Below are 70,999 nucleotides of genomic sequence, written 5' to 3'. Positions count from 1 at the left end.
CTCTAGCATACTGTGGCCCAAACTCTGTGAGTAACAATTGTGTAAAGATATGTTCAACTGATATCTTTGAATACTGAACTGAACTGTTTACTGAACTGGTATTACTGAATGAATGTATGTCCTTTATTTCTGAACTGTACTGTGGCATCCTTAGTACCTACGGTTTACTGTTGCTGTTACTGTTACAGAGATCTCTGTCGGTTCCCTCGTGGAGCCACTACTGTTTACTGACTGATGGCCATCATTACTGTTCGGTCTTTTAAGACCTACTGTTACTGTTATACTAATGGATGTACCACATATGACTGTTTACTGTACTGAACAACTGAAATACTGATTGAATTGAACTGTTTTCATTACTGTAAGGACATTCATTCTAAACCCCTTTACGCTTTATGTTATTCACTGGGCTTTAGCTCACTGCTCATATATATATGTAGGTGTGCAGGCACCAGACCGCAGCTAGAGGCGTCAGGGTTACTCCAGTTTTGTCAAGCCAGCCTTTGTGCCTCACTGCGAGGTTCCGAGTTGCCATGCTATGGCTTGGGGGTGTTTTGTCTGTTTTTCCCCCTTCTGTACTGTTTTACTGTTTTGTATAGACCGTACTGTTTTGTACAGACGGAATGTTTTCTGTACTGTTCTGTAGGGTTGAGTCCCTAGTTGAATGGATGTGAATATTGTACATACTGTTCTGTATTGTTTATGTGTGAATATATGAAAAGCCTTTTCGCATACAGACTGTCACAGCTCAATGGACACTATTTATTTACTGTATTGGCTTCCGCCAGGCCCTGTACTCTGTTTTACTGTATTACTGTTAAGCAGGCCTTCGGTAATCTCGGATTACTGGCCGGTTACGGTGCTAAACCCATAGGGCCGGGTTTGGGTCGTGACAACGGATGCCTGTACAGTCGGTGTCCGTGAAGGTGATGCGCTATGTCCACTGCTTGGGCTGTTTGGAGGGTCGGTCTACCGCGGCAACTGCTCTGTCCGAGCCTTGCCTTATCTTCTTGAGTTCTGCCCTCTGAGCGGAGTGAGATGGTCCGCCATAAGCAAGGTCACCTGAAATGACTCGGATTTCATCAACTGGCGGAGCGGGATTACCTGGCGGCCGAGGCTATTGTGGGGGGCGATCATGGCCTTGGTTAGGTTGGGCTGGCTGCCGGGGTGGGATACGCCGGCGGTTGTTTCTGAGGGGCTCAGTTCTTTGCCTCTGCTGTGGGTAGGTATCCGTAAACCGGCTGAGACGTCCTTGACGAATTAGGGTCTTGACATGATCCTTGAGATTGATGCAGTCATCAGTGTTATGGCCATGGTCCTAGTGTAAACGACAATATTTGGACTAGTTTTTCTGATTATATAAGGGGTCCGTGAGGGTATGGGCCATTTGAGAGGGTAGTCCCGTTGGATCTGGTGGAGAACTTGTTCCATGGGAGAATTAAAGGGCGTGTACCATTCGAACCGACCGGGCGGTCGGGCTGGTGCCGACCGGTCAGCGCGAGAAGGTCGGTCGGTATAGTGGGGTGTTTGGCTATTATACTAGGTGTTTCTGGGTTCTGAGTCTTTTCTCTTTTCTCTGGGGGTCGGGTTTTTAGGTATTGGATCCTGCCGAGCGGCTAATGAATCTTCAGCATTCATGTATTTCTAGGCTTTGGAGAGTAGGGCTGCTATGGAGGTCGGGGGTTTTTGGAGAGGGAGAAGACGAAATCAGACGATCGTAACCCGGCCATGAAAGCCGTGAGGATGACCTTGTCATCGTTTTCCGCTACTTGTAGGGCTTCGGTGTTGAAGCAGGTAACAAAACTGCGCAGCGACTCCCCCTCGGTCTGACGGATGTTGAGGAGTTGGGTTGCAGGGCAGCGTTGGCACTAGGCTTCAATGAAATGGCTAAGGAAAGAGTCGCTGAGATGCTGGAAGGTGGAGACAGAGACTGCTGGTAACTGGCTGAACCACAGTCGAGCTGACCCCTTCAATGTCATGGGGAAAGCCCAACACATGATCTCGTCAGGGAAGGCATGGAGGATCATGAGGGTACAGTAGGTCTCCAGATGGTCAACTGGGTCCGCCGTACCGTCAAAAGAGTTAATGGTGGGCATCTTGAACTTGGCAGACAGAGGTTTGTCCCGAATGGAGGTAACAAACGGTGAGCTTGCCGTGGTAGAGGGTTTATGCTGAATGTTCTGCATGACCCCTTGGAGTTGGAGTTTCATTGCTCGGAGTTCAGCGTCCCAGAGGGGAATGTGGTCACCATGGTCAGTCAATGGGGACTGGATGCTGCTGGCTTCCCCTTCACGGGCTGGTGCCACGACCGAAAGGTGTGGGGGTGGAGGTGGTAGATTTATATACGGGGGAGGAGGTTACAAACCTTCCAAGTTGGGTGGATAGGGTTACGGAATAGTATGGCTCAGGGCTCTTTCTTGGTTGGGTGGAATATCTGGAGGTGGTGGAGGAGGCATCGGAAGGTTTCTTTAGAGTAAAGCATTTATCAGGGCCTGATTTTGTTCGGCCATGTGGTTAATGCTGTTGGTAAGCTCAATGATATACTGTGGTGGGTTGTTTGGATTGGGAGGGTCAGTTTGATGGTCGGCAGCATTATGGTGAGAAGCCATGGATCTAGTCGTGACCATACACTTGGATGGGTAGGAGGAAAAGGTTGTTAGGACAGGGTCTCCGGCGACAATGAGCACAACTGGCATCCGGATAAGAACCACTTCCCACAGACGGTGCCAACTGATGATGCAGTTTGTCCCAGTGAATGGATCGGACTGGTCCAAGCTCCTCAAGCCCAGGTCCAAATGATCAAGCCCACCGAATAACCAGTGAACCCTCCAACGAGCAAGTTAGGAAGAGAAATAGAGTGTAGAGGGAGAGATTAGAGATAGAAAAGCTTAACCTTCTTCTTGTCTTCAACGTTTGCTTATATCCTTTGGTAATCATTTCGCTGTCCCTTCCAACCTGACCTCCTCGCCGAAAGTCTATGCTGTAGCTTACCTTGTTCAGGGTAAGGAGGTCCTGTTCCGACGGAGAGGTGTTGTCGTAATAAATGCTGTGATGTGCTGCATTAATGGTGATGTGCAGTGGCAATAACTTTGCAGATCTTTGTCTGCTGATGTGGCCCGTCCTTCACCTGCCATGTGTCTGAATGTCATTGGCTCTTTATGCCATGTTGGATTCCAGCTGTCCTAGACCTCACCAACTGGGTTATGTATTACGCTCCAAGTGATGGGCTTGGGTTGTTCATAGTGATTCATAGCCTTTATGGGCTTATACACGTCAAAAATGAATATTTATTTTACTATTTTTTAATTTAATATATATTATACAAAATTATTAAATGATAATTACACTTTTATAATATGATAGAACTGGAATTATCAAAATACACAAATAATTTAACTAAAATTAGTATATATTGATGATACAGTGAGTTCTAGACAAAACGGGTCAGTTTGATCCACGCTTCCCAAACTGATGCCCGAGATACCAAACCCTCGGAGAGACCTGCACAAGAGTTCAACGGGGAACGGGGAGTCCCCCAGCAAACCCTCTGATGAGCAAGTTAGAAAAAGAGAGATGGAATGTAGAGATTGATTAGTGATAGAGAAGCTTAACGTTTGCCTTGTCTTCGAAACCCGCTTATATCCTCTACTAATCATTTCCTTATGCCTTCCGACCTGTCACGTTGGCTGAAAGTCCATGTTCTAGCTTGCCTTGTTCACGGTGAGGCCGTTCTGTACCGACGGGGAGGGGTTATCGCAATAAATGCTGCAGGGAATCTCGTTAATGGCTGATGTGTGGTGCAATAACTTTGCAGGATCTTTGTCTGCCGATGTGGCTGGTTCTACTCTTGACAGTTGTCTAGGTGTCATTGGTTCTTAATGCCACGTTGAGCTCCAGCACTGTTGGGCTTTAGTGTTTGAATTATGTATTGGGCTCTAAGTGATGGGCCAAACGCTCCTATAGACCCACCTATGTCAGTAGTCTCCCATTCCCAAGTGCAGCTTCAGCCCAACGAAGGGAATAATAAAGAATATGGAGGTTGTGAGATGTCGATTGGAGAGGATACCGACTGGGAGGGCCGACCGCAAAGGGTGACCAAGTGGATGGACAGATCGTGGGGAAGGCCGACCGCAAAGGGTGGCCGAGTGGATGGACCGATCGTTGGGAGGGCCAAGCGCAAAGGGTGGCCGAGTGGGCGGACTGAACGTAGAGAGGGCCGAGCGCAAAGGGTGACCGAGTGGACGAACAGATCGTGGGGAGGGCCGACCGCAAAGGGTGACTGAGTAGATGGACCGATCGTTGGGAGGGCTGACTGCAAAGAGTGGCAGAGTGGACAGGGGAAGTGGCGATGCGTAGGGCTCAATGAGCGGCGGGTCACATGGTGAAGTGAAGTGGAATAAACAGGGAAGGGGAACGGAGTAGTGGATCGTGGTTGTACACGTGGCAGAATCCCGTAAATGAGGGAGGTTAGGCGTTGGGCAAGAAACGAAGGGATAGGTTAATAGAGGGCGTTGAAAAGGAAGTTTTGGAAAAATGTTTGAAAATTTTCAAACTGGCAAAATTTAATCTTGACCCTTAGAATACAGGGAAGCCTTGGGCGTTTGGGGTTATCCGCTTTACCTATTTTATTGCAAAGAACCAATCGTCCCAGAAGTAAACTCGTTTGTGTCGAATGATACACCTTTGCAACACTTCGCGAAGTTTCTTATACCAACGTCTGAAGCTATACACAGGCATATAGGAGAGATGGCGCGAGATGATGTGCCCATCATGAGATTGGATTCGTTGGGGGACGACGACGCGGAGGAGTTGGCGGAGCAATACAGGACGGAGAAGCGAGTAGGGAGTGAGGGGAAGCCGGCGGGGTGACCCCACTCATCCACGCTGATAGCGACTGCGAAGCCAATCAGTCAGGTAGAGCTAGATCATTGGCACACGAAGATTGACAAATCGACATTTACCGCGGAGGAGTTGGAGGATATGCGCGAGAAGTATCAGATTTCCACGGAAATAGAGTTAAAATTGCTGACATCAAAGGAGAGGCCATCCAACGCCCGACCGGGGGAGTTTGCCCTCTACGAAGAGGCGTTAAAGGAGGGGTTGAGGTTGTCGTTCCCCCATATAGTAGTGGGCATGCTAAATCGACTAGGGGTGGCTCCAGGTCAACTGATGCCCAACGCGTGGAAAATTTTATTGGCCTGCGCAAGTGTGTGGCCGCGGGCGAACAATGGAGCTGCAATGACGGTGGATGAGTTTTTTGCTTACTACAAGGCTTCGGGCCAACAAGAAACTTGGGTGACCCTACAGGCGGCAGTAGGTAAGGGTCTGGTGGCGGGGTTGCCAACGTCAATGAAGGGTTGGAGGCCACGGTGGTTTTATGTGTCAGTAAATACAGGAGTAGGAGCGCACACAGTGTGGAGAGTTCCGACCAAGTCGGTGGAGCCAAGGTTGGAAGTAGGGATAGAGGAGAGGGTGAAAAAGGGGAAGGCATGGAGGGAGAAGGAAGGCGTCAAGTGGGATGACCTCGTTCAACCGTCAGCCTTATTTGCCTCGGGATTGGGACCGCAGCCGACCGGTGGGGACCTCGCACCAGCAGAATTGGAGGCGAGGAGGTGGGCGCAAGAGGCGGAGGATAGGACGACCTTTGCCAAGACTGATAAATACAAAGAGTCACAGTTAGGCCGTCCGTCGAAATCGATTATGAGGGAACGAATCTGACCGCGCCCCAAGCCGCTGGGGGAAAGGGACTTAGGCGGTTTTGAGCCACTACCGCCCCAAGTGGATCTATCGAAAGAAAGAGACAACAAGGAAGTGGAAGCTGTGTTGAAGAAGGGGAAGAAGAAAAGGGTAGGGAAAGAGAGAGAGAAGCTAGCATTAAAGAGGATGAAGGAGGAAATAGCAGAGGTGACCCCCGAGGTGGGGTTGGAGAGTGCTATGGGCTCTAGAACACAAGTGGAAAGTGGATGGAGCAACTGCCCAAGGGGACTCCTGTGCCTCAAGGAGAAAGAGGAGAGGCCAGGTTGAAGACCGCCATCTACCACGCGCGGGCAGTGTCCGGGCGGCTGGTAAGAGAATGAGGTGAAGCCAGGACTGCCGTAGACCGACTTTTAGGAGTAGTGGAGGACGCGATCATGCGTTTGATGGCAAGTTTTATAGACGCCGAACTACTAAGGGGGCTTTGCTCGGCTAATCTTGACAGGAGCCTTGCTGAGCAAAGCGGCGCGCGCAAAAGGTGAAGTAGAGCCACTGAAGACAAAGCTAGAGGAGGTGAAGGCCCAGCTGGAAAGTTTGAGGATGGAAACTGGGGGTTGGAGGAAAGCCGCGCGGAGTGCATGTGCTAGGAGGCTGGAGTATGCCCAGAAAGCCAAGAAGATAGAAGTGTTGGCGATGGTGCAAGGCTATTCAGCAGACCATACTAATGTTGAGCTGCTCGCGACCAAGTTAGAGCTGGAGACGGAACGCCGCAAGGTGGTATCGCTCGAGTTCCAGTTGGTTGGCGAGCAAAAGAAGCTTGAGGAGGCCCAGAAAGCCTGCACCGTCGCCAACAAAAGGTGGGATGAGGCCATGGTCTGTAATGAAGATCTACGCGCTCAGTCAATCAAGGAAAAAGAAGAAGCAGATCAGAAGATCGCTGAGTTGGAGAAAGCGCTGGGGGACGAGCAGGCTAGACTGGTGGCTGAGAGGGCAGGGTATCCCGACCTGTGCAAGGCGACGGTGGAACAATTCAAGGAGTCTGCTGAATTTCAGATAGCCATCGATGCCGCAGTCGCCAGAAGTGTGGCAAGGGAGGGAGATGGAGGGGCTAGGCCGTCGGGTACGGCCACTGGAAGTAGGAGTGAAGAGGAGGTGATTTAGAGCTTCCAGCGATCGGACTTCTACAAGCATGAAATGGCTGAGTTCAAGGACAGCGGCTGGAAGACCTTCAAACACAAAGTGGAAGAGCTATTCCCAGACTTGGACTTTAGCCAAGTGAAAATTGATGAAGACGACGTTGCCCAGACCCCCCTAGACGAAGGGATCGAGGAGAAAGACCAGGCCTCTAGCGAGGATGAGTGATTGATGTAAAATTTTTGTGTTTTGTGTGTTTTTGTTTGTAAATAAAATTTTTGTTGTTGTTATTTTTTTTTGTACTTGCTGTAGTGAATTATGTGTAAGTTGGCAAATAAAATAATGACTTGTGCTTTTCGTACTATTGTCTTTATTTCTTATAGATTTGAAAATAATGAGAATGGGCATGAGAATAAGACTTGTGCATAAATCGTAGTAAAAGTTGAGAAGTGGAAAGCCAGTCTAACTTGGAAGAAAACCATTATACAAAGAATGTTAACAATGAAAACATTGAAATGTAAAAGTCTTTAAGTGTGTAACTGTAAATCATGGTGTAAAAGTGTTGAGAAATGGAAGATTGGTTTGGGCGACTAGGCGTGTGGATTGTAACTGTATTAAAAATGAAAAGTGTAAAGTGTAAAGAATGTTAAGAGATGTAAAAGTATGGACCTGGATTTTTAATTAAGTATGGCCACTCTGCTGTAATCATGAAATTATGAAAACGGTCCGGCTGAACTCTCTGTTCATGTTCAATGCTGGGTTTATAAGTAACTTAGTCCGGCCGAGCCTTTCAGTTTGGTTGAGGCCTTGGGCAACTCAGTCTGGTTGAGCCCTTCGTGCTCAGTCTAGCTGAGGCTTTAAGTAACTCAGTCTGGCTGAGCCCTTCGTGCTCAGTCGGGCTGAGGCTTTGAGTAACTCAGTCAAGCTAAGCCCTTTGTACTCAGTCGGGCTGAGGCTTTAAGTAACTTAATTTAGCAAGGTGTTATTGAAATACCACGTACATAACTGAGATATGAGATCGTTGTCACTTAAGGCGTAGCCCATTGATCACAAATGTACACCATGTATGAAAAGTACAAAAACAAACATGTGTGTAGATTGTCAAAAAAGAATATACAACAATTGATTAATACAGAAATGGAACATGGCATTTTACTGAAAATAATGCTTCAAGTGCTCGGCGTTCCACGGGTGTGGGAGGTCTCGACCTTCCATGTCCTGAAATCGGTAAGTGTCCGGTCGAGGCCTGGCCTTAACAACGTAAGGTCCTTCCCACTTGGCTGCAAGCTTGCCCTCGACCGGATTTTTGGTGGCAAGAGTGGTTTCATGCAAAAATAGGTCCCCCACATTGAATTCCCTCAGTCGGACTTTGCGGTTGTAATGCATACGTATTTTCTGTTGATATGAGGCTCGTTTAATAGCAAAGGACTCTCGGACCTTTTCGATCAGATCTAAGTCAGTCCGACGCAATTCTTCGGATTGTTTTGGACTCGGGTGTAAAACCCTTGGGGTCGGCAGACCGATTGCCGCTGGGATAACCGCCTCAGCGCTGTATGTTAAGCGAAAGGGAGTCTCCCCAGTGGGGGTTCGGGCTGTAGTGCGATAGAGCCAGAGTACGTTTGGTAATTCCTCAGCCCAGAGTCCCATAGCGGCTTCCAACTTAGTTTTAATGATCTTCAAAAGAGAACGGTTGGTAACCTCAACTTGGCCATTGGCTTGGGGATAACCTGGAGAAGAGAAACATGGCTGGATTTGAAGTTCTGCACAGAACTTCCTGAATTTGGCATTGTCAAATTGCTTGTCGTTGTTGGACACGATGGCTTGAGGGATGCCAAATTGGCATACAATCGACTGCTAGATGAATCTGGTTGTGTTTCGCTCGGTAATTGTGCGAGGGATTCTGCCTCCACCCATTTAGTGAAGTAATCAATGGCGACGATTGCAAACTTGGTTTGGCCTCAACCGGTGGGCCAGAGGCCAACTAGGTCGATCTCCCATTTGGCAAATGGGTAGGGACTGCCAAATGTGATCAGTTCTGTAGGAGGAGCGTGAAGGATGTTGGCAAAGCGCTGGTACTTATCACATTTACGCACAAATTCAGTGGCGTCTTGGTGGAGAGTAGGCTAGAAGTAATCGGTGCGAAGTAATTTATGGGCGAGTGACCTGGCACCCGAATGATTACCACATACACCCTCGTGTACTTCCTACATCACGTAGGTCGCTTGAGCAGGATTGAGGCATCTCAGGTATGGGCGCGAAAAGCCACGTTTGTACAAGAGGCTGCTGATAAGAATGTAGTTGGACGACCGGACCCTAACTTTGGCGGCCTGCTGTTTGTCATCTGGCAATTCCCCCTTTGTCAAAAATAGAAGGATGTCTACCGCCCATAGAATAGGTTCATTTTGGAGGAAGTGGACTTGCTGCTGGTTTGGGGAAATGGCAAGATGGGCCAGGTATTCAAGGCAGACACCATGGCTGAGGTCTGACTGGTCAGCAGAAGCTAATTGAGCCATTTCATTTGCCTTGGAGTTTTTCACCCGAGGGATGTGCTTGATGTGGAAAGTGTTGAAGAGGCGAACAAGGGGGAGTACAATATCTTTGTAAGCCCGCATTGTGTCTTCGTTGGCCTCGAATTTCCCCATAATTTGTCCGACGATGAGCTAGGAATCGCTGAACACCTGGATGTGGCTTACGCCGATGTTTCTGGCTAGGCAGAAACCTGCTATCAATGCCTCATATTCAGCTTCATTATTGCTTGCGTCGAACAAGAAACGGAGAGCGCACTTGAAATAACCACCTTCGGGGCCGGTGAGGATGAGACCAGCCCCATTGCCTTCTTTGTGGGATGAGCCATCGGCATTGAGGGTCCAAGAGTGGGGGTCTTCTGCCTTAGTGTTGAATTGTTTGGGTGGGGGCCGTGGCTGGAGTGGGATTAGTGAATTCCAAGATAAAATCAGCGACAACCTGCCCTTTGATCGCTGTTCGAGGTCGGTAAGAGATGTCAAATTGGCTGAGCTCGACTGACCATTGCATAAATCTACCGGACAACTCTGGTTGTTGCATTATCTTCTTCAAAGGTTGGTCAGTGAGGACGACAATGGGGTGGGACTGGAAGTAATGTTAGAGTCGTCTTGAGGCTATGACCAAGGCCAGAGCCATCTTTTCAAGTAGTGGATAGTTTTGTTCTGCTCCCCTGAGAGCCCGCCTGATGTAATAGACCGGACGCTGGACAAAGCCGTCTTTTCTGATGAGGGCCACACTGACTGCGATGTTTGATACGGCTAAGTATAGAAAAAGGGGCTCACCTGTGATCGCCTGAGAAAGTAAGGGGGATTAGCCATGCACTGCTTCAATTGCTGAAAGGCTTCTTCGGATTCTGCCATCCACTCAAAAGCCTGTCGAAGGACTTTGAAAAAGGGAAGGCACTTGTCTGTTGTGCGGGAAATAAAACGGTTGAGGGCGGCGACTCTGCCCGTAAGCCTTTGAACCTCTCTAACTGTTCTGTGTGACTGCATCTCTATCAGAGCCTTGATCTTTTTAGGGTTAGCCTTGATACCCCGTTGACTGACCATGAAACCCAGGAATTTCCCAGATCCGACGCCGAAGGCGCATTTCTCCGGATTCAATTTCATTGGATACTTACGTAAAGTGTCGAAGGTCTCCCGCAAGTCTGCCAGATGATCAGAGGAGAGTTTGCTCTTGACGAGCATGCCATCAACGTACACTTCCATATTCCAACCTATCTGGTGATGAAAAATGACATTGACTAACTGTTGGTAAGTTGCTTTGGCATTTTTTAGACCGAATGGCATGACACGATAGTGGTAAGTCCCCCGATCAGTTATGAAGAAGGTGTGTTCTTGGTCCGATGGATGCATCATAATTTGATTGTAGCTAGAGAAAGCATACATGAAAATGAGCATTTGATGTCCGGTCGTGGCATCGACAAATAGATCTATGCGATGAAGGGGATAACTATCTTTGGGGCAAGCTCGGTTGAGGTCGGAGTAGTCGACACAGAGTCGCCATTTACCATTGTTTTTACGGAGCAGGACCACATTTGACAACCACCTGGGGTAGTCCACGTTTTTTATAAACTGTGCCTCAAGAAGCTTATCTACTTTAGAAGCAATAAGAGTATTGTGTTCCGGGTGAAAAATGCGTTGCTTCTGGCGGAAGGGTTGGAAATGGGGCTCAATGCTGAGACGATGAGTGATAAAGGAAGGGTCAATACCCGGCATGTCGAAATGGGTCCAGGAAAACACGTCATTGTGCTCAATCAAGAGGGCTGTAAGGTTGGCCTTGGCTTGGGAGGATAGTTGGTTGCCGATCTTGACAGTTTTTTTTGGATTGTTAGGGTCGATGAGGACCTCGACAAGGTCTTCCACTAGTTCCCCTCTGACCAGCTCGTCTTCGTCTCTAACGTCAAGTCCTTCAATGATCATAGCCTCCTTCAGCTTGACCTCTTTAAGTGAAGCGACGTAACATTCTCTGGCCACGGTCTGTTCTCCCCTCACAGTACCGACCCCAAGGTCAGTAGGGAATTTTACAGCTAGGTGAAAAGTGGATATGACAGCTTGAAAAGCATTTAGGGCGGTGTGGCCGAGGATAATGTTGTAAGCAGAGGGACAGCCGACAACGAGGAAAGTGAGTAGCTTTGTGGTCTGCCGCGGGTATTCTCCAATGGTGATGGGAAAATCGATGGAGCCTATGGAGGTCACCCGGTCTCCGGTAAAGCCAACCAGTGGGGTTTGGAGAGGGGACAAACTTTCTTCCCCGACCTTGAATTGGTGATAGACGTTTAGGAAGATGATGTCTGAAGAGCTATCGTTGTCGACGAGAACCCGTCTGACTTCGTAATTAGAGAGGAGGGCAGAGATAACAAGGGGTCGTCATGGGGGTAATGGATGCCTGTGCAGTTGACCTCCGTAAAGGTGATGGGCTCCATCCACTACTTTGAGTGTTTGAGAGGGCGGTTCAATGTGGCGACTTCTTTATCTGAACCTTGCCTTATTTTTTTGAATTCTGTCCGTTGAGCCAAACGGGATGTGTTAATCATGTTATTTAATTTTGATGATGTCTAAAATATTATTTGTATTATTTACTTTTGATGATGTTTAAAATATTATTTGTAACAATTTAGATTTTTTTAATGTACATATTTATTTGACACAAAATATTATCTTTTTTAAATATAAATATTTGTTAAATATTAGTTAAATAAAAATATTTTTGAAAACTTTACTATTCACTTTTTGAAAGTTGAGGCTAATCACTATTCATTTTTTGACCAAATTAAAAATTGATTAATTATATTATTTTGACAAAAATGATGGATTGGTTGTATTATTTTGACAAATTTGATATTGACAGGTTGTCTTGTTTTGACAAAATTAATATGGAGTGGTAGAATATATTTAGTTTAAAATCTCTACAACATGTACAATATTTTAAAGAGTGCATATATTTTCAGATCCATCATAAATATTATTTAAAGAGATTTTTCTGTGTATGCAAATATTTGATTAGAACATTATATATATATAATGCATATAATACAAATAGTATACATCACGGAGCAATTATATTTTTTTTACACAACATTGATTGTATCATATATATTAATGTATGGAAACATTAAATATTAGCATATGAACTCATTAATTATTAACATGCGGAAAGTCATACAAGATTTAATTCAAATTAATTTTTCTTTTCCTTTTTGTACACTTTTGACTAATACCTAAAAATGTTCAAATTTGCAAGAGTGCAAATTTTCTTACACGTGATTCTCTTCCAAACTAATGTCATTCATGACGTCAGCAAGGAGCGTCTAACGAGTATATTTTTGTATATAAATAGAAGTGTTGTGTGTGGAGAAAAATCAAGAACTTGAAGAGAAAATTTTCTGTGAGCTCCAAATTGTATTATGCTCTTTCACTTTCAGATCTAAGTCTAGCCTTTGTTCTTACACTTTCATATCTACTATTTGTGAGAGAATTATTGTAAAAGAGAGTTTAAGTACCACTTATTGTCCTTGTTTGGTAGAGCTGTGGAAAAGTGCTTATAGCTTATGCCTAAACAGCTTACAGCTTATAGCTTATAACTATGAACATAAGCTGATTTCTGACTTATAAATTAAGCATCTCCTGCTCCACTCAAAGAATAAGCTGGTTTCTAACTTCCAAAAAGCTATAAGTTATAAGTTATAAGCTAAACCAAACACATCAAAATAGTTTAAATTAAGCTGAAAGCTGAAATAAGCAGCTTTTAAGCTGCACCAAATAGGCACATTCTTATTCATTATTTTTGTGAGAGATTTTGTAAGGGTAAGGCTTTTATTGTTGAGTGAGGCTCAATAGATAAGAGTAAGTCCTGTACCAAATCCACAAGCTTGGTGGTGTATTTATTCAATTGATAGTAAAGAAATTCTCAAGGAGGTTCCTTGGGGAGTGGACGTAGGCCTGGCGTGTCGAACCACTATAAATCGCAGTGTTTGTTTTTCTCTCCCTATCTCTCTTACTTTTATATTGATAATTATTATTCTGTTTTTTTTATTAAAATTCTAAATATTGTGTTAATTTTAATATTGTGAAATTTTTAATAACCCAATTCACCCCCCCTCTTGGGTTACCTATCTGGGATAACAGGATGGTCCTCCACAAGCAAGCCCGCCAACAATAACTCTGATTTCTCCAACCGGGAGGGCAGGGTTGCCCTGTGCCTGGGGTTGGTGTGGGGGTCTATCACAACCTTGGTTAGGTTGTGCGAGTTGTCGAGTAGGGGTGCGCCGGTAGTTGCTTCTGGTAGGTTCAGCTCTTTGTCTTTGCTGAGGGCAGGCTGTCATGAAACGACTGAGATGCCCCTGACGTATCAAGCCCTCGACCTGATCTTTGAGGTTAACACACTCCTCGGTATCATAGCTGTGGTCCTGATGAAAGCGGCAGTATTTGGACTGGTCTCGCTGGTTGGAAGGAGACCGCGACGGTTGGGGCCATTTTAAGGGATAATCTCGTTGGATCTGGTTCAGGACTTGTTCCATTGGGGAATTGAGGGGTGTGTATCATTCGAACCGGCCGAGTGGTCGGGTGGGCACCGACCGGTCAGCACGGGCAGGTCGGTCGATATACTAAGGTGTTTGGTGAGTGTACTGGGTGTTTATGGTTTCAGAGTCCTTTCTCTTCTCTCTGGGGGTCGGGTTTTTGGCTGTAGGATCTTGTCGGGCAGCTAGGGAATCTTCAGTGTTCATGTATTTTTGAGCTTTAGAAAGTAAGTTTGCCATGGAGGTCGGGGGGTTTTTGGAGAGAGAAAAAAAAAATCAAATGATCGTAAACCGGCCATGAAAGCCGTGAGAATGACCTTGTCGTCGTTCTCCGCTATTTGCAGGGCTTCGGTGTTGAAGCGAGTGACGAAGCTGCGCAGTGACTCCCCCTCGGTCTGACGGATGTTGAGGAGTTGGGTTACCGGACGCTGCTGGCGCTAGGCACCAATAAAATGGCTGAGAAATGAGTCACTTCGGTGCTGGAAAGTAGAGACAGAGTCTGTTGGCAATTCACTAAACCAGAGTTGAGCCAACCCCTTAAGTGTTACGGGGAAAGCCCGACACACGATCTCGTCAGGGAATGCATGGAGGACCATAAGGGTGCTGCAAGTTTCCAAATGGTCGACCGAGTCCGTTTTGCAGTCGAAAGAGTCGAGCGAGGGCATTTTGAACATAAGAGGTAAGGACTGTGACAACCCTCACCACTGATTAGTGCTAATCTATGATTAAACATGTTAAATGACTGATTGACTGAAATTCTGAACTGATTGATTGAGTGTATTAGTTTAAATGCATTTCTATCTATTGACTGTTAAATGATCTATTCATGTTTTATGTTTTAAATTGCAAATTGAAGGCCTTATCGGCGACCGAATCCCAAATTGATTAATGTTTTATGCTAATTGGAATTTATGTGATTTTATGGTATATTTAATTGAAATGTAATTTGGTATGATTAAATTAGATTAAATAATGTTAAATTACAATAGTTGGACTTATTTACCTTAGTGCCATGTTAGTGGGCCATCTCATAAAACATTTGAGACTTAATTCATATGTCTTCCTCAGCCATTTCCTTATACCAAACCGACTAGAGAGAGAGAGATAGAGGATAGCTTGATTTCATCTTGTTTTGTCTTGGAGATTAAGAGAGTTGAAGGAAATTTATATAATTGAGCTTCTACATTTGAAATTGGAGACCTAAAGTAGGACATTTACCTTCTTATTTGTGAATTCAAGTTAGTTCTTACATGGCTCATGGTAGATAGGAGCCTAAGGTCATAGATTGGTCTTAAATTGTTGAATTGAAGCTTGTATCATGCATGCATGTTCATATTGTTGAGTTTTGAAGTTGTTTCATGAGGATTTTTTCATGCATGTTCATATTTTTGGTCTTGATCCATGAACTCACCATATTTTGGAGTTAAACATTGCACTTGATCTTGTTTTGTAGCATTGGAGTTCCTAGGAACCCATGCATGTGTTGAATTTGCATTGTTCTTCATGTTCATGAAAACTTCTTTGAAATTTGTGTTCAATTGAACTATCTTTGGGCTTTGATTTCTCAAATTGATCTTTGAAACATGCCATATTATGGGTTTATAAGTGTTTTCCAGAAAATTATCCCAAAAGGATCGTTTTTGGTACATTTAAAGTTGATTTTGAGCTTGAAAGTTCAATTTGGAATTTCCAGAATTTGGACTCACGCTCGAGGGGGGAACTTCACGCTCGAGCGTACAACCTGTGTTCATGCAGTCTGCTTGAGCGGGGAGAGTGACGCTCGAGCGGGAAATGCGTCTATCCAGTACTTTGCATGTGTTTATAGTCCGCTCGAGCGAGGGAATGCACGCTCGAGCGAGAACTTGTGTCTCACGCTCGAGCGGGTATCCAGTGCCCATCGAGCGTGAATTTCATGCATCCAGTACTTTTGTAGTCCACTCGAGCGGAGTAATCCACGCTCGAGTGGAGCCCTTTTGTCTGCATGTCCGCTCGAGCGGAGAAACCCACGCTCGAGCGGGACCCCTGTTTCAGCAAAATTTTGAAAAGTGCTTTTAAGTGCATCTTTACATCCTCATTTCATCCTAGGCATTCTTAGGCCTAGTTTAAGGCATCTTAATGAGGATATTGCTGTAGAACCACACCGAGGCAAGTTAGGGATTAGGTTATTATTTTCCCAATTGTGTAGCTTAGTGTGTGTTCATCCTGTAACTGTGTAGTGTTGGCATCCGAGGACGCGCACTAGCTTATCTGTAGCCCAGAACTCTGTGAGTAACAATGTTGTAAAGATATGTTCAATTGAGATTATTTTCTGAACAAATGACTGTACTGCTTAATGAATGACATTGTTTACTGAATGAATGTTTATCATATTTGCAAACTGTATTCGTGGCATCCATAGCAATATACTGTTACTGAACTGTTACTACTACTGTTACAGAGATCTCTGTCGACTTCCATATTTGGAACCACTACTATTTATTGATACAATGGCCATCAATTGACTGTTCGGTCTGATAAGACTTGCTGTACTTTTTGCTATTGGATGTACCACTTATGACTGCTATGATCGAATAACTGATAGGGGTGTACATGGTCCGGATTGGTTCGGTTCTGAGAAAATCCAAGAACCGAACCGATCCTAACGGTTCTGTGATTTTGAGAACCAGACCAGACCGTTACACTTGTAAAACCAGACCAGAACCAAACCGAAAAAACGGTTCGGTTTCGGTTTGGTTTACGGTTCCAAAAATTTCTATTTACAAGAATAAATTGTTAGTATTAGTAAAATAATTACTCAAACTAATTACATTTAATTCATGATAAAACTAATAATATTAAGGCATTACTTAATATTACATATATATATCATCCTAATATCATTAAAATTATAAAAAAACAATTAATAAAAATAAAACTTGATATTATATATATGTATATCTTTTAAAATTCAGTTCGGTTCGATTCGGTTCGAACCACGGTTTTTTTCATAAAATCTATTAACCGAACCGTTTTTATGGTTCTCATATTTCTTAATCCGAAACCGAACCAATTCTTAATAGAACCGAACCAAACCATATGATTCGGTCTAGTTCGGTCTGGATTACCGGTTTGATCGGATTTTTGAACAGCCCTAATAACTGATATACTGTTCAAATGACTGTTTTAAATACTAAAAGGACATTCATTCTTAACCTCTGTACGCATATGTTATTCACTGGGCTATTCACTAGGTTTTAGCTCACTGTTTATATATATATGTAGGTGTCCAGGCACCGGATCAGAGCTAGGGGCGTGGGGTTTAAACTCCCTTTTTGTCAAGCCAACCAACGTGCCTCACTGTGAGGTTCCAAGTACTGCCAAGCTTAGGCTGCTTCGGGGTGTTTTGGATTCTCCCTTTTCTGTCTCTGTTATGGTAGGGATTTGGTCCCTAACCTGAATACCCGTATATGATTGTATATGATGTATGTATATACTGTTTTTGTTCTGAATGTGTATGTGTTATGAAAAGTCTTTTTGCATACAAACGGTCACAGCTCATTGGGCATCTTTTAATTACTGTCTTGGCTTTCGCCAGCCCCTGTACTCTGTATTACTGTTTTACTGTTAAGCAGGCCTTCGGTAATCACGGATTACTGGCCGGTTACGGTGCTAAACCCATAGGGGCGGGTTTGGGTCGTGACAGATTTGTCCCTGATGGAGGCAACGAATGGTGAGTTGGCTGTGGTAGATGGTTTACTCTGTATGTTCTGCATGACTCTTTGAAGCTGGAGTTTCATGGCTCGGAGTTCTGTATCCCAGAGAGGAACGTTGTCACTATCGGAATACAGCGGAGGCTGGACACTACTGGCCTCTCCCTCGGAGGTGGGTGCCTGGACCGATGGATGTGGGGCTCGAGGTGACTGGTTCATATTTGGGGGAGGGGTCGTAAGCTTTCCAAGTTAGATGGGTGAGACTGTTGGATAGGATGGCTTGGGGCTCGTTCTTGGTTGGGTGGGATATCTTGAGGTGGAAGATGAGAGATGAGAATGTTTCTTTGAAGCAAAGCATTGATCAGGGCTTGGTTTTGCTCGGCTAAACGGTTGATGCTGTTGGTGAGTTCTGTGAAATACTGTGGTGGGTTGTTTGGGTTAGGAGGGTCGACAATATTGTGGTGAGAAGCCATGGATCTAGTTGTGACCATCCACCTTGGTGAGTGGCAGGTAGGGGTTATCGGGAAGGGGTCTCTGGCGACAATGAGTACAACTGGCGCACGAAGCGAAAGGGGTCCCACAGACGGCGCCAACTGATGATACAACGAGTTTCATACGGAACGGGTCGATTTGATCCACGTTTCCCAAACTGATGCCTGAGATACCAAACCCTCGGAGAGACCTGCACAAGAGTTTAACGGGGAACGGGGAGCCCCCAGCGAACCCTCCGATGAGCAAGTTAGAAAGAGAAAGATGAAATGTAGAGATTGATCAGTGATAGAGAAGCTTAACCTTTGTCTTGTCTTCGAAACCCGCTTATATCCTCTACTAATCATTTCCTTGTTCCTTCTGACTTGTCACGTTAGCCGAAAGTCTATGTTCTAGCTTGCCTTGTTCATGGTGAGGCCGTTCTGTTCCGACGGGGAGGGGTTATCGTAATAAATGCTGCAGGGAACCTCATTAATAGCTGATGTGTGGTGCAATAACTTTGCAGGATCTTTATCTGCCGATGTGACTGGTTCTACTCTTGACAATTGTCTGGGTGTCATTGGTTCTTAATGCCACGTTGAGCTCCAGCACTGTTGAGCTTTAGTGTTTAAATTATGTATTGGGCTCTAAGCGATGGGCCAAACGCTCCTATAGGCCCACTTATGTCATATATAATTATTCAACTAACAATTTTATAGAACAATAGATCCAATATTATCAAAATAAATAATTAAAATCATACTTTAATTTTAATTTTAATTTTAAATTAAAATTAAAATTATTCTTTTATAACACACACTATACCATTAAATATTTTTTTTAAAAAAATAACTTGGGTATTACATGGGTCAACTACTCGTTTATACTAAAAAAAAAAGATTTACCGCCAGCAACCTTGTGAAATGTAACTTAAAATTACTAATAAACATGGGGTAATTTCATTGTAACTAGTTTTTTTTTTAAAGTAAATTATGTTGACTTCTTTTGAATTTTAGAGTAATATATAATAAATTTGACAATTTTAGCATAATTACATGTATTTTGCCTTTTAGCAATTTGACAATTTTCGCATAATTACATGTATTTTGCCTTTTAGCATGGTTGAAAGAATTAAAACTGATGGAGATAGTGTGCACATACAAAGACAACCAAGGTAAAATATATATTTTAACATAAAATGGTTAATGATTTTTTTTTTTAATGAAAAACAAACTAAGTATTATGTCAATAAAGATTTTAATGAAATCTAATATAATTATATTAAACTTGTGAGAATTTTATATTTTTACAAAATCTCAACAGATATTTTTTAGTAAATTACAAGAAAATTACATTTATATTGGTATAACTCAAAGTAATTAAACTTTTATGAAGGTGCAAATTGGAGCAAATGAGAATTGTGTCCCATTTTTATAATTTTCAATTACACTAGATACCCACTTGCACCTTTATAAAACTGTAATTATTTTGACTTACTCCTATTTAAATATGTTATTTCTAAAATTACACAAACCTCTTCCAAAATTTTTGTAAAAAATATAGTAAACGTAATTATATTTACCATGTGAGACTTCAATAATAATTTTTTTTTTTTACCGCAAAGTCTTTTAATAAATAGAAAAGGAAAATTTATTAGAATTTTTTTTTTAAAGTGTTTATATCCCAATTAGTTCATAAAATATTTTATACTCTAATAAGTCTTATTATTTAGATATTTGATTTAATCTACTAAATTATAATTCTCATATTCAAGGTATTTTATGGACATTCTTACCTTTATAAATATTTTTTGAACGGTTAGTAATTTGACGATGTAAACATTTATATTTTACAATGTGAATGTTTACATTGATGGTGTGAACATTTAGTGAAAATTCACATTGATGGTACGAACATTCACATCACGGAACATTCACACTGTAAATGTGAATATTATTAAAAATATTTTGGTAACTATATCACCCGTAAAACTTATTAAAATATAAAAAAATAATACAAACTACATAAAATATAAATAGACAAAACAGAATTTCCGTAATAGTGTTCCAAGTTCAGCCTGATGAACAGTTGCGGAGGGACCTTAGGCTGGAGAGTCACGTGCCCTTGAGTTTTGGAAATTTTTTTTATTAAAATATAAAGAAAATATTTTAAATAAAAAAATTTATAAAAATATTATTTAAAGTGAATTGTCAATGATATTTTAAAATTATGAGAATAATAATGATTATTTTGATTGAAAATAAAGAAATTTTATTATTATTTATGAAAATTTTAATATAATGGTGATGTCTATCACTATTGACATGAAAACATAATTAATTTGAATGAAGATATGAAATTTATTAGATTGTTAGTTACATTTGACATGTGAAGTTTATCCTTCATGTGTTTCTTTTCATTCATAACTAAAATGATCACTATGTAAATTATAATCAACACATCTTTAATTATAAAAAAAAAAAAAAATTTACAATAGGCCATAATTAATATCAGAATGAGTCATAACTAATTATTACTTGATATATAATCGGAAAAAACCTCAGACCCCCACTAGGGTGACCCCAAGGCCCCAGTGGGGTGTGATTGGTTCATTATTATTATTATTATTATTATTTTTGGGATCCAATGACCATCCCCCACGTGTGTGGGGTGGTGGGGCTACTTGGAGACTGGGGATCTGTAGCACGTTTGTATATAATTATAACCAAAATAACAACCATAAGAAATTATAACTAAATAATATCTAACACTATAATGTATTATAACTAAAGACCATGAAGATCGTAATTGCGACATATGATAGATACTTTTATTGCAGTATGTTTTATGAAATTTCTCTATTAAAATATATCATTTCTATCTCAACTTATCTTCTTTTTTAAATTTCCAATCCACTTATAAAATAGTTACTCCCCAATATTTATATAAAATTTAATCTCAAATCTTTTAATTTAAAATTCATATTTATTTAAATGAACTCTTAATATTTAAGTTTAATAATATCTCATTGTTATTTATTGTGAAAAAAAAAATTAATTTTATCATTAATTTGTGCCCCATCTCCACTAATTCCTAGTTACGCCACCGCTGATAAACCAATCATTCAAAAATTGTATTAAATGACAAAAATATTGTATGAATTAAAATATAATAATTGTTAATGACTAATCTAAATATTTAAATTTTAAATTTGTAAAAAAATAAAAGAAAACAATAAAAATATAGATAAATGGCTTGACACACATTTTAAACATGCAGTTTGCCAGTTTATTCTGTAGATCAATCTCGTTTTTCAAATGTTACTTCATGCCACCAACACAAAGGTTGAGGTCAAATGGCGAGGGGAATTTTTCTTTTTCTTTTTTTATTTTTATTTTTTATTTTTAAGAAAATAGACTTCATTTTGCCAAACAATAATGTTAGGTAGCTCAAAATTTTGTGACTCAAATGACTCAAATCACTTAAAACAACGTCGTTTTGACATATTTTGAGTGTAAAACGACGTCGTTTTGACAAATTTAAGTCATTTGAATCACAAAATTATAAGCTACGAAACATTTTCCTATGCCAAAATAGTTGGATGAAAACATAACTGCTAAGCCAAGGAAGCAAATGGCAATCATCACTAATCATCATATTTGATTATTGATATCATTGTGAGAGTGGATTTGGGAAAGATTGATTTATTAAGATATCAACTTTAAAGTCTTAAACAATGTGTACATTTAGGTCAAGTTTGGCATCCTTAAAATAATTCATATTTTTATCTTTTTTTCATCACATCACCTCTCTATTTTTTTACACATTTTTCGTAAAAAAACAAAAAGTACATTCATTTAGATCATCCAAAAGAATCCCTTAATTATTTTTAGAGTTCGTAATAGAAAAAATAATTAGAATTGCCTTTATAAATGTGTAATTAGTATTAGTAGTGTTATATAGACTAATTAGTATACCAATATATGTTATAATATTATTACTGATCCTATTTATTATACAAATTATAAATACTTAAAACATCTAAAATTATACTACATCATCTAATAGTACATTAATTAGTATACCAATTAATACATATAACATTATTCATTTAGGGATCTTTTGGGAAGTGGGTTATAATCCACTTCTTAGGTTATAACCCACTTTCCTCCCTCACAAAAAATTGATTATCAATTTTTTGCTAAAAAATTGATTATAATCATCTTTCCAAAATAACCCTTAGTATTAATCTTTTTAACTTGGTGCTTTAAATACATTTAAATGATTTTTTTCTTTATTTATTAATTTAAAGTAGATAGTTGAAAATGTACTAATAGTATTGTTATAAAGCTATGTTTTGTTTTGGTTTTTTGGTTAAAAAAACACAAAAAACAAAGTGGGTATTTGGGAAGTGATTTTTTTGTAGGTTTTTTTAGTTATAGGATATTATTAGATAATTTTTTTTTTTGTTTAGGAAGATAGTTGAGTTTTTTTTGTGGTTGGGTGCGATGTTTGTGAAAGAAAAAGTAAAATGATTATGAGGTTGGATGTGAAATTTTGTTTGGATTAGGTTTTTTTAATTTTGTAACCAATTTGTCTTTTAGTGAAAAAAAGCAAAAAAAAAATCAAAAAAATTCCTTCCCAAACAACGCCACATAAGTTAATAAGATAAAATGTCACATCCAAACTGAGAGAGAGTTTTTATGTGCGATAGGGTCGAGCTAGGCCCAGACATGGTAGTGGGCCGATCTATGGGCCATAGTGAAGAGACTTAGCAATTGGACCTTGCTGTTAGCTCGGTCCAAGTATGGTTACAGTTACCACAGTCGGAGTGGTGATAATTAGCTCGGTCATAGTATTCAAAGCCGAGGTGTAGTTGAACAGTGACCGAGCTAAGCGTTGCTTGTGGACGCACCAAACTGAGTCTGTCTGAGGGCTAGGGATAGCTTGGTTGTTTGTCATATTACCACGATAAGACCATCTCACTTGGTTAAGCAGTGAGGGAGGTGTAGAAAGATGAGCATTACTTTTTTGATTCCTAAGAGGACTCTACATTGGAGAAAAAGAGTCCTACTAAGATTGTGCTATACGGAATCTATAAAAAGCTCATAGCGGGACCTATATACAGGTATCACAATTTTGATTCTCAAATACACAGAGCTCTCGTCTATTCGTCTATTTTGCTGACTTAGGTATCAGAGAGGTATCCGGCACACACCCGCTGGCTAGTTCACGTTTGTGTTTTCAGGGAGTAAAGTGACGACGTTTGGAGGAGCGCAGACTTGATCAACAGAATTATACGAGAACATTATTTCGTGCTCGTACACAAACTATAATCATTACACTTTTTCTTTCACAAAAGTCAAAAAAAACAAACGAGGCTAAAGAAGTTAAGCTAAAATAGCAAAAAAAATCAAAAAATCAGATTATTTTAATATTTCCCAAACCAAATTAGTATTCTTAGAGCTGACAAATGGCATTTATATCAATAATAATGAAGCGAATTTTTTTTATCATTTTAATTCTATTTATCATATGCTATAAGGGTGTATTACAATTCGTAATTGTTACTTTAGGCCAAGTTTGACATTCACAAAATAATTCATCTTTTTATCTTTTTTCTATCACATCATCTCTCTATTTTTCTGCACATCTTTTCGTAAAAAGACAAAAATACACTTATTTAGGTCATCCCAAATAACTCCTTAATTTTATTTTAAAAAAATAATGTAATTGTTATTTAGTGGGCTAAATCCCGACATTTTAATAAAATATTTTTGTCTATTTGTTTGACATTTTAATAAAAACATTTTAGGCCTATTTTGAAAAGAAGGTAAAAAGTGACTTTTTGATTTTTAACTAAGTTTTTGACTTTTTTAGACAAATGATTTAAGAAGTTGATAAAAAGTTATTTTTGACTTTTTTTATTAATATTTGTTTATGATGTCAAATCACAATAAAATGACCAAACTATCCCCATTTAATTTAAAATATTTACAATTTCACCCATATAGCACATTTTGACTCATGAGGGGTAAAATTATAATTTCACCATTAATTAAAAACCAACCTCTCAAATGAAAAAAAATTAAAAAAATCAACTTTTAACTTTTGATACAAACCAAAAAAAAAAAAAAAAAAAAAAAGAGAAGAGACTAAAAACTATGTTCACAAAAGAGGCCTTAATCTAAGGGAAGCATGTTTGCTAAATTTTAATATTGACTGGCGCAAATTATTAAATGCAAATCTGTGTCTGTGTGTCTCTGTTCTTTTGTTTGTCTTTCATTTATTTTTTTCTTTCCCCATATATATCATACAACTATGACACATATCACTAAAGGAGAGTATTAGAAACAGCTCTAGGGAGTTGACATGTCTAAAAAAAAAAATTTTAAAAAAAGAGGAGAAAGACAAAACACAAGGAGAAAAAAGACAATCTAATACTCTTTTAGTGCTCTAAATCATTTTTCATGTATCATATTGTATAATAAAAAATGTGTGAGACTACTAATTAGTGATAGAACTAATGATGTGACAGTGAGCCCCACCCACTGTCACAGTGTTGTTGTGTCTTGTTTTTTTTTTTTTTTTAATTATATATCAACTCACTAATGATGCTTTAGAATTTCATTTTTAGTGGTTTATAGCAGCACTAATTGTACAATATTTTTTTTTTTTTTTTTTTAAGGATTGAGAGCCTTAGAAAGAAAGGTTTAAAGGAGCTCTAAATTGATGAGACTCACCTATGACGTGACGTGTGCCTGTTATTTTATTTTTTCTTTTTTTAACTACTTGTGTAGAGTCCTCTTTAAAGCTCAAATATTAAATTTCTCTATTATTTTTGTTTGTTTTTTTCTTCTCATTTATAACATGCAATATTTTATTTTAATATTATTGGCATAGGAGTTCTACAAGAAAGAAAAAAGCAAGGTGGTGGGCTCGGGTCTTTACAGGTCAGGGAGATCCGTCGGCATGCTAGCAAATGGTAGTTATAATTTGATGAATGAAATATCTTTTTTTCAGTTTTTGTTTTTGTTTTTTGTTTGGCTAAGTGAGTGGAGTGGAGAGAAGACTAGACTGGAGGCCATACCCATTACAATTATCATTATCTTTAAAAAAAAATATTAATAATTTTAAATATTTTATTAAATATTTTATATAAATATGACACTTACATTATATGAATTTTATGTGAATCTCACATAAAATATAAAATATTTAATAAAATATTTGATAAAATATTTACATTATGTTTGATTAAAAGATTTGAAAAGAAATTTAACAAAGAAAAAAAAAATATAAAAAAATATATTAATATTATATCTAATTTCACAAACATTTTATTTTATTTTTTTTAAATCATTTTCTAAATCTTTCAATCAACTATAACGTTAGAATGCTAGCTTGCTCTTACCATTACTATTACCAATCACCATCACCATCAGCCAACAAACAGCTTTGCTGAAAAAAAATCACAGTGGTGTTGATTCCCAGTGATGTGGCGGCCCCTTATTTATTGAAAAAAAAAAAAAAAAACAAATAATTTTTTTTTGGGCCAATCAATGGCAACTGGGTCTTAGGCATTTTCCTGTGAAAAGGCCACTTTGTTCTTTGTTGTCTTGCTCTGCTCCTCAGATCAAGACTTCACTATTATACATATGACCCCCCAAGGTTAGGTGCTAGTGCTACTACACCAATCATAAAAAGTTACAAGATAAAAAACAAAAATATAAGTTATTATATATATATATTTGCCTAGTAAAGTTATATATATCATTGATTTGACGAAAATTAGTGAGAATGAAAGGATGAAAAATTTTGTTTTATGTGACATGATGATGATGTCATAAGTTAGGAATTGTTTAAGATATTCTAAATAAGTATATTTTTTAATTTTTTATGAAATATAAATTAAGTTTGAAGTGATGTGATAAAGAGGTAATGAAGATATTGTGATTTAAATAGAATAGTAATTTTTTGACTTTTCTTTTTTTTTTTATATAGAAAAATAGATATGCAGATAGGTCGCTTCAACATATTCGTCAGGGAGTATTGTCCCTTAGCACCTACAACATATCTGTAGAGAATCCCACCGCACCTACGTCGGGGCCGAAACTTAGGCCCCGCGTGCTTCAGGCGCTAAGGAGTATGTTTAACCTCAACAAGGGACTATGGAGACTCGAACCCAAGCCTTAAGCGAGGGATTCGAAGGTCTTATCCACTGAACCAACCCCCTATTTGTAACTTTTTGCCTTTTCTAATATATGCTTAACAAGGCCTTAATAGAAATAGACTGACAAATTCCGTTTGTAAACAAGGGGAACGTTATTATCCATGTAAACAGTAAATAATTGGTCAACAACAATAAGTATAAATTTTGATTTATAAATTTAGAATTTATTTTTTTTAAAAAAATTAATAATTTAAATTAATTTTACATTTTACACTATTAATTTAATTTTCATCACATAAATATATTTGAAATAAATTATGAATTAAGAAGAGTGAATAGAGTTTTTTTTTAATGGGTGAATGGGATGACTGCTTGTCTCTACGTGTAAATAGAGAAATTTTACTATACATAGTTTTTATGATATGCACTTTTAAAATAGGGCAAATTACATATACTTCCTTTGAGGTTTGGCTAAATTATAGATACTTCTTGAGATTTTAAAAATTACATTCCGTCTCTTAAGGTTTGTATTTTCATAACAATTTGTCTCCTGAGGTTTAAATTTCATAACAAATTACTCCCTAATTTGTCATGTAAATATAACATTCAAGGAAAAATTTGTAATTTCTCAAACCTCAGGGGGTATTTGTAATTTAACCAAATCTCGAGGAGATATATGTAATTTGCCCTTTAAAATATGATATTTTTTTTTAGTTATGATTAATTTTTTTATTTAGTAATAATTTTATTTTCATTACTATAATTTATGAAATCTTTAATTATGTCGCATATATTATTTAATTATAATTAAAAAATATGAAACTATACTATTTTTATTTTTAGATAAATTACAACTACACCTCCTGAAATTTACTTAAATTACATATTGCCCTCTGTGGTTCACGAAATTACATTATGTCTCCTAAGGGTTCTAATTTTATAACAAATAGGTCATTTTATTAATAAATTATCAAGTTAATTAACAGTTTTTAATAATATTAAAATTTTATTTCAATTAATAATTCTAATAATTTTATTATTGTATAGGTGAACAGTTGGAAATTTCACTTTTTTAATTAATTCTGTTAAATACAAAATTCTAAAAGAGAGATATTTGTAATTTTTCAAACCATAAGGAGTAATTCGTATTTTAAGCAAATATCAAAAAATGTATTTGTAATTTACTTTTTTACTTTTTTAATTATAAAGTAGTTGTTTGGCATGTGTCAAAATAGCACATCCTATTTTAACATATCATCTTATTTGAGTTACAATCATCTTATTTAGATCACATCATTTCTTATTTGAGACATATTATCTATTTACCACATCACTTCAAACTAAGAGTTGTTCGAGATGATCTAAATAAGTATACTTTTTGACTTTTTTTGAAATATGAGTTGGGTTTGAAGTGATATGGTAGAGATGTGATGTAATTTAAATAAGATGATATGACTTAAATATAATAATAACTTTTTGACTTTTTTAAGTTAGCCTTAGGGTTGTTTTGGGAAGATGGTAAAAAAGTGATTTTTTTGGCTTTTAACCAAGCTTTTGACTTTTTAAGACAAATGATTTGGGAAGTTGGTAAAAAGTGACTTTTGACTTTTTTTTATTAATGTTTGTTTATGATGTCAAATCATAATAAAATGACCAAATTACACCCATTTATTTAAAATATTTACAACTTCACCTATGTAACACATTTTGACCCATGAGGGGTAAAATTGTAATTTCACCGTTGGCTAAAAACCAACATCTCAAATGAAAAAAAAGATAAAAAAGCCAACTTTTAGCTTTTGCTACTGACCAAAAAAAGTGACTACAAACCATGATGCCAAAATAGGCCTTAATCTATATTTTATATTTTTTCATAAAAAATAAAAAGAAATATTAATTTAGCAATCCCAAACAAACAAGACGCAACCAGTGGTTGTACTGCTAGCTTTCCCGTGCCAGTGTGAATTTACCGTCAAATTTAAGAGCAGCAGGTTAGATGTTGTTTTCCTTGTGTTGTGTTCTTTGGCTCTCTCTTCTCGTTGTCTGTCTCGCCGAGAGAGAGAGAGAGGTCTGAATAGGGCTGAGCAAGTGATCCGTGAAATCCGTAATCCGATCCAGTCCAGTCCAATCCGATAGGTTTGGATTGATTTTTTGAATCCGCGGTTCGGTTCTGGATTGAAGAATTAAAAATCCGTAGTTTACGGATTGGTTCCGGATTGAACCCCACGGTTCCAGATTGGAACCGATCCGAACCGTATACAAACAGTCTATATTTTTATTATACATTCTCTCCCATAGTATCTTCTCTTAATTCTATATAAAATCTAAACTCAAACCTAAAACCGTATAATATATTCTTTTATTACTCTTGTTTGTTGGATTTTAGTTTTAAGTTGTAATGGTTTAAATACTTATAGTGAAACTAATTTTCTTATGGTTGTTTAAATTTTAGAATAGTATGTCGCTATTATAGAAAAATATGTTGCTATTGTGGAACTAATATAGTGCTATGTTTATATTTTTATAAAATTAAAGTGTTATAAATATATTTTTGTTATTTAATTATGTGAATCCGTGGTCCTAAACCGATCCAATCCGTATTTAAATGGATTGGTTCGGATTGGTTCCATAATTTAAACGGATTGGATTGGTTCCAATTTTTTAGGAACCGTAGATAACGGATTGGTCCTGATTTTATCCCAATCCGGTCCAATCCGGACCATGCTCACCCCTAGGTCTGAACTGAGAATTGTAATGGTACAATTGACAAGCCTCATCGTCATCTTTTTCTGTTTTTGATGCTGTCCCTTTCGCAGACTTTGATCGCAAGTAGTAAGAAGTAGAAGAAGAAGAAGAAGAAGAAGAAGTAGTAGTAGTAAAGAAAGACGCCACTGATCAAAGTCAAGAGAGCATCGCACTGGCCACGCCATCCACCATTTTTTTGGGTCATCGGCGGCCTTTTAATAAAACAAAACAAACAAACAAAAAAATGCGATTCTTTGTTGCGGTCCTCCAGTCATCATCCTCCTCATTGACTTTTTGTTTTCTCCTAACCCAACCTCTGACAATTCGTCCATCATTTCTAGGGTTAGGGTTTTTGATTGAATGAATCTTCCTGTTATCATCTGATTCTCAGACCCCAAAAAAAGAAGTCTTCAACGGCGTTTCGATCTCGAAGGTAACCATATTCTTCCATATATGTCATCGTCCATCTTCTTCTTCTTCTTGTATCAACGCCCCATATATATATATATATATATATCTTGTTTTATTTGAAAAGTTCAACATTTTATAATAAATTTATATGGCCTACTAATAATGCTGTTGAACTTGGTCAAATTTCGTTTTAGGGTTAGGGTAACGTCTAGGTCTAGTTCTAGTTCTAGTTCATCCGCGCAAATGGAAGCATCTGCTGGTAATTCGGACGCCTACAGGGATTCTTCCATGAGCAGCAGCAGCTCCAGAAGACACGGAATGCAATTCTCTGTGTTGAATTTTTTAAATTCCCCGCTGTCTACATTGTTGGAATACTCGGGCATCCTCCGAACCAGGTCTAGTCACCCGGAATCTGGTAGGTTGATAAACAGCGGCGTCTCTGTTGGTTTCCAGGATCATGTTAACAATGATTCTGCTGTGCCTGCCAATGGCGGGGAAGTTGCTATCAGGATAATTGGTGCTGGTGAGCAGGACCATGATCGGTCTGGGACTGTGCTGCCTTCTTCAACACTTGCCCAGATGAGGGAAGTGACTGCAGAGAATCAAGTATATGTCCAGCCTATTGGTAGAACGGCATCAGCCACATCAGTGTCGTCAGCATTGGACGGTCAGGGAGATTCCAGGAGTGATCGAGGGGCAGGAGAGAGTGTTTCACAATCACTGAATGGAGGAGGCGTTGATGGGGCTGGGGCTAATAGCAGGGATTCTTTGTACCAGAGATACGACATACAGCAGGCTGCGAGGTGGATTGAGCATATCCTTCCATTCTCTCTGCTGCTCTTGGTCATATTCATTCGCCAGCATCTGCAAGGTATGCTTTGACAATTTCCATATTCGATTTATTAGCTATGGTTGCCATTCTTCAATTGGATGGAGAAATCATGTGTGTATCAGTTAATTCTGTCCTAGTATAGCTGACACAGGTTGGTAGCCACTTTTCATTTTACCAAAATGTTCAAATGATTGTGAGATTTGAGACTTATCAGGATCCTGTTTTTATTTACTGTTATTTGCTTTTTTTAAATTTTTTTTTCCTTAAATGTTGTTTGACTTAGTGATGGGAACCCGTTTGATTTATTTGGGCTATAGGCTTGCAGTCTTCTTGATATCCAATTATGTGTCTTTATGCATTACTGGCTTGTAGCTACCTTGCTTCTTAATGCCATAGCCTGATATTAGGAGTATAGGTAAGGGAAAGCCAAGAAAAGTGGGAGCTGATACTTACCATTATCAATGGAAACAATTGCAATCAACAAGATATAAAGAGTCTCGTAACAGCCCAGAGTTCATTTATTTCTCCTATGTCAGATGAAATTCTAGTGAGTGTCGATGAACAAGATTAGGAAGTTAATCTTCTAGTGTGGAGGAATCTTCTAAATTAAGGTCACAAGTTCGGTTTGATTGCCGGTCCTCAATAGGCCGAGAAGATGAAGACTCTCTAGTGGCACTTGTTTTGAGCAAGTATAAATAAAAGGGCAAATTTCAGTTTATCCCCTTGTGGTTTGGCTCATATGCACATTGCCCCTTATCATTTAGAAATAACCACTTCACCCCTTTATGATTTGTGAACTAAAATGCATTGTTACGGTTTCTATCCAAATTAACTGAGTGTTATTCTCGTGCCTTTGTTGATAGTGAGCCTTGTTTTCAGAATAAAAATGTTCTCGTAATTCTTAAAAGTTGCATGCTATTGTCATGTTCCTTCTTATGTCATTATCTGCAACCCCTTATTTCTTGCCATCCCATTTTCATGGATCACACCACAGAAACGACAACAACCATTACCACCCTCATCATCCATCATGCATCACACCACATCCCACAACAACCAGTGAAACAGCATGCTCTATATCTTACCGTTACTTTGCAAAATGAAGTGGCATGCCAACCCAAAAGAACACTAAGAACCACACATAGTGGGACATGCAGCAGCCTAGAGATGACCTGGAAATGGAAACTGATTTTCATTTGTTGCTCATTTATAGTTCTGGAAGATTCTTCAATTTGCTGTACATCTATTTTAGAATCATTCATTACATTACACCACACCAAATATACACACATATTACACATGCTTTGCAACCTGCTCTTTCAATCCCACACAAAAATATACTATATATAACAACACATTCATAATTCTGATTGACACACCATTTGATGACGAACAATGGCCATTGGCCACCAATCCACCACACCCACAACGTCTATTTAGCACATCACAATCATAAATTAAGCTTTGAAGTTATGATCATAAATTGAGCGATGCTGCCACTTTTTCTCATGTATCACCCACCCACACACACACACACACACACACACACATATATATATCTTTATATATAAGAACTGCTTAGCTGCTTGAGGTTCGTCTTTTCTTTCCGATTGTACCCTTTTATTTTTGAATAATTTACTAATGGTGACCCGTATGTTAAGTGCAGGTTTTTTTCGTAATTATGCAAACATTCTCGGTCAATTATGTAACAAAATTTTTCGTAATTACGCAAACATTCTCGGTCAATCATGAAATAGGTTTTTTTCGTAATTATACAAACATTCTTGGTCAATTATGAAATATAAATCTTTTATTTTTTAACAAATTACAAATACACCCATAAGATTTGTTTAAAATAAGAATTGGTCCTATAATATTAGAAATTATAACTACCGTTTGTTATAAATTTTTATTTAACACAATACTTTTGGGGGGGGGAGGGAAACAATTCTCCTATGCAATAATAAATTATCAAAATTGTTTATTGAAAATTATTTCTCATGGCATTAAAAACTATTAATTGACTTAATGATTTATTTATTAACAAAATGGTTAACTGAAAAATATTTTTCATATGTTACAAATTGTGAATTTACTTAATGATTTATTTATTAATAAAATTGATCATTCGTTTTGCGAGTATGATTTATTTCATAATAAAATTAGTTATTTGTATATATATATGTATTTTCTTTTATTTCTTTATTAGTTCAGTGAATTATCTTAGTAGTTTTTTTTATATGATAGAATTATCTTAGTATTTATTTTATATTTATTTGTTGAGTAAAGTTACACACCATAATTTCTTTTTTTTTTAATTATAAATTTAGAAGAAATGTTAAAGACTTATAAATTCACCCAAAATATAATAAAATTGGAGTCTACATCATTGGTTGTATAACAAATCAAAAAATGATACATATCATACCACATAATTCTATTATATATGTAATGATTTATTCTATTCAATATCATAGAACAATATTTTAATTTTTTAAAAATTATGAAAATACACAACTTAAATATACTGTAATAATAGCACGTGTCTTTTTAAACTAGTGTATATATAAGAATGACCAGCCATGAGGAAGACATACACTCAATTCCTTTCTCTCTCTCTCAATGAGAATAAACCCTTTCATATCTTTACACGTTTTAACAATGGAAGCTACAAAATTATGATTGAGATTCCATAAGAAAATATGCATTTGTAATTGAGATTCAAATACAACACTACTTGTTCAACGGGAGCGAGAGTGTCTTTCTTCTTCTATTATTAAAAATGACATGTGCTGGGAGAGAAGTATGGCTACTAGGGAAAAGAGGGAGAAGTAAGGGTGGCAAGTTTATACACATATATGATATATGTATATGTGTGTATATATATTTATGTGCTAGTAGCCCTACCTCTCTCCAAGTAGGGGTTGCAAGTTTCTTAGTGTTTGCTTTATATATTAGTATAGATATATTATATATATCTAGAGGTTTTGTAACCTTTTAGGTGCTAACAATTCTTTTGGGCTATCAGACTAGGAGGAAAAACCTTTGCATTAATCGTGGTGTACTTGCGGGAAACTCTTTGCCAAGGGTCTATGCACCTTTGGGGATTAGTTGGACTTTGATCCGGACACCTTAGTGCCAATAAAAAATATATATATATATACCCAAAGGTTTTGTGCATAGTAGATGAAGACATAAGGGTATTTTTGTCAATTTACAAGGGTTGTTACAGATGTTATTGGTTCATTTTAGTCCACAAACTATAAGGAGGTGAAGTGGTTATTTCTAAATGACTAGGTGGTAATCTGCACATGGGCCAAACCATAAGGGGTTAAATTGAAATTTGCCCTAAATAAAAATCAACGAATATATGTTTGATTTGGTATGGGGACGAGGAAAAATTGCAAGGATAGTCGTAGAGATGGAGTTATGGTGTCATTTCATGGTCTTGAACAAAAGGATGCATCCACCTTAAAGTAGCTCTCAGTAATATATACTAGATGTTGGCCAACTTGATATTAAAGGAGGATGCATTAAGATAATCTTGTTGGAGACATCGGATGGCAATTTTAACTTCTCTAGTGAAGATCAAATAATTTTTCTATAGAAGACAATCTTGATTAATGTCCAGAAATATATCGAGAATTTCCTAATACTTTTGAGGATTTCATCTAAATTTTGTTTTGTGTTGTCTAGTCTTGCTTGCATGCTTTTCTTTCCCTTCATTCTTTCTTTTTTCCCCAACTCCCTTTGCTCATGTGGTGGATGCTTCTAAATCACTTGTCCTTCTTGTAGTGCAAAAACTATCTTGGCATGTTGTAGAACTCTAGTAATATCCAAATTCCAGGGAGAGCAATGCCAAGTGTGTGTGTGTTTCTTTTCCCACAAGGATGATGCATACAAATGCTAGGATTGAAGAAATTGAACTGTGTGTGTGTGTAATGTAGGATATGTTAGGAAACTAGACCCTAGGCTACCTATGTGTGGATTTTTGTTAGAATATAATATGTAAAATGTTGCTTTAATAATTAGGTTAGTATAATAATTAGTATGCTTTAATAATGTACCTTTAATAATGTTGTTTGGTTTGTGCTTCTACTTTCGGTTTGTAATTGTTCTCCCTCTCCTCTATAAAGGAGAGAGCTCAACATAACATTCAATACAACAATCAATCAATAATACATCAATTTTAACAATTTTATTGTGGGTTTTGGCTTTGAAAGTTGCTTGGGTTAGGGTTTTGTAAGATGAAAGAAGGCTTCCTATTTTGGAAAGATGGAAATAAGCAGTTTTTTTGCTTATTTCCTTACTTTTTGGCTTATTCACAAAATCATTTGAGAAGATGGAAATAAGCAGCTTTTTTGCTTTTTTCAAAATTATTTTAATGTGGTGTCACATCACTTGCAAAATTGTCAATTGACCATAGTACCCTCATGCAATTTTGCTTTTTTTGTTTGGCTTGTTCACACACAAGAGGCTATTTTGGTAATTTCGCTCGTTGGCTTATTTCCAACTTCCCAAATGCTTTTCTGCTCAAATAAACTGGCTTTTGGCATTTTGAAAATAAGCCAAAAGCAAGCTTTTTTCTTTCTTCCCAAAGGTTTGTTTTGTCTTATTTTTAAAAGTTTTAGGTTGTTGGACTTTGAAGAATTATAGCTGCAGAAAATTTATGGACAGCTACTATTTTATGGTGTTAAGAAGTGGATTTAATGGCCAAATGAGTATGGGAAGGGTTGGGGACGATTTATTCTTGATTGGCTATTGTTTTTGGGATATAAAGGGGTTTTTATTTGGTTGTGAACAGTGACTCGCTAACAGTAAAGTCCTTGTTTGTGCAGAGAAAAAAAGGAGTAAAGGAACAGCAAGAGAGAGTGGAGAAAGACTTGCCCTCACAATGGCTAAACAAAATCTCATGAACACAATAATTCAATAGCAAATTCTCCGAAATTCAAGTCTATTGAATAGAACTGCAACCCATGCCCGACAATTCTTAAAATTACTAAAATGTCTTGATTCTAGACATAACCGAACATAAAGAAAACAACTAGCAGTAATCTAACCCTATATAAACTAAAAATGTGACTATAAAACACTTTTAGTCCGAGAAGTCTTCTTGTGAGGTGTAGAGGCTATAGTCTTTGTTTTGGTTTTCAAAGTGGATATTTCTTGTCCAACTAAGCCATATCTGGTCCATCAATGTGCATGCTTGCTTTTTTATGTTCAAATCACTAAGTGGGTATAAAAACTAGCATGGATACTTATCCAAAAAAAACGTGGACATCCACATTTTCTTTGTGTACCAGAGATATTTCGTATTTGGTGACCATGGTTGTACACAGAGTCCTGCTTTGTTTTGGTGAAATTCTTCACCTCTATATACTTGCATGACTTTTTTCTCCCTCCATATAGCGGTCATATTTCCTTTTTTGCTCATTAATATCTTTAGCAGTAGATCGATTGACAAAAGGGGAATTGTCTTTATGGTGCCATTTATAGGGAGTATGATTTGTCGACTCCGCAACAAGTATTCAAAGGATTTGGCTTTTTTTCAACTTTAACATTCCTTTCCATGGGAGTACAATTCTAGATTCCGTAGTCAAATCAATATTTGTATGTTACTCGTTTTGTTCTTTTTAATTATCAACTTCTATCCTTTGTGTTGTAGGCCTAATTTAAGTTTAGCAAAGTTTTATAAGCTACATCATTAGCCAGTTGATTTCTTTTTTGACTTGGGCTTGTTGTATGTTATGCTGAAATGCTATCTTTTCCCACTTTGGTCATTAATTTGGCATGTTCTGCTCTATATTTGCCTTCATACTTCTTTGGTTGATATATCTAGGGAGGAAACTATAGCATCTCGAGTGCTTCTATTAATATATATGTTTAGCCATCTCTAATTTTGCTTTTTAGAAATTTTAAGTTAAGCATGTTCAGTGTTTTGATAATTGTGTTCATCAATTGTGAGCAGTCGTTGGTCAGTGGACAGATTATGGGCCTGTGGGAGTTATAGTAAGCACTGAGCTTACATGAGACCACTAGTGGTGGTGGAGGTGAGAGAGGGAGGCAATGGAGGTTCAAGCTTGTGGGAGGAGATGATCTCTACTGTTTATATATCTTTGGGTGGAGGCGTTGGCTGAGGCGGAGGCGGAGGCGGGGGCCTCCTTTTATAAGAGGGTCAAGCCATGGGGGTTAGCTCACCCTTGCACGGTGTGTCCCATACTCAAGGTCAGGTGGTTCATCCCCTTGACCCAATTGCACCAATAAACCTTATGAAGTGTATCACTTGCATTCGCCTAAGGCGTTGTCTTCTTGTGAAGGCATGCCTCTAAAAAAAGAATTGGTCAGGATGCAAGTCCCTTTAAGGAAGGGGATGACGAGGCACCTTGACTCTAGCCTCCAAGCAACAAATCCTCTGGTGATCATGAGCAGCCGAGGCACCTATCTCTTGGGGCTCCTAGGCCTTGTTCCTAATCTGTAGGCTGCCCTGTTCCTAATCTATAGGCTGGCATGGCATCATCAGGGTTCTAATTATAGCTTGCACTGGGCAAGGCGCAGAGCCGAGCTTAGCCAAGTAAGGCAAGGCACAGAGCCAAGGTTCAAGTCATGCCTTATAAGAAGGGGTGGTTTGGACCAACTCCCCAACAGTGACGTGGCTTGCTGCGTAGGAAATCTGGATACATGTATCTACATCACTTCTATTGGATGTTCAATTCTTCAAAATCATTTTTCAAGACACTGACATTTGACTTATTGCGAGGGTGCAGGTTTTTTTGTTACAATTTGGATTGCTGCTGTGATGTTCAAGTCGAATGAATTTTTACGAAAGCAAACAGCTCTGAAGGTGCTGTAAAATGCTCTTCACTATTCAACCTTTGTTTTGGTTTACTGATCTATATGCCATAATGGTTACTGCCATTTTTTTAATAGCCTAAAACTTTCATTATTAAACATAGCAATGTCTGTCTGCAGGGTGAGAGGAAAATATCTGTTCTCGTCGGCATCTCTTTTGTGTTTATGCTTCATGTGATTGGTGTTTACTGGTGGTATCGAAATGATGATCTTTTGTATCCACTAATGATGCTTCCTCCAAAAGTTATTCCCCCCTTTTGGCATGCTATATTCATCATTTTGGTGAATGGTGGGTTTTGTCACTTGGTCATTTGTTGTGGCTACTTTTTTAATTGATGTACATTATATAAGGTGTAGTGGAGAAATTTGCATCTCATAGTACTTGCATTCATTTACTTCGTTCTTAGGGTAATCATGATGACAGTTTCCTAAATAGAATTTTTTATTCCCCTTTTCATTTCCACTTCTCTTGTGGGCTGCTGGCTTTTTTCCTCCTAAATCTTATTAGTTGTTTACTTCATTTTTTTACTAAGGGAAAATTTTAAGAGCGCTTTTCTTTTCTTAGTTAATCACATTTCAAGTTCTTTTTTTCCTCCTTGTCATCGTCTTCTTTATCATCACCATCATCACCATCTCTTTCTTCTTCTTCTTCTTCTTCTAAATGTTGTATCGTATCAGGCATCAATAATTCAAGTGTCAATATTGGCTTTTTTCCTTTCAAGTTTGATTGTCTTTATGCTTTGTTTGGATCTTGGATTTGTGGAGGGAAAAGAAAATAAACTGAAAGAAGCTCTAATTTATTTTATTTTTTTTAATTTTTTGGTTGAGTTAGGAAAATGAGAAGCACATGAACAGATATTTGGCAAAAAATCATTTTTATTTTTGTTTAGTTAACTATAAAAAAATAAATTTGTGTAAGTAATTTGTTTTACTTTTCATTTTCTTTTCCCTAGGGCCTTGACAATTCCAAGGTCCAAACATGTCGTTAAGGTTTTTGGCATACGTGATTTTATTTTTTCAGTGATTCTGTTGGTCATTTTTCAGTGCCTCGGCGATAATTCTTCAATGTTGCTTTGTTTTAGATACTTTGGTTCGTCAGGTAGCAATGGTTCTCAAGTGTATTCTACTAATGTACTACAAGAACAGCAGAGGCCGAAATTACCGGAAGCAGGTTGTTCATCTTGACTTGTGCAGTTAGAAAATTCATTTTGGTTCATATAATGATAGTTGCTTGAAATGCAATTGTTCTCTGATTGTCGAGCTGCTTGTTTTACAGGGTCAAATGCTAACTTTGGTTGAGTATCTGCTGCTGCTGTACCGTGCCTTGCTTCCAGCACCAGTCTGGTATCGTTTCTTCTTGAACAAAGAATACGGGAGCCTTTTTTCATCATTAATGACAGGGCTGTACCTGACTTTCAAGCTGACATCTGTGGTTGAGAAGGTATGTTCTTTTTGGGTGTATGTATGGCCTCAACACTGGTCAGTGGTTTTTTGTTGTTGAAAAATTTGTGATCTCCTTGTAGTGGCTGGTATTTTGTAAGTAGAGTAACTTTTTATACATGGAACTTATTTCTTTTCTTCTGTTACTTCCCTCTGCATTGGTGGTGTTCAGGTTCAATCTTTCTTTGCTGCTTTAAAGGCATTGTCTCACAAAGAGATTCATTATGGTGCTCATGCCACATCAGAGCAGGTAATGCAACCCTGCTGTGCAACTGTCACATATGAATATCTCTTTGGAATACTTTTCTTTTCCCTTATATTTCTGCATGTATTTATGATATTTGTTGTATATGAAGTTCTTGAAGGATATCACTATCCAAAACATCAATATCAAAATGTTCTTAGGAAACCACTATCCAATCCATCTATTTTAGTTCACATACAGAGCAGAGAGTCAATGAAAGCATTAGGAATCCTTTTTTGCATTATCAACATAGGATTCCATGATTTGGTTGAGGCGTTGCTCATGTGAGCGTATGATTGTTTCTTGTGGTATTAGACATAAGCACCTGACTTCCTTACCCATGGCGATTTCACCCCATATATCTGATCTGATCAAAGATGTCTTACTAGTGAAGTCGTGGAAAAAACTAAAATCAAAATGTGCACCAGTTAATTCTCCTGCTGTGCTTGTCGTTGAACTAATTTGGGTAGGACACTGGAGATAAAAACTTGAGTAGGTTTAATTGGAGTTCTTGCATGACTATGGCAACTTATGGGTGCTAGGGTAATCTGTGTATTCACTTTGTCATCACCACAGATAACTAGAAGAAAGAATGCCTAATATATAATTTGCAAAAGATCCAGGAAACAAAGCCAAAGGCTATGGTTGGATTTTTGTTTTGTAGGCTTAAATTGGCAATAGCTCAACTAGTTGCATTTGCAATTGAAGGAATAGATGAAGCAAGCACAAGAGTTTTTCTTGTTTTCTTAAACTTAAGGGGCGCAAATTTCTGCAATTATATCCTTGCATTACATCTCTGCATTATCTGAATGACTTTCAACGGGACTGATTACATCTTTTGAGGAGTGGCTAAATGAATCTTTTTAACACTGATAAAATCTTTTGTCACAACTCCAACCCATTACCTTCTTGGCATGTTATTTTTATTTATTTACTGTTGAGCCTTTATATCGACTTTCCTTGTCTGTGCTGTGGATTATGTTCATTTATTATGATTAGATTAGATTCTCATCATTGGCTGGTTCTGCATATTCTAGTCTCATTTTCGTATCTGCATCAATATGCTTAATTTGGTTAATCTCTTCTGTGGGCATGTTGGAAGACATTGTGTGCCACATAGTGTAATTGGTTTATTGCTATCTGCAAAGGTTACCCTCCAGTATTTGATATACTTTGATCACATGTTACTCCAGCCACACCTTGCCTTCATTCCCCTCTCTTTGATATTCTGTTGTGTGACTTCATGTTCTATCATTCAGTTAATGAAGAAGATTTTTGGATTTGTCCTGTTGCTAAATGACTATGGTTTTTCTGCAAAGTGATGTGTTGTGGGAAAAAGTGAACAGAAGTTATTGACGCTTTTGGTTTGATGTGATTGAATGCAGGTCAGTGCAGCTGGTGATCTTTGTGCTATCTGCCAGGAAAAAATGCACACTCCAATCTTACTGCGATGTAAACACATATTTTGTGAAGACTGTGTATTGGAATGGTTAGTTTTCTCCTCCATTCAGCTCTGTATTTGTATACTTGAATGTTGGTTGTTCAGCAGAACATTCAGACTTCAAATTGCAATTATTTCTTGAATTTGTGATTATTGTGGTCGGTACTTGCTGTTTACAGCATTTTTATGTTCTCTTGACAAAATACTGTAACATATCCACCTCTTGAAACAAGAAGTGAGTAGATAAAGTACCTGTTAATTGTATAGCTAAATCAATCACCCAACACTACTTGAACTTGAATTTGGAAGCCTAAAGTAACATATGGTTTTGGAGGTCTAACAAATGTGTTTAATCTATTTATAGGAAATGCATGATAAGAAATTTCATGGCATGACCTTTGAAATAGTGGAGATGGGCAAGTTTGTGGCTAGAGGGGGGTGAATAAGCCACCAAATCTTATGTAATTTTTATACAATTAAAATTCAAAACCCAACGGTAATATGATTGTAATTCAATTCAATGTGCCAATCAAGACATCTGTCAACTGAAAGACATCTACACAAATCTCCATGGGAAAACCAAGGGCCACAATTCACTTTTATTCCAAGAGTTTACAGAATTCACCATTTCCATTCTCTCTCTAGTGGAAGGGCAAATAAAAAGTGCAGGATTTCATCCTGCGATGTAATCATTTTTGGGGGGTCAATTTTTCAGCGTATATAGCTTGTATAAGATTTTTCTATGTCGGCTTTCTGCATTTAATGACCCAGTCCTGTGTTTCCAGGTTTGAGAGGGAAAGAACTTGCCCATTGTGCAGGGCTTTGGTGAAACCTGCAGATCTCAGATCATTTGGTGATGGATCGACTAGTCTGTTTTTTCAGTTATTCTAGTAAAATCAACCACTACAATGATGCCTCCAGGGAGTTTTTCTGCTTTGAAGCTTAAAACCTTGCTTAAAGCAGCCGTCTCCTTATCATATATATATATATATATCACCCATACAGGTAAAGCTGACAGAATCGTGCCAGGCCATGTTCTTGGCTTGCTGCTGTAAATTAGACAGAAGTGGCTGGTTAGCAACTGCACTGGCTATATGTTGTATCAAAAAGATTAACTGTATGTAATGAATCCTTTGAACTACAGAAACTTACTTCGAGGTCTAATGATGTATGAAAGTTTCTTTTTTGTGAATGAATTACATTTGTTGCCTTCGTATGCATCCGGGATATATATATTTTCGTATTGATATTAAAGCATTTCCACTTTCAATGATGATTTCAGTGTTTTGTGTGCTATTACTAAGGGGTTATGTGTTCATTAAACTTAAAAGAATTGAGGGGAAGGTATTGTTTGTGGATAGTTGAGAAGAGCATGTAATAATATGAAATGAATTTTGGCTGGAGAAGAATGTAGAGCCCTGCACAAAAATTGCAAACCAGCAAGGTTGTAAATGGTGAATATCACACCACTGGTAGAGCATAAGCTGGATGTTAGGTTGGGTTTACATAGCATTGAACTGTTCAGTAGTTTTTTTTTTAAAATAATTTTATGGGACATGCATGGAGTGAATAAATTAATTTAGAAGTTTACATCAATGTCTACACCACCAGATCATGTACGTACAATGTGAGTCTAACACGAACATCTTGGAAGATAAAAAGGAGAACTGTGGTTATCTTCTTTAAGGGGGAAATCAATTTTCTGTAATTATTTAATAACAAAGCCAAAGAGACACAGTTACGTACAGGGAAAAAAATAATGAATATAGCAATGGAAAAAAAAAAAAAAAGATTTCCAATCCTCAACTCTCGTCTCCAACTTCACCAACACCCCCCCCCCCCCCCCACCCAAAAAAAAAAAAGTAAAGGGAAAAGGCCAAGAAATGAATAAAAAAATGGACTAATTTTACACAAACCTTCAATGAAAAGAGATACTAGACAGATTTCACTAGGAAGAAGCATTTGAGTGTCTTGTTGAATGCTGTGCTGTGGAAATTAGACTACTGGAACTTGGTGGTGTCTCAGCCTGAGGAACATCATCAAAAATCATTTCCTTCCTTGATGGAGGGCTGTTAGATAAGGAACTCTCAGGAGGTGAGCGTGGGGATGAAGGTGAGAGTGGGGAAACTGAGAGCGTCCTGGAGACTGCACAGACGGGATAAACTTCAGTAACCTCCTCAATGCCCTCGTCTAAATACACAACATCCTGCATGGTGAGTTGGTGGTATTCAACAATTTCCCTCAAGAAGCGGTTCTCACGAGCAAATACAGAGTTCTCATGTGCCAAGCGAGCCTTCTCAGCCAAAAGGGTCTCAAGTTGAAGGCGTATCTGAGATTGCAAAGATAATACAGTAAATATAGTGTCAACTTATGATTACAAATTGGAACTTATTAGTGTCTAATAATGTCAATCAACAATGGTATTGCGACAGAAAGGCATTGATCATAAATTCACCCTCAAGCAATGCACACTGCAACAAATTGTCCATCCAGCTCATTGCTATGAGAATTTTCTTTCATCACCACGAGTTCATCTGTATACATACTATTTGCTTGTAGTGGTGTGTGTGGACACATGTAGCATACACAATAACTTGACGAGTGTTAGCACAGCCAACTCACCTACATCTCATCCTCATACTAAATCTCTTTTATGGAGATATCAAGCAAGAGTAAGAATAAGTGAACAGATGTCATTAGTATTACTTATAGCTGCACGAAGAAAATATATGAATACCATATCATCATCTGCAGGGTTGACTCCCTTGTCACGAGCATCTCTAAGGATTTTATTTTCTTCCTCCAGCTGAGAACATCGTTCCTTTGCAAAAGCTAGATCTGCTTTGATGGTTTTTAGCTCACGGAGGAGGAGTTTTGCTTTGGCAGCTGTTGCCATTGCCACCTGTGAACCAAAACAAAGGCCAAGCACGCATTTTACCAGCAAGGAGATCAAATAAAATGGTTCACAATGTTAAAAACTATAAGACGGCCTTCAGAGTTTTTTTGCTTTAATTATGCAATATAATGGCTGCTAATCCTATAATCTTAGCAAACATGCAATTAGCACTCTAACTGAGAGCTTTGTTGTTGAGAAGGCCAAAATAAGATTATAACTTGAGCCAGAGAAGTATTCTAGGAACTGGAAATACTTTCTTTGTACTAGTGTCATTATTTTAAGATCAATTTGAATTGCTGTACACTTAATGCTGGGCTAAATACTTGGTACTGTTTGGTACTGCGGTTGAATAAGTGAAAAAATAGCAAAATCACTGTATTCCAATTTTGCTGATTAATTGGAGTGGTTTGATAACTTTAACTAGATCAAAACTGATTTTTTGGTTTAAAATCTAGTACACTTCTATGTATGAACCAGGAATACGCTACACATTGCACCTTACGTCGCGAGATGCCTTGAGCTGAGTTTCTTGGTTGGTTTGCATCTGCGGTTGTGTGGATTGCACTGAAGGTTGTTGCCATGGATTATATACTCCAGGGACCTGATTCTGTTCCTCAGAACTGCTTCCTTTTCTCCTAATTTGCAGTTTGCGGGTTTCGTGGATAATGTCTACAGTCTTATTCTCCATAATTGTCCGTCCTTCCTGAAAAGAGAAAATAATGAAATCAGAAGAAAGACATGTTTTGTTTCTTTAGATTTGGTATAAAATTAACTAGCTAGAGAAAGAGACTATCTAGTTTCTAGAGGTCGTGACCTAGAGCAATGGCAAGTGTTATCCCCTAGCACTCCATGGGAATCAACTTCTCCACACAAAAAAGTGGGGGTAATGTTGCCTACCTACCACCTCCCCCAGACCCTGCTCGGCTTGCACTCTAGATACAACCTTATTTTATGATAGAACGAGGCTGAACATTACAGCAACATTTATTAGTCCATAGTTGTAGTCCCATTTTTATTTTCTTTTTCTTTTTGGGTGCCAATTCAACTCATTTAATTAGCCAATGCTTTTCCACACCTGTCCTTTTTAATCATAACAGGTTGGACTCTTACTGAAACCAAGATTGAAGGTCATATCAAAACTAACCATCTGATGGTTGTCCGTTGAATCAGATCATTGAAAATTTGACGGGCAGGAAAAAAAAAGAAAAAAAATAGAAGAGGCAAAACACACAAAGTATGCAAAGAAGGGGCTCGGCGATAGATAAACAGTCTACTCTATTATGTATCTGTGTCTAGGGTTGGAACTTAAGCAAATTTCATATAGAAACTGAAGACTATTCGGACCTGCTGTGGTTTTGTTTTCTTACATGTTTTGGGTTATGAGGACCTTCTCCTTTTGTATATGGGTGGGCAATCCCTTGGTAATTTTTGAGTAATGATATATGTATACTTAAACAAAAAAAAGTAATTTATTCTGAGTATTCAAACAGTTCGAAAGAAAAATCAATACTTGATACGTCACTGTAAGAAGATAAATAATGTACAGAATCGATAAACTTAACCTTAATTACCATAGTTGTGAGATTGGAAAAAGAAGAGAAAAGGGGAAAAGAATGCAGCTGTAAAATTTTCTGCATCAAGATTAGGCCCATTAGGGATATGGATGAAATTTGAAGTTTGATAGAATTATTGAAAGCTGGAAAAAAAAGAAAAGAAAAAGACTACTAACTGAAAATAGAGTCAGTTTCTCGCCTAAGATTGACTGGGCAAAAAGACTTGAATTTGTAGAGATCCATTTATGAATTAATTTCCAGAAATATCATCTGAAATATTTTACCTCCAAGGCATTTCCAATGCTGTCACCAATGTGATTAAGGGAAGATGTGAATGCATCCAGGCCCTTCCGCAATCTAGGATTGTCCACTTTTCTAGAGTTCTCAAGTGATTGATATGGCTGGTAGAACTGGTAATCAGAAAAGCAAGAAGGGAAGGATATAAATTTACCAGATAAGGAAGTCTGGTAAGGATACAAATATGGGAAAATGCTACACAAACTAAAAAAACTATACAAACTTCTTTGCCAACGGACGAGGCACCCAGCGAAGAAACTTTGGAATTTGAAATAGAACCCACTTGACTAATATGATGGGGACAATTCATGTGAATAAAAAAGTTCGTAAAAAATTTGTTAGTTTGTGTAACATTACTCATAAATATGACCAACCCATAGAAGAAGAGAACAGGAAAAGCTTAAAAGAAAGGGTTATGAAGCTTAGTTTTGCTTGGATTTCAGGATTGAAGTTTCCTGCATAATGATACAAGTATTGTTGGAAGCTAATGTTCACCTGTCCACCTGTAGAGTTATCATGCATCTGGGGCCTCATCCTGCTAGGTGTTTCAAATTGCTGGGAGACATTATCTTCCTCGTCGAGAATTCCTTTAGCTTTCTGAGCTAGAACACCCCAAAATCCTTTGGTTTTGTTTGAACTTTTCATCGATGCATATTCATATTCATAGGTAGAAAATTCCTATGTTTTCAAGCATCACATCACATGACATCACATCAGCTAGAAAGAGAACACTACAACTTCATAATACTTATACTGAAAAAAATTGTAAAACTAACAGAAAAACAATCCTTATAGGTGTCCAAACAGGTAAACCTAAGGCCTTGTTGAATTCAGTTTAACCAAGTTAGCATTAAATAAAATCTAATTATCAAATCAATCAGGTCCTCTCCCTCTCTCTTTCTCTCTCCTTTTGATATGATATGATATAGGTTTTTAGCCATGGTAAATGGTTTTTTACAAATTACAATAAAACCAGACCAAGCCTCACACAAATTAAACAGAAGAAAGAATGGTTTCTTGGTCATCAAAATTGACCGTGGATCTATTTTATAACTTATGTACAAACAAAACAGACTGGCACCAAATCCCAATACTAAAACCATATCACCAATGGTTACTTAGATTTGTCATCAAATTTTTGGTGAAAAAAGCCTCATTTTTCTGCTCCAACCGTTTCATCAAATGGGTATTAAATTCAGAATTTTATTTATTTTTTATTAAATTGAGAACTAATGTGCCTTTCATCATCAAATTACTGTTAATAGCCGTTGCCGGATGTCCCCCGGATGTCCTCCCGGATGACCATCTCAAGGCAAAAATTTATAAAGAAATTGCACTGGCCAGTTGACCTCCCGGTCGTCCGCTTCAAGACAAAAAAATAAAATAAAATTACACTGCCCGATCGACCGGCCAAACATTCGCTCAGTGGACCGATGTTCTCATGAAGCTCCAAAATTCTCTGTTAAAGCACTTGATATCAAAAGAAACTTTTCCTCAAATTTAATAAAAAAAATTGATGCACCATTAGAGATGATCCAATGAATTTACATGATAATTTATTATAACAAAAGAATCCAATACATACATAAAATCTTGGTAAAACAATCAATCCCCTTTTTCCGACATCAAGATATGTACAAGCACATGTGTAATGACGTATATGCATGTAGATGAGATAGAAGGTACAAAAGGAGCATCTCCAATCCAATCCTTACTCTCCTTTTTCATCAAATTTGAGTGAAAATTTGATTAAAAAGCTTAATTTAAATATGCTGCAGGCCAATCCTAACTTTTATTTATTTTTTTAGCATCAAATCTTTTAAGAATTCCAAACTCGTCCCAAACCTCTCCTAATCATTTAATAATTTTTAAAATAAAATAAAAAATCATATCCAATTCTTAAATATTTTTAAAATTTCAACAAAATTAAGTAAAAATATCAATGTTAGAAATTTGGTGAAGGAGTAATTCATCCATGATACAAGTTTAATTGGAGTTGAGTTTTAGCTGTTTGTTTATTCATGAAATAGAGGAAAGAATTGCGGAAGGACTAGAGATGCTTACGCTTTGCTTTGTTTGATGGAAATTTAAAAAGAAAATAAAGAAAAAAACTTGTAAAAATAAATAAATATATTTTTTCTGACATTTTCATCATTCTTTTCAAATCTTCTCACAAATCCCAATCAAACACGAAATATATTAGATAGAAAAGAGACAGTGAGGGAGAGGGAGAGAGAGAAATGAGAGAGAGAGAAGGGGGTTAAGAGTGGTAGGGGGCGGGGGAACCTCGGGTTTTTGTCTGAAAGCAGAGTCGGCGTAAGCGGAGGAGAGAGAGGAGGAATCACGATGAGCGGCGGAGGCTCGGATGGCCTGAGCGGCAAGAGATGAAGACGAAGATGAGTTCCCATCAGGTGGAGGAGGGTAATGAATCTCCTCTTTGAAGGTGGAAGTCCTCGCCACTCCCTGCCTTCTTCTGTATGCCATTTTCACGCAACACAACACAACACAACACAGAGACACAGACAGAGAGACAACAGTCTAATCAACCACCACCATCGCCGCCACCAACTGATCCACCGGAACACCACCACCGCAACGACTATTTCCCAGCAAAAGAGGGACAGAGAGAGAGAGAGAGAGAGAGATGTGCGTGTGGAAATCAAATCACGTCTAACCAACTCTCCTGTTTTTTAGGAGGGGAGGGAGAAAATTATTGTATGTCTGGAATTCAGTCATCTCAACCCTTGGTTTTTAGCAATTGAACGGCTTCCAAGCAAAAGTCTATAATAGATCAAAACTTCTTCCCATAAAAAATATAAAATTCAGGTACCTATAAATATGGTTTGGTTTATTTTATACGTTTCTTTTGAATTCATGGTTTTTATATAAAATGATTTGAGATCAAATCTTATTGAAAAAAGAAAATGACAACATTTTAAGCTATTATGAGTGATCTTGAAATAATAAATATATAAATTTGAGCCATTCTTCTAATAAATACCCACAAATCCTTTATTTTCAAATTGATAAATCCAGACATAATCTTTAAACTATTTGTAAAGTTGCAAAGTTGGAGAGAGAGAGAGAGAGAGAGAGAGAATGGATTCCAACTCAGCCTCAATATGTGTATGATATGTTCTGTGACTTTAATGTATCATACATAATAGTATAATAGGGATTTTATGTGATGTGCCCCAATGTAATGTTTCTCCTTGTTTAATTACTTGTGAATTAAACAAGCCCAAATCCACCACTCAACCATTAAAGCCACATATCAGCGCTATGATACTACTTGTCATGAAATCATCAAAGACAATCCAACAACTTTTCATGAAAAATAAAAATTAAACATCAATTACAAGTGACATGATCACTTTAAATTTTTCAGAATGTTTTAACATTTTCGGCTTGTACTTGTTCAAAGTTTCAAGTTGCTCTGAAAGCCCTTAAAGCCAAATTAGTATCCGGAGTGTCCGATGTTTGAGCAAGAATTCTCTGAAGCTAAATTCGATGGCTGCACTTGACTATCTGTTTTGCTCGACTCCACTGTTGCAGCCACAGACTTGCAGGAATTCAGCTCCACAAGTGGAAGAACTCAATCCCAGATGAGTGTTACTGACTTGTTTCTCAACAACCTTGTCTCTGTCACTAATACTAAAAGTCTTCTTCCCATCACCTTCGCGGTTGGTCACAACTTTTCCCCCCAAAGCACTACCATCACCCATCCTATCACTCGTATCAGCCTTTTCTCCATCATCAGCGTCAGTCAAATCAATTACGTCATTAGTTGTTGTTTTAAGGGTTGAACAACACCCAGGAAGGGGATCAAATAAGTCCCAAGACGTATTTGGGATTAATGTATCCAGAGTACTAGGACCATTATCAGCAGAGGCAAATGCAGCAGGAACTTGACATGTGGCAACTTGTCTGATAGAGTCTGAAGCTGGAGTTTGAAAATTGGGAGCATCTTGCAAGCATCCTTGTAACTTTCGGTTGGCAATCATTTGGGCTGTTGGTCCTAAACCTTTAGCAAACAACATCAAACTTTTCCTGTAGCTAATATCACACTCATTCACCTACACCCACAATCACCAAGTAATTATCCTCACTTTAGATAATCAGGACTATCTAACAAGTCAATCTTTATCATTTATAAAGCAAGTACTAAAGCGATTCAAAACTACAACCATAAACAATTTAGATGTATTAGAGCACGTGAAATTGTCTTAGTGAGGCCAATTTTTAGATGGTTTAATACAATCTAGAAATGAAAATATAGAGTTAAAAGAGATGCAAATAGTTATAAGACAGGTAAAAGAAATCATTTCACTAGAATGAAACAGTAGGAAAGGAATCTTACAGGAGACAGTAGTTGTGGGGCACTATGAATTGTTGAAAAAATAGAATCATTTTCTTTGTGGAAGGATAACCATGGTTTATATGTGCAACGCCGATCCACTTCAACAAAATTAGATCTTCTACCATCTCTAGCACCTGTTTACAGAATGTAAGGAACACAAGACAATTAAACTACATTTTACAACTAGACTTGCATGCACATTTGTAGCGAACCTAGGACTCGAGTTAAAATTCAAACCGTTGGCTTCTCCCTGGGGCCCTCTACGTGGTCTCTGTCTTGTCTCCGAGAACTCCAATTCAAAGTTTTCAAAATCAGTTTTTAGAACATGAAAAACCTTCTTAGCTAGATCATATATGGCACGAGCCTGTGAAATATCAGACTATGGTATTCAATTAATGGATAAAAATCAAGATCTTCATGTTAGCTACAATTCTTCCATGCAAAATCTGGTAACAATACCTGTCTGAAATAAATGGTACCCGTGGAGTTAAAATGCATCGCATTTCTTGGTATTAAAAATATGTCATGCTGCATATTATAACAGACACTAAATAGATGGTGAAGAACAATTTAACTTGGGAAGTAGATTAACAATTATGACAGTAACTTTCAACAATGGAACAAACCTCAAATTGCTCAAGATTTGTATACATTCCTCCATGAAGTTTAGCCCTTATGGTGCCAAAATCCATAGGCTCTTTAATAATTTCGTAATAATCCTCAACCTTACATAGAAGCACGAAATCTCATCAATTATAGTGGGTTAATAGGGACCAAAACAATCAAATGATGAAATCAATAACCAAAAATAAACCTCTTTGGGATCAACTGGTTCAGTAAATAATTCATTTGTATCTCGCCTGATACCAAAAGAAAAAAGTTTAAACAACAAAATATTTCCTCCAAGAAATATATCATTGTAAAATTTCTTCCTAAATCATTTTCTCCTTTCACCATCCTAAACTTCAAAAGGTGCAAAATACACTTGAGTAGTACTCACCTTTGCAATATGTCCAAGACAAGCTCAAGGATGCGTCTTACTGGCATGAATGGAATGGGTGACATAACTAATGGTTGACCTAATGAAGCGATAACAAGCTACGATTAAGACATTATCCTCATTCTCATGATCGATATGATAAATTTGCAAAATTGACAAAAAAATTGCACAACCAGTGGAGGTAGCATTATCATCAAGTTTTGCACTTCCTTTAGGTTTGATAACCAATGGTTGATCTGATTCAGGAAACAACTGAATTACGTAGTGATGTGACATGCCATCGAGTAAGAAACCTTAATTTGTGTAATTAACACAGTGACATATGTTATGGAGCAAAATGACTCACCACTATTGGTTGAATGATGTTCATGATTTGGGTTCTCTATGCCCTGCACGTAATTTGAAATGGACTTTGAAACCAGCACTTATACAACATGTTAAAGATTTGATGCCCATAAATAATTTTACATGTACACAAATAGTCCCTTAAGATCAGATTGCAAGCAATCTTTATTATTACAATCTTGAAGAATTATTGAGTGATATCTGTTCGTCTCTACTTGACAGACAAACAGAAAATGGTGATACCAAATAATTAAGCTATCGTAGCAAGTTCACCAAACAAACAAATTAATAAGAAAAAATCTACAAAATAAATTAATGAAAAAAGGTAGATGCAAAGAATTCACTATTACAACAAACAAACTACAACGACAGCTAGCATTGAAAATAATGATATATTTATTGTACAGGATTATGTCATATGCAAACTAGAATGCATGAATGGCACGCAACTTTGTACTAGTTTCTGTGGCTTGCCTTATGTCTTCCAAGACTTTTGGGATTGAAATACAAGCACATAAACTATCGTTTTGTTGTCCATCCCCAAGCCCTACCCGCTAATAAAAATATATAAAAGAAACTAATATAATTATATAAAAGAACATAACAATTGATAATTAAAAGAAGAAAGAAACAAATATATACATACAATTACAAAATAAAATTCAGAGATGCAAAGACCTGTTTGGGTTTGGTTAGAAGAGAATTAAGTAAAGGTTGTTGGAGTTTTCTTTTGATGCTAGCCCTGGTAATGGTATCGGAGGGGGCACCCTGGTGGCGGTGGTGGTGGTGGTGGTGGTCTTCCTCCATCCGCAAGTAGTTGTGTGAGTGCGAAGAAAATGAGGAGGGACTAGTTGGTGGTGTTGGTTGGTGTGGCACTGGCTTCCATGGATCAAGGGCTGAGATACGCGGGCTTCTCCTTCCTTGCCCATCTCTCCACTCTGATCTTTGTATTTTCCTATATATTCATACATACAACCATTTACATGCATAAACAGGGAAAAGTGAAGATGCTATTGCGAAGTTTCATAGATATCATGTCATAGGTTACCTGGACATGCACACGAATTACAGAAATCAATAGCTCAGTTAATTTAATCTTATTGGGAAAAATAATTTTAAACAAAAAATGAAAATGAAAAGGCATATGTGAGGGAGATAGAGGAAGAGACTTTATACGTGTGTGTGTGTGAGAGAGAGAGAGAGAGAGAGAGCTAGCTGTGATGTGAGTATGCAATTGGGGTAAGGGAGAAAAACAAGTTGGTAACGGCTGTAAAATAGAGAGAAGGGGGAAGTTTTCTTCTGAATATGTATGGTATGGGAACTAAAAAATATTCCAAATCTCCCATATGAGGAAATAAACCCATTAATTTCATTCAAAGAAATTTAAGTTGGGTTTGAGGAGTGGTGTGAGCAAAGAATGCAAGCGCCTCCTAGATTCAAAGCAAAAGCAAAAGCAAAAACAAAAACAAAAACAAAAACAAAAAAGTGGGGGAAGAGAGATATAAAGACACAAACTACCACTGCACAGGAGCAGTTCCTAACTGCCATTGCACCACTCCAGAGTTTTTAGTAAGACATGATGCAAACTCTCTTCTCTTCTATTCTCTTTCTCTTCCTATCACAATGTGTTAAAATAATTGTTAATTTCTGAATTAAGAGTTGACAGAGAGAGTGTTTAAGACATGAGCCAAAAAATTGGAAACCAATTATTGCATGCCACTAATTCCCTCCCTGCTCTAAAAATAAATTAGAAGATTTTTGTTATAAAATGCATTCTTTTTTTGTTTTATTTTATGTTTCCCATTTCAAGTATCTAAATGGCAGATTGAGATCATCTCCTTTGATTTATACTACTTTGGTAGTTTCCCTCCAGCATTAACATCTCTTGAGCATTAATTCTATTTAGAAGCTTTAATCCCTTTTTTCACTTGCCATCTTTCACCTTGTCAATCAGAATATTAAACAATCTTTCCACACAAAGCACTAAAAGATTAGGAGAGAATCTTTACTTTTAATCCAATTTTGAGGCAAAATTAAGTTTATTGAGTCTTTACTAGAGAAAATCCCGTAAAATTCTGTCATTAGACTTTTGCAAAATTAATTTTCATGCCACCGGTTATAACTTTCTTATTCCCTATAAGTAAGAATGATTTGCTGAGTTATAGCAATAATATTATTAGTGGTTCTCACAAGCACAAAATTACTTTCATTAGAACTAATAATTGTATTCACTAAGGTTTAACTCTATCCGGTAGGATTTTCGTCCACATTGCAAGGATTGAGTCTAAATTGTTTCATTTTAGAAAACATACAATAAACTCTACAAGTTTATATAATTATATGATTTGTCTTTCAATAAGATTAAAATAATAATAACTAATAAATTAATGATAAAAATGATATAATTATACTAATTTTCTCTTTCAAATGACTAATAAATTACAGATAAAAATGAAATTAATGTTATATGAATTAAATATCAAAGAGAGTTAAATACAATTGATTTAGGAATTAAGGTTTGAGAGAAGAAGGTAATATTTTTATTTTTTATTATTTTTTTATAGATAGGGTAAGAATCTTATTTTAATATACAGTTATAATAATAATCAGTGTGTTTGGTTTCAGTTTTCTAAATTTAATTTTCTGTTTTTAGTATTTTTTTTGTTTTTAGTTAATATTTTTAAAATTTTAACCATTTTTATTTTTATTTTTTTAGATGCACCTTCCTTAGATGTATTTAAATAGTAAAATATTTGTGAAAAAATATTTTAAAAAATTAATAAATACACAAAAATATGAAAAATATATTGAATTTTAATTTTTTTTTGTATTTTTTATATTTCATGAATTTTTTTTTTAAAAAAATTCATAAATATTATATTTTTTAAGTGTATTTATGTTAGGAGGATTAAAAATTAAAAAAATTATTTAAAATATTAAAAAAATAGTAAAAACAAAAAAATACGGAAAATGAAAAAGTAAAATTTTCTGAAAACTGAAATAAAAAAGAATGAATAATTTTTGGATAAATTACAAATACACCTCCTGAGGTTTTCTTAAAATATAAATTATCCCTTACGATTTGAAAAATTACGAATACTCCCTTGTCATAATTTTTTATTTAACAGAATTAACTGAAAAAATGAAATTATAATTGCTCTAATATATAATAATAAAATTACCTAAATTATTAATTAAAACATATTTCTAACATTATTGGAAACTGTTAATTGACTTGATAATTTCTTAATAAAATGTGTGATTTATTTTGAAATTAAAAACATTAAGAGCGAAATATAATTTTCAGAATCAAGAAGACAATTCGTATTTTAATCAAACGTTAGGGAATGTGTTTGTAATTTAACCATAATTTTTTATTTTATATTTAGCAAGTGTGTGAGCAGAGCAAAACGTGTGGAAAGAGAGAGACTCCCAAATCGATCTGCATCGTCGAGGTTGCAGAGTGGTGCTCACGCACACATCACATCACACCCAGTTTCTTCTACTTCTTCGAAATTCAACCAACCAAACTCATCCCACTGTGAAAAAGAGAGAGAAGGTGAAAGAAAAATCTTCAATGACATGACCTAGTCTCAGTCTTTGGGTTTGTCCTTCTTTGATCACTTCTCTTCTCTTTCTTTGGAAAAAAAAGGAGAAGAAGAAAAGTTGTACAAAACACGCTTGAATATCTCTCAATTCGCATTGATTCCTTGAATTCAACTAACACATTATCAGGCATACATATATATTTTGGTTGGTTGTATCTAAATCCCGATTCCCTTCTTCAACCCTAACTAACTACTTCGTTTTCAGATCTATCATCTACAAACCCTAAACCCTATCTGTGTGTGTGTGTGTGTGTGTGTGTGTGTGTGTGTGAATAGTTTACCCAAAAGTTGAAGCTTTTTTCTTTTTTTTTTTTTTTGAATGGTTTCTGGTTGGAATCTGCGAATCGGAGACAACATTAGTTGGTATTGGAAATTTTGACGATCGGTGTCAAACTGACTCCTCCTGCATAACAACTTTGTTTGACAAAGTCTCGCCTCAGGTGATCTTCGAAGTCTATCTTACATTTGCTTCTCTTTTCTTTTCTTTGTGTTAGCTTTGGGTTTGTCTGTTATGAGTTGTTGTGGTGTTTTCTGCATTTCACATTCTTATCTTCTTGATTTTATTATTCTGAAAATCAACATATACAGAAAGCTCTTAAATTGATTTGAATTTTAATTAGCTGCTGCCACAATATGGATTTGAATCTGTATACATACATACACGAGATGAGGCAATCATAACAGACTTTTATCACATATAATTGAAAACTGATGCATGCACTATAATCCAGTTAAGAGTATCATGTACCCATGATGGTTGCTAGAAATGATACACCTCCTACTTGTATCTTGCTAGTTTAAATGGTCAAAACTAGTGGTTTATGGTTGTGGCTTCATTGCTGCTATTACTTGGCTATTGGGAACTGCACTATTGTTATACCCACAATTACATTTACATATCCAAGCTGAGACTGATCAGAGTTTATAGTTTAAAGCATCATCATCTTATGGATAAATAATTAGAAAATCTTTCTTTTTTATTGTAACTCAACATTGAATTCAATAGTTATGGCTAGAGCATCATACTTAGAGTGAATGGGGGGAAATAAATAAAATCAGTAAACTGCCTTTTTTCCTTCTTCAATCATTTATCAGAATTCTCCCCTTCTTTGTTTCTTCAGTTTTGGATAGCTAAAGGAAGTGCTAAGGTAGTTGGAAAAACTTGCATATTTTTTTAACCAAGATGGTGGCAAATTGATACTGAATTCTAAAAATCACAAGGGCCTAAGAATTTGTAAAATGAAAAATAAAGTTGGCGCTATACGGGGAGAGCGGAATAATGACGCTGAGTTTGGTTGGCCATAATTTATTTTGGCAAGTAAAAAATAATGCATTCTCACTGGCCCCATGAAGTTCCAAACATGAGAAACAATCAATAGAATCCAAGAATGAACATTAGCACATAATTCAAAAGGAAAATACCAGATGGAAAGCTATTAGACTAAAACTTATTTTGCTTGTCTATCTTGATTATTTTTTATGTGCGTTGGCTTTTTGCCCCTCGAAAGCCTTGTAGAAGTGTTTAAAGCTTGATGTATATGATGAATATTGATGTTTTGAGTTCATGTTACCATTCAGTAAAGACATAATAATGTGTAGATTTATTTGCTGTAGGGAAATTTCTTGTTTATTTATTTTTTTTGTAAGGGCAGCTAAACCTAATGGTAAGGCTTGCCATTGCCGTCTCTAGTGTCACAAGTTCGAGTCACATAAATAACTTGTCCGAAAATTGGGGTAAGGCTTTGTACTTCTTGCCCTTACTAAACCCCACTTTAGCGGTAGCTTTGTGCATTGGGTTGCCCTTTTTAATATATATATATATATATATATTTTTTTTCTTTGTTCTTTCATTTTCTCTAGATAAAGGAATTTTGTAGATCAAGTCACAGATTTTAGTTGCATTCCATATGAACTCTTTTTATCGTAAGTAGTATGTGCCTCAAGCAGCATAAGCCTTGAAAAATTAATGCAACAGATTTTTGTGTTTGTTTAGTATATAGTTCTTTCCTCTGACTCTCCCTCAAACCAAATGATGCACTACGTGCACTTGGTTGGGTTCTCGTTTCATTTGATCAGTTTTTGTATACAGATTTCAACTTTATAGTTCTTTTGATGATTTCACATTATCTTTCTGTGGTGCTTTGTTCATCTCTCATTGAGTTTATTTCTGCTCATTTTCAGCACAGTAACAGATGGATGAGGATTCAGAAAGTACCTCATGGGGGTTGCATCAATCCACACTGATTGGTCACATGAATGGTGCTTCAGCTGTTGACCACTCTGACCTTCCAGCGGCATGTGTATTGTGCCAAAGAGTCCTTTCACCTGATAATGATGCTGGGGATCTTGATGTTAGCATATGTGGAGATTGTAAGTTTTTGTTTCTAGAAGAATTTGGAACCTCAACAGAAGAAGCTCATCCAAGGAGGAGAAACAGAGTTAGAAGAACCAGACACGGCAGTTCTGAGTCAATTGAGAATTTTTTTTCACAACAGTTTTCACATATGATTAGCCTGGCAAGGCAAAGCCAACCAACTGCACCTGATCACGAGAGTCAAATTGCAGACAGTGATGCTGCCGCAAGATTCCTGCAGCGCACAAGTTCCCGAACTACTCCAAGTGGGTCCAGAAGATGGAGGAGGGTAGTGTCTGATACTGAAAGTGATGGGTTTGATTCTGTTTATGGGGAGAGTGAATCGAATATCAGCTTTAGTGGGTACAGGCCTTTCCAGAGTGAGAGTGATGCCATTTCATTTAGTGCTTATGGAGGGGATTCTGATGCTTCTGTGGATGGACATAGTTTCCTGGATATGGAAATGTTTAACAATCCAGATGCAGGAAGTGATCTTGATAGCGACACTGATATTGACCCTATGCGTGCGGGTCTCAGCCAATGGAACTCAGATGACCAGGAAGAAGAGGTAGAGGAAGAGGATGAAGAAGAGGAAGAAGATAATGAATGGGAAGAAGCTGATGCAGATGAAAATGCTGTGGAATCTTCAGCAGGTGCTCAGATTCGAAGTTCATTAGATCCAAGTGAAAGCAATGGCGCTGTAACTAGGCGCAGACAGCTTCATGCTCCTGAATTTGAGGTAGCCATTCGTTTGAGAATCAGGGAAAGGATGCAAACATATATGACTAACATATTTACTAACTTGGAGGAACCAGAGGTACTATTGCCTTTTGTTAGGAATTCTGGGGATTATCTTGATGCAAGAGGCTTTGATGAACTGCTTGAGCATCTTGCTGAGGCTGACAACTCGAGACGAGGAGCGCCTCCTGCATCTGTGTCGTTTGTGAATAGTTTACCACATGTGGTCATCAATGAGGAGCATGAGAAGCAGGATGGTTTGGCCTGTGCAATCTGCAAGGATTTTCTATCTGTTGGTACTGTGGTAAATCAGCTGCCCTGTTTTCACCTCTATCACCCTTCCTGTATCTTACCATGGTTATGTGCACGGAACTCGTGCCCCCTTTGTCGATATGAGCTTCCAACTGATGATAAGGATTATGAGGAAGGGAAACAGAACACTAGCAGAACTCTAGAGTTTCATGAAATCCAGCAGCAGGTGATGAGTGAGGAGGATAGTTCCTCGGACATCAATGATGATGCTGAGGCAGATGGATCCTGTGAATTTAGTAACGATAGAACAGAGCTGGCGGATTTTGTATGTGAGGAGCATGCTGCAGGGATCTCTGGCAGTGAAAATGGAAGAGGAAGATGGTTATTTCTTGCTGCTGCTCCAATTGTGAGTCTTGTAGGTATTGTTCTTGTGTTGTGGTTAGGCAACCCTCGAACTGAAAGAAGAGGGCCAATTGGCCGTCATGACATCCCTGGGCAGGGACAGCACCCTCCAACTCACAGCCCTGGGTCCTCCTGGCTACCCAACCAAAGGGAGAGCAGGAGCAGGAGCAGGAGGTGGTGGTCTCTTTTTTAAAAAGTTCTCTAATTGTCATAATGATATTATTGAAACTATTGGTAACTTGTTTTGTATGTACCTGACCTAGTGTTTTCATGAATTCAGAAGGGTTTTAAGTGGATATGGCTCTTTTAGTTGAATTCTTTTATTGACGAATTGAAGTTGTTTACGAGTTTGTTTTGACTCTCATGAGTTGGATTTGGTTCAAAGTCAATGTGTTTTCCTGAAGTGTCCAGTGTTACAACTTAATGTGATTGAAACACAATGTTGTTGACAATAGCCTGACCACATTGAAATAGCAACTTCAACCACAGAACTTGCTATTAGCTGTTGATCCAAATTGATATTTGTTGACTGACTGGTTTTCATTGGCTGATAGACCTGGAAATGATAATTAATAGGGTAAATTATACTGACAGTAACTGATTTTTACTAGGATTTGGGCGGGTAGATGCACTCTTTCCATTGTTACAACAATTGATGATATGGAGAGAGGCAAAATCATTGTCCTCCTTCTAGGGGAATGCCTTGATTTTAAATAGAATAATAAAATCAGCTGGCAAACTAAAATAAATATAAACATCTAATGAGCAGAATCACGAAGAATATAAAAATCAGCCGGCAAACTAAAATAAATATAAACATCTAATAATGAACACAATCGTAATTTCAATCGAGCCATTAAGCATTGATTAACATGAGAACAAAATTGCAAAAGTGGCAGGTATGCCATTGTGACAAGCAGCCGCAGCATGCTGACAAAACTATTATACATCAGAATGCTTGGAACTACAGAGAGAGAGAGAGAGAGAGAGAGAGAGAGAATGATGCATCCAAATGAAAGACATGAACTTAGACCAGACCAGACCAGGACAGCAGCTTCCTTCTCCTCTCTCTCCCTTTCAGCCCAAACAGCGTTAGGATCCAATGCAATCTAGAACAGTATGTGGAGATAGAGAACGATCCACCCAGCCATAGAAAGAACTGCAAAGATATGAACCCAAAACAACACAGCTGCTGCCTCTCTCCCACACCCTCTCAAATTGGCAACAGCGCCTACAAAACAAAGGAACCAAATAAACATGAATTTGATTAACTAAATGTCCTTTGATAAGGATTTATGTAGCCAACCCTATTTGATGGGACTTAAGGTTTGGTTTTGTTGGTTGGTTAAAGTGGTTCTTCTACACTTCCATTTTTCATAGTATTATTTGCAAACATCAATTTTGGAAGTTCAATATATATACACAAACATACATGGTAAGTCAGGACACACTGCTCAGGACTTAATAATTCAGAGACTTGGAGGTCTTATTGTACCGTGGAGAAAGAAAACCCAGATGTCTAGTGTTGACACTTGAAAGATCAGAGGTGGCAGCTTTTTGCACATCACAATAATTGGAAGTGTTAAAATGTACCAAAACCTACCACTACACCTACTCCACCCACTTCACCTACTCTCCACCTACTCCTCACCTACTCCTCACCTACTACACACTCACCCTCTCCTATATATAGGAATCATTGTAAACATAACATAAATCAATCAATAATACATCAGTTTTTCTTACATGGTATCAGAGCAGGTTTATAACCTAGTATTTTCGCTTCACCGGCGGGCGGCAACCTCGCCTTGGCCGCCCGCCGGACCTCAACCTAGTCCGCTAGACTTTTCTACACATACCTTGAAATTTCTTCGAGTCCATCACCTTCACGCCCAACTCCTTCGAGTCGCTGTCCTTGACTCACCCAGTCAACCCAGACACATACACAACACTAACTTGATCTTCTCATTCACGACCCATCACCACGATACCAGACACACACATACACATATATATCAATGAGGTGTAAGAACCATCTTACCGATCTCAGTAGCAGCGTCGGTGTCTGCGGTTCTTGTCTCCGGGAACGACTCTTTGCCCTAATCGCAGCTCAAGCACAAGTCCAATCGAGCTCAACAAATTCCATCTCGAACAAGAAGATCGCCGGAAAACTGATCCTCTTCCACCGCCTCTCGTTTTCCCTCGCTCAACCTCGCCGTACGTCTGTCGCCGTGCATCTAGAATCTCCGGCCACCACCACCACTCGCTGTCCGATCAGTTGTTCTACAGTACTCCGCAAATTGGCCCCCCTGGTACTATAAACTCGAGCAAGAAGAAGAAGACTAGGTTCTCTCTCTCTCTTCGCGAGATTGTTCAGATCCAAATCGAAGAAGACGGACTCGGATCCTTGCGTTTCAGATTCCATTCGGACTGGGAGAATTCTAGTGATTTGGATCTTCATTATGGCCATTGCTAGCGGCATCAAATACAGGGGAATGGATGCTGATAACAAGGAGAGAAGGAAAGAAGTGCTTGTGAGCATGTGCGATCAGCGAGCCAGGATGTTGCAAGATCAATTCAGTGTCAGTGTTAACCATGTCCATGCCTTGGCTATCCTTGTCTCAACCTTCCATTATTTCAAGAACCCATCAGCAATTGATCAGGAATCTTTTGCTCAGTACACGGCCCGCACAGCCTTCGAGCGGCCACTGCTGAGTGGGGTAGCTTATACACAGAGTGTGCCTCAAAAGAAATCATATCTCTCCTTTCTCTTAATTTATTCCATTCTCTGCCCCATACACTCAACACACTGCCCTATCCACTCACATGCACGACATCCATTCTCTGCTTATTTTTTTTTTATATTCCACAAAAAAAAAAAAAAAATAATAATAATAATAATAATCACACCGCTGTTTTTCTTATCACCCATCCACCAATTTTTTTTTTTCTCTATTTTCTTTATCCATTGTTTTCTTTTATTTTATTTTTCTTATTCAACAAAACAACACCACCAAATAACACCAACAACATTCCACAACCTTGTCATTTTATTCATATCAGGGGATCAACCCCGATCACACTTTTACATCACAAAACAAAACAAAACAAAACAAAACAAAAAAAAAAAAAAAAAACATCATCCACAGGCGGGATTTTTCTTCTCTACTCTGCCGCCGGCCTTTTCTTCTTGCCTCCGTCCTGGACGGCCCTTGACGGTGTTGCCTCCGTGTTTCCCACTCCACTGGGCACGATCACTCCACCTTGTTCCTCCACTACAGCATACGGTGGACCTCCAAATCGGAACATCACGGTGGCCTTCCGCTTCAGCTCCTTATTTTCCGCCTTTAGCACACTTATCTCTGCTCGCGCATCCTTATACATGCGTTGGAGTAGAGCCAGTTGGGCGTTTAACTGCTGCACCTCATTTGTCCTACTCTGAAGCCGGTGCGACAAGTTTGTGACCGCCGTCATGGTCTCCACGCATGACTTCAATGTATACTGATTGGCTTCAATATCAGTTTGCACCGCCATTTTTTGCTCCACAGACCGCATCGGAAAGTTCAACGGAGCAAAACCAGAGGTGTTTGGTTGAGGTTCGCTGGCCACCGCACTGGTTATCTCTCTTGTTGACTCGTTCAGGTCTGGAAAGAGCATGAGCAGACCACGGGACGAGGAGGCCATATTCTGGGTAGCTAAACGGGAAGACGAGGCCATGTTATGGGTTGCTGAGTGTTTCAGAGAAGGGTTGGTTACAGAATGGCAACAGAGTGTTCCAGAATCTCTTTCTCAGAAACGGAAGAGTTTTTTCAAAGGATTTTCGGCGGTTTCAGACTGGTTTGCACAGCCTCCGCCTCAACCTTGGTTAAATAGCCGAGGCAGACACGCGCATCATGCGCCTCTCGGGGCTCGCCGACAACATGGGCGCTCCTTTTGATAGGCACGCCTTTTGATGGCACGCCTTTTTATGGATTGGGCACGCCTTTTGATGGCACGCCTTTTGAAAGATTGGGTACACCTTTTGAGGGTGCGACTTTTTAGGGGTCCGACAAGACTCTGTAAACTGTCCCGACATTGATTCCGGTTAGCTCCTTCATGGGTCCGACAAGACTCTGTAAACTGTCCCGACATTGATTCCGGTTAGCTCCTTCATGGGTCCGACAAGACTCTGTAAACTGTCCCGACATTGATTCCGGTTAGTTTCTACAAGGGTCCAGCAAGACTCCGTAAACTGTCACAACAACTGTCACAACATTGTCTGCTACAACGGTCCGACATGACCCCGTAAACTGTCTTCTACAACGGTTCGACATGACCCCATAAACTGTCTTCTACATCGGTCTACCATAACCATACAGTCTTCTACAACGATCTGACACGACCATACAGTGTCTGCTATCCTTTTTTATTTTATGTATTCGTCTATTTTCTTGTTTTGTTAGTCTCTCCAAACTCAAGTTGGTTAGTTCCTATCCCCCTTGAGTTTGCAGGGGGCTGTTAAAATGTACCAAAACCTACCACTACACCTACTCTCCACCTACTCCTCACCTACTACACACTCACCCTCTCCCATATATAGGAATCATTATAAACATAACATAAATCAATCAATAATACATCAGTTTTTCTTACAGGAAGAATAAATGTGAATGCAGATGGAGATGGAGATGGAGATGGAGATGCAGAGTGAAAACAACACACTAAATTTAATTATCCTTGGCTTCATTGTTTCATGTTGAAAAATATGCATTTATGGTAACATTGAGATTTGGGTGTTACCAGAAAGCACAGATGTGGGCATGGTATGCTGGAGGAGGAGGACAAATCTGAACATCTTATCACCAGGAGGAAGAAAGCCAAGCTTGTCAGCCAACATGACAATGCCAAGTCCAGTAGGAGGAACCAAAACCAACCTCCCAAAAATAATAGCAGCAGTTGTCCGTAAACCAAGCTTTGAACTCCCTGGTCCTGCAATGGGGAAAGGGCACATTTAGAATCGATGCACTGCAACTGGAAGAAAAATTAAATAAAAATAAATCTAGGACCGAGTTCCATACAAGTCATAGATGCCCAATGAAAGGACATTATAAATAGCTGAGACATGACCAATGACAAAATCGACTTACCACCTACAAGGTTGCCACCTAACGCTAACAAAATGCATGGAATCATAGCACCCCTGAGAGTCGAAACATAATGTTAGATATCATAATGTTGTTATTTAGAGCTATCTACTGTATATAAACACTGTTTCCTAATGTATATAACAAATCTTCCTTCATGCAGCAACAAAAAATTAAGCTATGAAGTGAATATACATAGGTGCATAAAATATAAGAGCATGGTTGCATCAAAATCATAAACAGCCAAGAAATTCCAATGGAAAGAAAACACCTAAAAAAAATAAAAGCAGAGGAGGAACTGAGCATACCCAAGAATCGTGCAGCTGTCAGTGAAGAAATAAAGAGGAGCATCAGTTGTAAAAATTAATCGCTTCAAAAATGGTACACATCCAATTACCATTGCTAAAATCTGCAACAAAGACATGCATATCAGCTTAGCCCTACAATGCAGAGGGGGATGGGGAGGGGAGGGGAAGGGGGGGGATTGAACAAAATTTCTTGCATGACGTTTGAATAAAACAGGTTGAAGTAGAAGGCCAATTACAGAGCCAGCCATTCTGACAAAGCAACAGACTATATAGAAAACCCTCAACCATCAAGTGTTCACTAAAAAAGTATGCTTATTGGTAAAAATAAAAATAACTCAGCTTTGACAAACATACTCTCGATTATTTTTCAAACCTATTGATCAGGATAGTAAAGAAGATTGGAAGCAGATGTCAGTCTTAAATACTTACTCCTTGAAATCCATCCCCGTTGTATTACACTGTAACCAAACATCAAATTGTCCAATAACAAAAATTTTCCAATTCCATTGGTGCACCAAAATCTTTCGGACAAAAAAATCGAAGGCCAAAAATAGAGTCTACTATTACCATCCAAAATTCTAAACCAATGAAAGGAGGTCTTCCAGCACACACACACACACTCTCTCTCTCTCTCTCGCTCTCGCTCTCTGTCTCTCTCTCACACACACACACACACACCCCCACCCCCCCCAAAAAAAATTCAATCAATCAGAAGTTGAAGAGATTGAACTTACAGAGGCAATGATAGCGGGTTGAAGAATTTGCTTGAGCTTCAACTTCTCATACAGAAAATCTAAAAAATCTTTGATCTGCATCAAAAAAGTGACATGTAGGAAACTAACAACCATTGTAGTCTGTAAAATAAGCAGCACGAGAGCAGATTGATTATTGAATTGACAAAAAAAAAAAAAAAAAAAAAACCTAACCAAGCCTATTATTACTAAAAAGCTTTCAAAGTTGCACAGCAAAGTCAAAGCAATATATCATTTTAATCACAATAGGAAGTTGTAAATTGAGGGGATGATATAGTGATGATTTATGACTTATTAAAATTAACATAGTGAGGCTGGCACTTTTCTACATATTTATAAGATCACTCTCAAGAGGGCATGGATAACAACATTAAAGATACAAATATATGGTTTCCCATTGGCCATATACAAAAAATATATAAAAAAAAAATTAGTCTACAAGGGTGGGTTACCTTACCTTTGTGTGACCCAGTCATATATGCAGAAGGCTAATCTAAAGTGGAAAATTCATATTACTCTATAAACGGTCAAATGTCATGTTCTGATATTCTTAGTCATTTAAACATACAAGAAAGCTACTCTAAGCAAGCTGAAGCAATGATTTATTGAATACGAACTAATTTTTGCCTTGCCAATATCACCCTGTTACATTAAGCATAAATCATTTCTCTTTTGATCAGCAATCTTGGCAGAGCTGAACAAAACATTCAGTGCCACAACATGTGGAAGCAAATATAGCTGGTTCTCACCCTTCCTTTCTTTGGAGCATCTGAATTTGTTGGTACAACCTCCTGTGTAAGCAAGGGATCTTGCTCCGGAGTACTTTCCTTAGGAAGATTCTTGATGGGAATATTCATATCCTCAATGTCAAAGGTACCTTCAGAAGGAGGTGCGAGCATATCAAAAACATAGGTGTATAGGACAATTGCACCAACCTAAATATGTAGATAAAAATATTCTACGTCAGTCATCTTCTTTACAAAGATTAAATGAAAACTGTGATACGCATAAATAAAATTCTCTGTCACAGAAATATGTAGACACCTAAACAGACCAACAAAAATTCAGATTCCCAAACAATGTGAAACTTGGATTGCCACAGTTACCTTGTGTACTATTGCATTGTTAAGCTAAGTACTTACCTTTGGTTTTGCCTGTAGAGGATATTTTTCATAGGTTTTGATGGAAAAAAGCTATAATTATGATTTACTATCTACAAAAGGCTATATTTTTCTAAGTTTTAGGCTGCCGATCAAGCCAAGCTATAAGTTAACAATGGAATAACTGAATATCAATTTCTGCACAAAGACAGTAATGCATGTAACAATCTAAATGATATATGTGAATAAGAAATAAAAATAAAAATTCTTTTCTTGGAAACTGATCTAACCGTTGAAATGTTATGGAGAAGATCCTAGAAACACAAGGATGATTGACAGCATAACAAGGAATATACAAGAGAACTGCATAACTTACCCATTGACCAAATGAGATGTACGCAGTCCCATCTTCAGCACATTTCGCAGATTCACCAAAAGGATTTGACTTATCTCGACATAAGGCCCCAATCAGGACAAGTGGCACATTCCCAATATTCCCTGTGAAAATGCCAGCACATAAGAACACATCCAAGAAAAACTAGAGGATCACTTTTCTGTACAAATTCAATCACAACCAAAACTATAAGCTTACATTTATTAATATCAGTGTAAATTTGTTCTGTATTTTGGTTTACTAGAAACTACAATATATTTGTCACTTCCAAAGTTCATCATCTTCAAAATACTACCAAAGACGCCCACACGAAAACCAAACAACCAGCATACATACTTCACAGAAATAGAAGAATGCTAACTTGACATTTATCTCCAGATTGAAGCAGCTTACCGATTCCAATTTGAATGATAGTAAATTTGAACAACGGGTATGGTGGACGAACAATGGATGCAACAACTAAGCCTATAAGCGACCCTGATATGGTAGCCAGAACAACATTAAAAGGAATGAACCACCTGTAGAAAGGGCAAAATTTCTACTTAATCACCAGATCGATCTGTCTGCTATCGCCACTCCAAATATACGAGAAAAAAGAAAATGGAATCCTTACCACTCGATCATTTTCTCAGAAGTGATGGCTTGCCCAAGTTGAGAGAATATCAAGCATGGAAGCAAAAGTGAAAAAACCAACTGCACAACACATAGTTTGCACAATCAATTAGTTCCCATAGGGTGGGCATCATTAGATACTACAAAATATGGAGACAGCTGAAAGATACTTTTTTAAGGGAAAAAGAAACATATATTGCACTTAAAATAAAACCTTATCATCCATTGATTGCAGCATCTTTAGAAAACTACATTGGTATCTTGTACCAATTCTACAAGTTGAGGCATCTCTGAATCTAGTTGTTATTTATTTTATTTTTTTAACAGTAAATGATTTCCTGATCAGCCCAGATCCCCGTTGACAAAAATACCAAAGCTGCTGAATTTTCACAAAAAAACTACTACTCACATAAAACTAAGAATATTCCACCCCCTCTAATACGCCATTCAAGAAAATCATATATCTGCAGTTCCACACGCTAATATATTCTAAAATCATCAGATAGTCAGAGAGAGAGAGAGAGAGAGAGGGGGAGCATTTGGCTCCTTTTTTTTCCCAGCTTGTACAGGCCGGCCCTGAGATTTAGGGCCCCGACCTTCGGAAATTGGGTCTTTCTTACATTAAAAAAAAAAAAGTTGATGGACAAAACGATAAGTTACAACAATTTTTTTATTTGTTTGTAGTTACAAAAAAATATACTTACAACAATTTCTTCATCAACCAAACATGAACTTTCTATTTGTTTCTTGCTACCAAAAAATTTATCAAGCGCTCCCGATTGAGATTGAATAAAATTTTCTAATTTTTACTTCTTTTTTCTTTTTTCACATCCAAAAATATACTTCCTAGGAGGCATGACTACTCTGTATAATCACAAATCCACAAATTTTCTAATTTTCAGAAATTTTCTAATGTTTATACTTCCAGAAATTTTCTAATATACTTCCAGAAATTTTCTAATTTTCTAATGTTTATTTTCTTTCAGTGACCTACGTTCTTAGCCTCAGTGGTATTATAAATTATAATGTGTTTCTTGTTTTTGGGCCCATATCAGTTGGGTCTCTACTTTGTCATGATATATTTTGTTTTTTTTAAGCTCCATATACAATTAGACTTATAGTATTTGAATTTTTTTTTTTTATTTTTATATCTAAAACATAAAATCATATTTTGAGCCCTATTTTCAGCCCGCCCAAATCTGGTGGCCAAAGGCGCAGGCCTCTTCGGCCTACCCTCAGGGCCGGGCCTGAGCTTGTACTGCATAATAAGCTGAAAAGTGCGGAGAAGGTTTTTGACTATTTATATTATAAAAAAAAAAAAAAGTAAAAAATAAAAAGTTGATTAGCTTACCCCGTTTAAAAGCTTCCTTCCATTGGCAGGCAAGATGTTAAAAAATGCGAGAAGAAATCCCAAGAAGCAAATTGTAAAAACCTTGGCTATGGGTAATACTGCAATCTTTATAGTGCCAACCAACGACTCTCCGCGTCCGCTTCCATCCTCATTCCCAGTTAAAACTTCCAACATAAACCTTTCCATGTTTTCCGATGTAAACTTGGGGAGTTCAAAGCAGAGCCAATCCTGTTACTGTTCCCCAACAGTAGAAAATTTTATAAGCTCCTTGTCCTTGTCCCCCGGTCAGGCAGGCTCTTGAAATTTATTAAACTATGAAATCCAAGTCTGAGAGAGCTAATTAAACTGCTCAAACCCCAACCATTAAACAGAATACTACAGAAAAATTGCTAATGAATTCGTGGACTCTGCTTTATCGTATTCAGAGAACATAACACGTTTCCAAAAATAAAAAATAAAAAAATCCCAGAAATCAAAATTCAGTAAACTCATATGCTAGCTGATGAAACCTCTTTACTCACTCCTTTATTATTATGATGATTATTGGTGGTGGTGGTGGTGGTGGTGGTGCTGTTGTTGGGCGTTATTTTTAACCAGCATTGCAGAGCACTTGATCACTCGGTTTTCAAGAATGTGAGAGAGGATAATATAAATAACACAAGAGAAAAAGGAAATGAATTGAACGAAATATAGGTCCGTCCTCACGGCCCTCCAAGTTGGAGACAAAGTGGAATTTAAAAAAAAGAAGCAGCAGCAGCAGCAGCAGCAGAGAATATATTTTAACAAAATTAATTTAAGAAAAAAGCTTTTGGGAGAGTAATAAGTAATTGGAGAAGCAGTGGACGGAAAACATATTATTATTGTCTTCTGACTGAAAAATAAATAAATAAATAAAAAAGGATATAGAGAGTGAGTGTGTGTAGTATAGACTATAGAGAGTCAGGAAAAAAGAGAAGAAAAGAAAAAGCGCTTCTTCTTCTTCTTCATACACATAAATATTCTTGCACATACACTGAGAGCAAAAAATAAAAAAACAAAAAGAGAGAGAGAGAGAGAGAGAGGGTATGCGGTACCGGCCAATCAAAGCGTCTTTCGCTCGCTCCACCCTATTTCCATGTTGTGGGTTTGTTTTTGGCCTGGTTTGGTTTTGGTTAGGTTGCTTCGAATTTACATACCACCACCACCAACCAGTCTTCTCTTCTCCTTTGTCATAACTTTACTACAACAAGTACAGGTACAGGTGTTGCCCGAAGCTTCCTATTTTGTTTTTGTTGCTGTTGTTGTTTATTTTATTTTTATTCAGAATATAGAATTCAACTCTCATTATCAAGTTTAAGGCTCTGTGCCCTCTTTTGTTTTGTTTCGTCTTTGTCGTTTACCACCGGAAATTTCCTCTTGCTACTTGGGGGCCCTTCTTTCAGCCTTTTCCTACCTCTCTGGACCATTTTTTTTTCTCCTTCGAAAGAAAATCAAAAATCTTTTGATTTTATTAATAACAAAAAATTATTGATGTATAAATTTGTATGCTGGTTAAATTTTTTAGGATTTCAAACTTGATGAGAACGAGGAAAGATTTTCATTTAAAATGTTCAAAATAACATTATACTAAAATTTTTCTATGTGACATCGTCTTTTGACTGTCATTCGTATTTTTATCGAAATTGTTTTGGACAATGGTCTCCTGTCATCATTCTTACACTGTCTTTCTCGATTTATATATATAGAGTACGATTGTAGTAATTTCGTAGCACAATGAAATTTCAGCATGATTTTGTCCCATTATACAAAAATTATGACTTCACCTAGATGCATGCACAATTTATCAAATTCAAAATAAAAACAATTGAGTCATTAGCCTTGTTTGGTAGGGTTTATTTTCAGTTTATTTCAATTTTTAACTTAATTAAAACTATTTTGATGTGTTTGGTTCAGCTTAACAATACAACTTATAACTTTTTGTAAGTCAAAAATCAACTTATTCTTTGAATGGGGGAGGAGAAGCTTAATTTATAAGTCAAAAATCAACTTATGTTCACAGTTATAAGTTATAAGCGGTTAAGGAATAAGCTATAATCACTTTTCCACAGCTCTAACAAACGGGACCATTATTATATTAACTTAACATCCGTACTATATGTACAGACAATGATTTAAATTTTAATTAAAAATAATTTAAAAATAGATAAATAGATAAGATTAAATAAGTTTTAGTAATTATTTAAGTTTTCTATTAGTATTTTGTTTTATAAATTAAAAATAAATAAATTTACATAAATTACAAAAATTACTTTCTGTTTAGCATAATTTTATTCTATCTATAAAATTTTTATAATTATAATTTGTCATATCAAAGTTTGTTAGACTATATAATAGTACCTTTTTTTGTGGTGGTATTTCTATCTCTCTCTTCCATTTGTTTTCTGTTTTTTTAATTTTTTTTAATTATATTTTATTGAAAAGACTCAAGTTACTGTGTGCCATGTTGTGGTTTACACAAATAATTAATTGATATGGTAAGATAAATTTAAGTTGACCTTAAAAGTGTACGAGTATTTTTGAAAATTTTAAAATTCTATGAATAATTAAACTGTTATAAGTCATGTTAGCATTAAATCAATCAATACAAATTAAAGAGTTATTTGATCAATTTATTTATGTAAATATATTTTAAATTGATAAATACATATCTTCAATATTTTGTTCATAATGAAAATAACAAATATGTACATATTTATGTCTGTTTATTAAAAAAATTTAATCTTGGGTAAAGTTTTATTTCTTAATATTCAAATTTATTAAATTAATATTTAGACATATTTCTGTATGAAAAAAAAAAAAAAAATCTAAGACCAAGTTGAGTTAGATACACCATGAGTCATGTTATAAACCTACACCCGGACTTAGTTAAGAAAATTTATCTATCAATGAGTAAATATTCCGTAAATGATTAGTTAACATTACATAATAGTTTTGTAGATTGCAATAAGTATGCGTTAGCTTAGGAGTGTTGCAACTAGATTAGACACTAAACATAGCCTAAAAACCAATTTCATGTTGACTTTATAACATTATTGTCCTAAATTCAGTTATTAGAGAACTGTTGCTTGATGTCAATCTATGAGTTATTTGTCTATTTATTTATTTATTTGTATTAAATTATTATATAAATATATATATATATATATATAATTTTTTTTTCATATTTATTAACATTTTTAAATTTTAATTATGAAATTTATAAACTATTTATTCTTAAAATATAACTAATGTCTACTCTATTAATATTAAGGTATATTTACGTTTGAAAATGTTATCCAATATTAGAGCGGGCATGTGCTATGCTTTTGGCCTAGAAATTGTTTAGGGTGATTCTATTTACACACCACTAATACT

The 70,999-nt window shown here is 37.2% G+C and overlaps 5 protein-coding genes across 14 annotated transcripts; 2 read left to right on the top strand and 3 right to left on the bottom strand.

Moving 5' to 3' along the window:
- The first annotated feature begins 27,850 nt into the window (after positions 1-27,850).
- LOC114279107 (uncharacterized) lies at positions 27,851-41,382 on the top strand. 2 transcript variants are annotated; one of them, XM_082918933.1, is made up of 10 exons: positions 27,851-28,268; positions 28,936-29,378; positions 29,551-30,227; positions 36,953-37,029; positions 37,158-37,326; positions 38,120-38,208; positions 38,314-38,478; positions 38,650-38,727; positions 40,107-40,210; positions 40,948-41,382. In XM_082918933.1, the coding sequence occupies exons 3-10, from the start codon at positions 29,600-29,602 to the stop codon at positions 41,051-41,053; spliced, it is 1,416 nt and encodes a 471-aa protein (XP_082775059.1). In that variant the 5' UTR covers positions 27,851-28,268; positions 28,936-29,378; positions 29,551-29,599; the 3' UTR covers positions 41,054-41,382. The 2 variants fall into 2 exon arrangements, with proteins under 2 accessions (XP_082775059.1, XP_082775058.1); XM_082918932.1 differs by having other exon boundaries at positions 28,936-30,227.
- Positions 41,383-41,843: 461 nt separating this feature from the next.
- LOC114279108 (heat-inducible transcription repressor) lies at positions 41,844-47,716 on the bottom strand. Of its 2 annotated transcripts, XM_028221311.2 has the most exons (6): positions 47,195-47,716; positions 45,404-45,586; positions 44,896-45,021; positions 43,561-43,761; positions 42,900-43,064; positions 41,844-42,491 (listed from the first exon to the last, which is right to left on the bottom strand). In XM_028221311.2, the coding sequence occupies exons 1-6, from the start codon at positions 47,390-47,392 to the stop codon at positions 42,111-42,113; spliced, it is 1,254 nt and encodes a 417-aa protein (XP_028077112.2). In that variant the 5' UTR covers positions 47,393-47,716; the 3' UTR covers positions 41,844-42,110. The 2 variants fall into 2 exon arrangements, with proteins under 2 accessions (XP_028077112.2, XP_028077113.2); XM_028221312.2 differs by lacking the exon at positions 44,896-45,021 and having other exon boundaries at positions 47,195-47,691.
- A 490-nt stretch (positions 47,717-48,206) lies between these two features.
- Positions 48,207-50,095, bottom strand: LOC114279092 (uncharacterized). The gene is made up of 5 exons (XM_082918931.1): positions 49,895-50,095; positions 49,728-49,796; positions 49,506-49,632; positions 49,269-49,402; positions 48,207-48,984 (listed from the first exon to the last, which is right to left on the bottom strand). Exons 1-5 carry the CDS (start codon positions 49,958-49,960, stop codon positions 48,433-48,435), a joined length of 948 nt encoding a protein of 315 aa, XP_082775057.1. The 5' UTR covers positions 49,961-50,095; the 3' UTR covers positions 48,207-48,432.
- A 3,925-nt stretch (positions 50,096-54,020) lies between these two features.
- LOC114279106 (RING/U-box superfamily protein) lies at positions 54,021-58,281 on the top strand. 2 transcript variants are annotated; one of them, XM_028221308.2, is made up of 2 exons: positions 54,021-54,661; positions 56,408-58,281. In XM_028221308.2, exon 2 carries the CDS (start codon positions 56,414-56,416, stop codon positions 58,157-58,159), a length of 1,746 nt encoding a protein of 581 aa, XP_028077109.2. In that variant the 5' UTR covers positions 54,021-54,661; positions 56,408-56,413; the 3' UTR covers positions 58,160-58,281. The 2 variants fall into 2 exon arrangements, with proteins under 2 accessions (XP_028077109.2, XP_028077108.2); XM_028221307.2 differs by having other exon boundaries at positions 56,403-58,281.
- A 512-nt stretch (positions 58,282-58,793) lies between these two features.
- Positions 58,794-68,817, bottom strand: LOC114279105 (protein PIN-LIKES 6). 7 transcript variants are annotated; one of them, XM_028221301.2, is made up of 11 exons: positions 68,680-68,817; positions 67,607-67,840; positions 66,257-66,336; positions 66,037-66,161; positions 65,626-65,747; positions 64,899-65,084; positions 64,132-64,251; positions 63,398-63,498; positions 63,093-63,145; positions 62,746-62,934; positions 58,794-59,197 (listed from the first exon to the last, which is right to left on the bottom strand). In XM_028221301.2, the coding sequence occupies exons 2-11, from the start codon at positions 67,790-67,792 to the stop codon at positions 59,076-59,078; spliced, it is 1,284 nt and encodes a 427-aa protein (XP_028077102.2). In that variant the 5' UTR covers positions 67,793-67,840; positions 68,680-68,817; the 3' UTR covers positions 58,794-59,075. The 7 variants fall into 7 exon arrangements, with proteins under 7 accessions (XP_028077102.2, XP_028077106.2, XP_028077104.2 ...); XM_028221305.2 differs by having other exon boundaries at positions 64,132-64,206; XM_028221303.2 differs by having other exon boundaries at positions 67,607-67,918; positions 68,680-68,785.
- Positions 68,818-70,999: the final 2,182 nt, after the last annotated feature.

This window comes from Camellia sinensis, chromosome 3 (genome assembly GCF_055761805.1).
Source record: "Camellia sinensis isolate YWXY chromosome 3, ASM5576180v1, whole genome shotgun sequence".
NCBI lineage: Eukaryota > Viridiplantae > Streptophyta > Magnoliopsida > Ericales > Theaceae > Camellia > Camellia sinensis.
Note: the sequence above shows the minus strand (reverse complement) of the source record. Positions and strands in the feature narration are given on the sequence as shown.

Bases quoted from the DNA above. Each gene is read 5' to 3' on its own strand.
- LOC114279107 (XM_082918932.1), top strand. From the start codon at position 29,519: ATGCTGTTGAACTTGGTCAAATTTCGTTTTAGGGTTAGGGTAACGTCT. The intron at 37,030-37,157 runs GTGCTGTAAAAT...GTCTGTCTGCAG, and splicing joins GAAAGCAAACAGCTCTGAAG to GGTGAGAGGAAAATATCTGT. The intron at 37,327-38,119 runs GTGGGTTTTGTC...GCTTTGTTTTAG, and splicing joins ATTCATCATTTTGGTGAATG to ATACTTTGGTTCGTCAGGTA.
- LOC114279108 (XM_028221311.2), bottom strand. From the start codon at position 47,392: ATGGCATACAGAAGAAGGCAGGGAGTGGCGAGGACTTCCACCTTCAAA. The intron at 45,022-45,403 runs GTGAACATTAGC...TCTGATTACCAG, and splicing joins ATAACTCTACAGGTGGACAG to TTCTACCAGCCATATCAATC. The intron at 42,492-42,899 runs GTATTCATATAT...TTGCAATCTCAG, and splicing joins ACCCTGCAGATGATGATATG to ATACGCCTTCAACTTGAGAC.
- LOC114279105 (XM_028221301.2), bottom strand. From the start codon at position 67,792: ATGGAAAGGTTTATGTTGGAAGTTTTAACTGGGAATGAGGATGGAAGC. The intron at 63,499-64,131 runs GTAAGTTCAATC...TCTTTGTTGCAG, and splicing joins AACCCGCTATCATTGCCTCT to ATTTTAGCAATGGTAATTGG. The intron at 62,935-63,092 runs GTAAGTCGATTT...TCCCCATTGCAG, and splicing joins AGGTGGCAACCTTGTAGGTG to GACCAGGGAGTTCAAAGCTT.
- LOC114279106 (XM_028221308.2), top strand. From the start codon at position 56,414: ATGGATGAGGATTCAGAAAGTACCTCATGGGGGTTGCATCAATCCACA.
- LOC114279092 (XM_082918931.1), bottom strand. From the start codon at position 49,960: ATGGATTTTGGCACCATAAGGGCTAAACTTCATGGAGGAATGTATACA. The intron at 49,797-49,894 runs GTTTGTTCCATT...TATAATATGCAG, and splicing joins CAAATCTTGAGCAATTTGAG to CATGACATATTTTTAATACC. The intron at 49,633-49,727 runs GTATTGTTACCA...GATATTTCACAG, and splicing joins GTACCATTTATTTCAGACAG to GCTCGTGCCATATATGATCT.